The following is a 72,089-nucleotide window of genomic DNA, read 5'->3' on the forward strand; positions in this document are numbered from 1 at the left end:
TAACTGCCCAAAGTTACCTATTTGAGTCGCGGCGCCCCTCAATAACGTCATGACCCTATGCAAGTCAAAGAGCCTCCTAAGTCTATTTCTTGGATACACGCCGCAGCGCAATCTACCCGGCACCGTGGCACTAAGGCAATTAAATGAACCCCCTAGGCCTCTGAGGTCATGTTGGTTGTGGCCCTCCAAGAACAGCGTCGCGGCGCGACCCCACAAACTCTGAATTTCCACCAATTTTCCTGGGTTTTCCCCAAGCCAAACCCATCAGAATTCACCACAAACGTGACTAAACCAAAAAATTTAGTCTAGAACTCTTAAGCACACAACATAGGCATCACAATTACCCCAAAAACTAACCACAAATCATACCCCAACTCAGCAACCAGAACTAGCATTAAAACTCAATCACAACCTAAACTAATCAAAAAATTCACAATAAAATTAGGCTATAACTCTTAGCTCACTAGGGAATTCGACCCCTGAACTGAACCTCAATCTACTCCAGCCTCCAATCTTCAATTTTCTAATTCAATTCCTCAAGGACTTTAATTGCTTCTCGAGGCTCAAGAGAGGGAGATAAATGCACGAAGGAGAGAGACAGAGAGAGAGAGAGACAGAGAGAGAGAAAGAGAGAAAGAGAAGAAGAATATGAGCTGAGAGTGAACTAAGTGTGTTTTTGTGTTTCTGGTTATTTCTTGAAGGCTTCCTAAGTTATCCCTTGACACCAAAAAGACCAAAGTGGCCCTAGGTCAAATCTTTACTCTTTAATGCCCTCGAGGGTGATACCGTCATTTGCTACATTTCCCCCTAATCCAAAAATAGCACTATAGATTCCAAATTAATCTTGACATACCAAAATAATAATTTAATAACTATCCATCACCCTGTAAATCCCGAATACACACTAAGTTTTCCACAAATACCTGGCACACCATGAGTCAAGTATTGGATCCCGTTTTGACTTTTCCACTAACCTGCTCACTAGGATCGCCTTGAGCCAAATATTGCAAATATATCCACATAATAATGTGTTCTCAATCACATAACACATATCATTGCATTTATAGTGTCAAAATTACAAATATGCCCTTATTAACAAAAGCAGGCCTACGTGAATATTTAATACTCATAAACATGCATATATATATTCATATTGTCATATAATTCACATATTCCACATAATCACACATATGTTGAATTAACTCCACATATAAATCCAATTATGCCCTCCCGACATACTAATCCAATTATGAAATTATGAAATCCCCACCCCTTTTTTGTTGCGGTAGAACTTCTTGCTTAACCAGATTACTATCATATTTTTGCTTTGGTTTGATCTCTTCTAGAAAATCTGAATGCAGGGTAAGACTAGCTATCTCGCTGGTTATTAACTCATTCCCAGTTTTGACTATTTCTTTCTGCAATGGTAACTCCATTGTTCTAAGTGCTGACACTGCGTCATGGTCTTGCCTACTCAAGGCATCAGTTACTACATTTCCCTTTATGGGATGATACAAAATATCACAATCATAATCTTTACCCAGCTCTAGCCACCTTCTCTATTTCATATTTAACTCCTTTTGAGTGAAGAAATACTTTAGACTCTTATATTTAGTGTAAATCTCACATTTATTTCTATAAATATAGTGTCCCCATATCTTAAGGGCGAAAACAACAACTGCTATCTCCAAAGTGTGTCGGCCACCTTTGCTCATACTCTTTGAGTTTTCTGGACGCGTGAGCCACTACTTTCCCGACTTGCATTAGTACACATCCTAGTCTCAACTTCGATGCGTCATAGTAAACCACAAACTTCTGGTCATTTCTAGGTACGCATACATAGGATCTTTGATTAGCTTCTCTTTCAATTGCTGAAAACTTTGTTCGCATTTTTCAGTCCATGCAAACTTGTATTACTTGCGAGTGAGGCTGGTCAGTGGTGTTGCCAACTTGGAAAATCCGTCAACGAATCTCCAATAATAGTCTGATAGGCCAAGAAAGCTTTTAACATCAATCACATTCCGGGCCTCGACCAATCCTTAACGACTTGGATCTTTGATGGATTAACTACTACTCCTTTCTTGGACACTATGTGGCATAGGAATGCCACTTTCTTTAACCAAAACTCGCATTTCTTCAACTTCGCGTATGGTTGAAGTTCCTTGAGTCTTTGGAGTGCCTTTCCTAGATGTTCCTCAAGCTCCTCTTCGCTCTTATAACAAATTAGTTTATCATCAATGAGGAAAATATCAAATTTATCCAAGTATTCTTTAAACACTCTGTTCATTAAAGCCATGAAAGTTGCAGAAGTGTTGGTCAGACCAAAAGACATCACCAGAAACTCGTAATGTCCATAAGGCATTTGAAAATCTTTCTTAGAGATATCTTTATCCTTAATCTTGAATTGGTGACAGCTTAACCTTAGGTCAATCTTTGAAAACACCGTTGCTCCCTGAAGCTGGTCAAATAAGTCATCTATTTTGGTAACAAATACTTGTTTTTTATCGTCGTTTTCATCATAAAGGGATTTAGAAATCCAAAATAAAGAGATTAAGCTTACAGTACACCAAATGTAAAGAAATTTAAACACACACAATTTATGTGATTCAGTGGTTAAAATCTACATAGTCCACAAGTCATTATTATTGATCTGTTTAGGCACCCTAGACGAAATTGTTTATGACAATTTCAACAGAGTTTTTGAAGGATATCATTTATATAAATCTATATGCATTCACCCTATTGCACAAAATAACATACTATAGAAAAACATAAATATATGCATAGAAGTGATTTTCATAAAGAGATTCATAAATACAACAATATAATCATTAGAGTACTTACGAGACGCGTAGCGGAACAAAGACTACACCCTTTGGATTCCCTAACCTTTTGTTCTAGTTGACTGCTAGGTATTAAAAGGAATCCAAACTGCTTTAAAACAAGACCACATTCTTCCAAGTCTTTCTCTAAAACAACCTAGTGTTTGTGTGGGCAAGTCTCAACACATGAGAAGAGATTTCCTAGAGAGAAAACTAAGAGAGAGTGGGCGGCTAGGTATAGAATATTAGTAGTGAATTTTTACTTTGTCAGATTCAGCTTTTTTATTTCATTCTATAACACTAGTTTATATAGGCAATTAGTTAGGAGATAAAATAGGATTTACTTATCCATTTTGTTTAATTATTTAATAATTATAATTAATTAAATACTTGTCAAAATCAATAAATTATAATTTTGACCTTTATTTAATTCATTTTATTAATATTAATACTAATTTATCAATATTAACAAAATTGTCTTAATTGGCTATAATACTCTCTTTTTTGACTTTGCACTAAAAACCTCAAAGTTTCTTCTATTTCTTTTCTCACAAAAATATCAATAAATAATTTAACATTATTTATTGTCATTGATTTAGTCAATGTGATATTTTTATAATTAATTATTCATGACTACAAGGTTCATTTTGATAAGAGATGAGATGAGGACCATGGATCCATGAACTCAAGCTCCAATAAGTTACTGTGAGTTTATTTATAACATATAATCTCACTACCTCATTAACTCCTCATGACTCCACTATAGACTTGGAATTGCACTCTTGAATTCATAGAACATTTTACACCAAATGTAAATATCTTATCCATTGTCATAACCATAACTGTCATTCAATCCTCTATAGATGATCTACTAATGAGACGGCTGCAAATTACCGTTTTACCCCTCATTGGTATTTTATCCTTAACTCCCAATAAGTTCCTTGTAAATGATATTTCCTTAAATTTAATTACAGAAATGAGTACTCTATCACTTAACACCTGAACCAAGCTATAAGGAAATCATCATTTCACTTCTTAAACAGAAGCTATAGATTTCATATCTATGACAAACACTCCCACTCAATTATACTACAAAATCTCCAATATGTAAGTATGAGCTAGTCCGTAGGGTAAGCTGGTAACGAACAAATCAAAAGACTTCAATAATACAATTAAAAGAATATTAATCACTCAGAGTTAAGATTGAATTGACCTATGGTCAACATCGTGAGATGGTTAGATTAGATAATAATGATACTTGCTTAGCTTGTCAATAATCAATATCGGTCCAGTCCAATGTAACAAAATACATCTGATCTTATCTACTTGGTCAATGTCTTGGATATGACATCACATCAGATGTGTAAGTAGATCTTATCGTAGATTACCCAATCAGTAAAAATCTAGTGTACTGATTTAATCTTAGGACAAAATTCTTTTGAACATATAATTACAATTATAATCCACTGTGACCTAGTCACTATAATTGTAAATATACATATGTTCGGGATTTTATAAACATTTGTTTTAATAATAATTAATCATGTAATAAAACATGTAAAGAACGCAATTTGATTGAACAAAATGATTTCTACTACTTTATTGATAATGAATGAATTACATAAGAAATGTGGTTTATAAGGGCATAAAACCCAACAGTTTTTTGCATATAGAATGTCGATCCCTCTTACTCTAAATTCCCCTTGTATTTGTAGGGAATTATGGTGGACCATATTGGGTAACCGTACTATAAATGGTAACTTACAATATTAGGTAACTTCCCAAATCAATGGACATTTAAATATCCTAATTAAGCATAATGAAATTTACATCAATCAATAAATGTGTATAACGATTGCGCTTATCGGGCATCCGAGTCTGCAGGGATTCTTCCATGTGCATCGTTGAACCACCCTGAGCTAGATGTCATTCTCGAGCTAGACTTGACTAGAACAAGATGGATTCACTTAGATAATGCTTGGGCTTGATGCAGGCGATCTGGATGTCGGGTTCCTCGATCTTTGTAATTTTCATCTCTAACAGTCTGGAAGATCCTGGGCTATTCAAGACTAAGTGACACAACCTCGAGCTATTTGCTCCAGAGTTAATGAAACATCTACAAAATCTTGCCCCCTATATATATTTTGCGCCGGATGTACCCCGAGCTAGATAGTTGAGCTCATGTTTCTTGGGTACAAAATTTTCCCCCCAATCCCCTGCTCTTGCATGACGTCACTTCTGACATGCACAGTAGGGGATTTTTGGCTTCTGTTATGAGAAAATGTGCCCAACCACTCACTTGAGTACGGACATGTATCTGCTTGTCATAGGCATTTCTTTGGCTTTCAAGTACTGTGACAGTTGTCTTGTCAACTTTTGCTGTTATTTGGTTTTTTTATCTCTGCCCGCTTTAATGGTGTGGCTCAGATTTGTCCCCAAAGTTTAAGTATAAATAGAAGGGCAAAATATGTGCCTAGCCACCTTTGCATTCAAAATTTTCCTTTCATCTCTCCTCTTCTCAAAATATTCAAACTCTCTTAAATCCCTTGCTTCCAACAAATTCTCAGACCGTCACGCTTGGATATTTCATGCATTTTCTGTTCTTCCTTCACTCGTTGATTGAAAAAACAATCTATAAGTATGCTCATCCCTTGTTCAAATTTCATCTTCTCATTTCGCAATAAGTTTTATCAAATTTTCCAATGCTTTTTGCCTTACTTTGGTTCTATACGAGCTTAGTTTTTGTTTTTACTAGGCCAAAAATAGTAGCACTAGAAACGATTAAAAGTAATGAACAAAAAATAGGTTATTTTATGGTTTTTCAGGGTTGAAAGGAGGAAATTGTTGCGAAAAATAATGAATATGCTTGCAAGTGCACAAATCGAACAAGTAGTAAAGTAGGTTAAATAGAGATATCGTCCCACAAGGATTCAAATCAATTAAATAAATTAAACATTGCAAATACTAAATCCTAACTTTATCGAAGCATAACAAGAAGCAAAATAATTAATAACTATGAACTTTAAAGAATAAATAACTAAATGTGAATAGACTCAAGATAATAACAATTGTTAAGGTTTCAACTTTACTCTCTAACAATTTTACCCCTAATCATTAATGTTCCTAAATCAATCCAATATGGTCAAAAACCTAGAACATTGTTTTATCTCTATACCCTCTCTCGAGTGTCACATAAAGAATGTCTGAGTGATACTTAGCCTATATCTCTATATGAGCATTTATCCTTACCTTCACTAAGTTCCACTCTAGAAATAATCCTAAATATTCCACCTTTCGATTTCACAATCTAGAATCATCTCGGTTGCCTAGATTTATGCCTATCTCTCGATCTCACACAACCTAAGTTGTTTTACTCGCTGCTGGATTGTTTGAATGTTCCCCTCTCGAGTAATAATTTTCACAATATAAATACAACCCTAATTATAATTCATATACTATAAAGAACAATATGAAAATTACAATTAATGAAATAATGATTCAAAATAGAACACAAGAACAATAGTGGACTATAATAGAGTTTGTATTAAATAAGAGAAATAAAATCATGTCAAGAGATCCATCAACACCTAAAGAAAATTAGAAAATTAGCCACCTATGATGTGGTTTATAATCACAAATATATTGTAATTGTCTGAAAAGAACAAAGAAATAAAGAAGAAAACCAAAGAACAGTAAAGAACTCCGTTGATATTGCTTGATTCACTTCTTAGATCCTTCTCCAACGAGTCTCCTCTTTCCAAATGTGTTTGTTTTCCTCTATATATGTGTTGTGGCCGTGCCCTAATTTCTAGAAAGCTCCTTAGCCGTCTTACTTTTAATTAAAGTGAAACACGTGTGAAAAAACACATTTTCCTATTTTTGTGGCGCAAAAGGCGACGTGTCGCCTATACCCGAGCGACGCGTCGCCTATGTCAAGAACCACATTGCTTGGACTTTTCCAAATTTGAATTTTTCTCGAATTTCAATAACTTCTTGCATCTTGGGAGCAATGTAACGCATCATTCTCTGACTTGAGCACCCAAAATAATTTTCAAAACACCTAAAAACTCGATTCCTGCACACTTAAATGAAACTCATCAAATCTACACAAAAATTACATAAAAAAACCATTCTAAGGATAAAAATCAATATTTGAGTGCATAAAACATGCACTCATCACACCCCCAACTTGAAAATTTTCTTGTCCTCAAGCAAAAGAGACTCTTAGTAATAGTAAACTTTAACAAAAACAACTAATTCTTAAACACTAAAAATGACTAACACAACCAAATCAAGAATGTTTATTTAGACTCAAGGGTTAACTTCTCAAATTACTAACTCTTTTCAATCATCCAATATGTGAATTAAAGCATAATACTAGAATTTAAACAAATCAATACTCAAATGTTAATATTACAATCTCATTGTATACCAAATATCTCTAATAATCTCAAACAAATATGTAGCTCCTGTGCATCAAGACAAAAATAACGAAAAAATCACATAGTCAAAACAACCATAAGCTCCATTGATCAACTTGTCTCCACTAATGTAAATCAAATATCATGTAAATCAAGAGGTCTTCATTTCGCTTATAACATTATGCTCGGGTCATTGGTAGATGAGAATGGACATTTAGGCTTACTTTCACACCATATACTTACAAGAGAACTAGCTTTATACTATAAAACTTCCCCTTTTCCCAAAACATTATTTTCACTCTCTCATTCCTTGCATATATATATATATATATATTTTCATCATTGAGTTACTACTTCCCCCAAACTTGTTTCTTTCCATTTTTTCAATTCTTTGTCATTTGAACATTTTTTTTGCAATAACATTGATCTTTCTCTATTTTTTCTATTTATTTTGAAAAGAAACTTTACAATCAACACAATTGAAGAATAAATTACTTTTTACATTGAAACGGAACACACCATCTATTTTCCAATCACACAATCAAAATATATCACATTCCCCTACTTGACAACACAGTCCAAAAATCAATACAATTCAATCCTATGTTTATGGTGCAAAAGAGGGTACACTACAACAATTTTGACATTCAATGACTCCCTACAATGTCTTACACCGTTGGTGTAAGACATTAAAAATTAAGAGGGATTTTAAATGTCTTATGTTGGGAGACATTGAATTTTTTTATTAATTGCTAAAATTGTAAGACATTAAAAGTGCAGGAAGACGTTGAAAATTTTGGGTCTAAATACGTGTTCATGGGGGACATCCAGCGTCTCCGACTGGATGTCTAGACTTTCAACGTCTCCCACTGGAAGACATGGGGCACATGGCACGTCTCCCAGTGGGAGACGTTGGATGTCCCCAGTGATTTAATAAACTCTTTCCTCTTCCTTCTCCGTAGACGCACATTACAGAGGCAATTGATTTCTAGGTATGAATTCTCTTGATTTGGGGTTTTCTCTGTGATTTCTAGGGCTCAAAAAGGTATGAATTCTCTCCATTTTCATTGTTTTAGTTAATTTTTTAAAAAAAATCATAGGTTATGAATAAAGACGAATAGAAAATGCGATTTTGTGTTAGTTTTACATTATTATGATTTTTTTTCCATAGATTGTAGGATTTTCTTGGATTTTCCATAGTAGGTTTCTAAGAAATTTTTTACATGACAATGTTGAATATTTTTTTTTTAATTTTACATATCACATTATATAGATTTCATTAAGTATATATGTTTATGATTTTTTTTAATTTTTATTATTATTTATTTCAAAATTTTGTTATATTTTTATTTATATATATATTTAAATATTTTTATTAAAATTCTAGCTATTTTGATTATATATAGTTATGTTAAAATTAGTTTATTAAATCATTTTTAAAAAATAGATATATGAAAAGTTTTATGTTTTTGTTGATGATTGAGTTTTTAGGTTATGAAAAGTTTTATTGATTTTTTGTTTAGGTTAATTAGTGGCTCATTGGAATTTTTTTTTGTTTAGCAATCATGTATTTATTAGATGTTTAGTAATATTTTATATATTAATCAATTTAATTTTGTAGATTGTGATTTTGTTGGTGAGATTTTAGGGTATTTTTTGCATCAAAATTTCTATTTCAAGCACACATTTGAGGTAATTATGTTTCTAAAATTACAAGAATAAGTTATATATTGCTAGATATTTAGTGATATTTTATTTATTAATTATTAATTTAATTTTGTTGGTTGTGAATTTAATAGCAAAGTCGATTGCTACGTGAAGTAATTTTGCTAACTTTTGGATTATTAATTACAAGAGGTAGCTATATATTCTCTTACATCTAATTTTAATATTATTAAAAAAATGCTAGAGGAGATTGAATACCTTAAATATTCATCCATAGTTAACTAGGTTCTGAGATTAAAATTGTGTGCTACGTTGATAACGGAAGGTTGAGAACTTTTGTGTTTTAGTGAAATAGGTTCTGTGCTGCGGAGCTATAAGGAAGAAACTTATTGTATGTTGTTTGAATTGTTTGGTTTGCTATTCACATGCAGATGGTTAGGTTACTATTATAGGAAAAATACTGCTCGGTTTTATATAGGATTGTAAACAATTAGCTTTATATAGACATCCAACTCTATCACGTGCTTATGTAGTGTCGTTTCTTTTATTTTTCATAGACATTGGAGAAGATATGGATAGAAAGTGGATCTCAGCGAATATGTTATCGCTAACAACTCTATCATGTACTTAATTAATATATTTTACTTTATATTTTTTGTAGCTAATAAGTACGCCATATATAGAGGCACAAATTGATGAGTTGCGACAAGAATGAGCCACAAATGTGTTACCGATAATCAAAAGTTACCGACCTCGTTGTACGATTTTCTTACTTTTTACTGCTTTCTTCATATATAGTGCAATATTTGTTAATTTTGCATATGTCTAACAAATATTGTTTATCTCGTAAAACAATCTAAATTTTCATTAATGAAGATTTACAATTTAATTAATTACTAAATCAAATTCATTTTAATTTATTATTAAATCAATTTAAATTTATATTAATTATTATATCAATTTTATTTTAATTAATTATTAAATCAATTTAAATTTATATTAATTATAATTTAATTTAATTTATTTCTTTTTTTAAAATGGGAGATTTTTCAATGTCTCCCAATGGGAGAGTTTGAAAGGTGCCGAACATCGTGGACTTTCAACCTCTCCCATTAAGAGATGTGGGATGTCTCTCACCTCTCCAAGTGGGAGACGTGGGATGTGCACTTACAATGATTCCACCTACAATGTCTCCCCCAGCAGGAGACATTGTAGACTTTTAATGTCTCCCAAATAAAGTCATAAAACCCTTATATTGTTTTAGTGGTAAAAGGATAAAAATTAATGAAGTTGAAATTGGCATGTCACGGGCTCAAAATGTGTTAAAATAACAAAGAATAAGAATGTCACAATAGCTTAAAAAGGGAAAAAACAGGAAAAATATATCTAGGTTAGCTTTTTGGCTCAAATGATTCAATGAAAATTGTAAAACTCCCTTAAACTAATACTTTGTAAAACATTTACATGCTAAAAAACTTAACGAAGAAAACCACTTATTATATAAAAAAATCCCAGTGGGGCCTTGCAAAACCATCCAAGTTGGGCCCAATAGTTTTAAAACAAAATAAAAGTTCTCATGCTACGTTAAAAAAAATATAGTTCAAGTCCCATTGGTAAGTTCTGAAACATTTAAAATAAGACATAACATCGTTTTGTAGAAATTGGCGTTAAGCTAATCATTTGCTCGCCTATAGGATACCCCCACGCCATACACACCCTGACATCGGAACTCCCCACATCACCACTCATGCCAAAGATAAACCCTATTTGCTACCTGAAAGAAAAATTAAGGGGGTGAGCTAAAAGCCGAGTAAGGAAGTACAAATAACAGACAAAGAAAAACACAACAAAACATAATCTTATCGTAAGACTCCTACTACATCATATACGTACATTGTCATACATTGCACTTAACGTCATCATCATACATCATTATCATGTATCATATCATAAACATATTCAAACATTATCATCATAAGCATCGTCATCACATCTTTGTGAGCATGGACCCCTATCTTGTCCATGTCACATCTTGAGGTAAATAGGAGGCTTTGGTCCTTGAATAACCTCGGCGCGTCTGCCCTATGAGTTACGTATTTATATCTTTAGTAACTCAGGTTACGTCTTAGATCCTTAGTATCCCATTTGGTGTGTCGCGTTTAACATGCTAACAACCATTTACATATCATACAACATACAGAAATACATGAAATCCAGTAGCATCAACACAAAAAGGATATACATGGTTCATCAAATTTCACCATATCAATTAGCAATAACATTTCATACTTCGTATCACAAGGTATATCATCACACATGGCATATCTTTAACCTCATAACAAACCAATCTTATTATTTCATAGCATAAACATAGAAAATCTATCTAACTTCCTTACCTCAGGTTAGAGAAAAGCAAAAATTGACAAACTTCCAACGAGCCTATAACCATAATCAAATAGCATTCTTTAGCATCACATAAGATTTCTTGTGCCCAACTCACATATCCCATGTGTGCATGGGCCATGCACACATGGTACAATTACACATAATTTCCAAGCACGAAAAATTTTCACATAAAATCACAAAAGAATAATGCCATGGTTTTCAAGTAAAAATTATATGGTTGAATGTTAGACATATTTTGGAACGTAAAAGTGCATTTGCATGCGACATGCATATGTGGGAAAGTTGTTAAAAAGTGACGTTAAAAACGATAATTTCTACGCGCTTATTTCTATCATTTTCAACATAAAGATTTATAAGTCATAATTTCTTACCATTAATTATTTCCTTTAAATCTCTAAGTTGACTAAACCTCTTATGACATTATTTTTATTTCATAAAAAAAATTTATTTAGCCATTTTAAAAAATATAATAGTTCCATTTCTTACTTTTAAATTTGCATAGAAAATAACCAAAAACTTGAAATTATCTAAAGTACTTGTAAATATCATGGTTCCCTTAGAAAATAACACTTTATTTATATTATTAAAATTACAAGATTGATGTGAGAAAAATATAAATTTTAGGTATATTTTGCTTGTATTATTTAAGACTTAATAATATATAGTATAATTACATATGTGATAATCAAATAATCAATTTTAATTTATTAAACTAAACTTTCAGCCACCATTTAATTTGTTTAAAAAAAATCACAAGTGAATTAAATCTCAACATTTTTCTTAATTAAAACAAAGAAAATCATGCCCATTAAAATGTGAACATTCAAGTTTACATTTAAAATACCATTTTAATATATATATATATATATATAATTTAAGGTATTACATTTTTTTCAACAAACACACAATTTCCTTTTATTTAAAAGACTTTTCATAATTTTTACAAAAAAATTCAGCAACAAAAATAAACCCTCAAAAATCACCATCTTGAAATTAAAACTCATATTTTCTCTAAATATATATATATATATAAATTGTAGGTATTTATTTGAGTAAAAGTATCATTTTAATGTAAATTAAAATACGCTTTTAATTTCATAAAATCATCATAGCACTTGCAAAAATATTTATGCATACAAATCATTATTTTCATCATATTTCATACCATTTATACACAAAATCAGCATGAAATATTCATTATAAAATTAATTTCAAACTCATGCTTCCAAAGCTCAAATATGAACTTTCAACATATTACCAATACATTAATTTATAAAAGATTTAAGACATTTCCTTTCATGTTTCCAAATTAACGTAGAATGTTTCTAAGAGTACATTTGACATGAACACATAAAGATGTAACTAACATGTTTGAGCCATCACCCCTAGGCCGAAACTCTCCAAGCCAAAACAAACAAAACCATTGCATGCTTATACATATATAGAACTTTTAAGCCAAAACAAACATAGCATCAAATCATAGGAAAAACCCTAGGTATCATAACATCAATACCACCATGCTTATGATTTTAAGATCAAAACAATTATTCATAACAAGAGATTGACATAACACCATACATCAACAATAAATCCAATACACACATACCACGAGTATAGATATAAAAAGTTACAACAATAAGAACCAATTCAAGGATAGAGGTTCCATTACATCCTTTCATAGAAATCAAAGAACACAAAATAATTATGGTCACCATCTTCTTTGCTAGCCTCCAACAACTTATTATCACCTCCAAAACATTAGACCAAACAAACCAAAAATCCCAAATAGATCAACATTAGGAAATCAAAACACTCTTACCCTTGTAGGCTGAACCCTAGACCACAATCCCTAACTCTTATGAGATTAGAACCTAGCATTACCAAGGATTCCATTAAACTTAGAACCAAGAAGAAGAGGAAAAGAAAATCACAGCCTGAACCCATACCTTATAAACTTTGAATGCCCTTCTTCCTCTTCTCCTCTTTCTTTCTCTCCTTCTCTCCTTCTCTCCTTCTTCACGTTTTTCCTTCTCCTTCTCTCTATAGAATTTCGCAGCCATCCAAATGGCCAAAAGGCTTCCCTTCTCTCTCTTTTAAACTCCCTTGGCCGAACCTAGATACCCATAGTGGGAATGGGAAATTTCCCAAACCCAATTCCCTAATTCTTGCCCTAAATTGTCCCATTTTTCTATCATAAACCAATCAATATCATTTGCCAATTAATCAAAGAAGTTAGCTTAATATTAAAAAGGAAAATCTCCTTATCCCTTTCCCACTCTTGCCATCCACCTCTCTTCCTTTCCCTTTCTTTTTATTTTTTTTCTAATTAAATAAAAAAATTCTAATAAAAGGAAACAATAAAACTCTAGAAAATTCTATACAAGTGCACCATGCAACCATGCACATGCATACACTTGATCACTAAGGTGTTGGATTAGCTTATACAAGATCTTTATTTATTTTCATGTATATCTAATATTAAAAAAATTAATACGAGATAGCCTAAAACATGTTTCGAAAAATTGAATTCAAAGAATAGAATACTTACAGTATACGCAGCGGAATTAAAGAGTCATTCCTTCAATTTCTCTAACTCTTGTATCCTCTCTGTCGCTGAGTATTATCAAGAAACTGAACCGATCTTCTATTTTCTTCACAATCTTCCAATGTATCCTTAGAACCACCTAGACTAGTGTGGGAAATTCTCAACACATGAGATAGATATAGAGAGAAGAAGAGAAAATAACAAAGAGGCTTAGAAAATGACTTGTTTTTAGAGAGAATCTAAAACTATCAGAAAATCTGACTTGTGACTTATGATGTTTTGACTTCTCTCTAAGCACTCATTTTATAGACTCAATTAGAACATTTAATTTAATTAAAAAATCAATAAAATAATAGCCATTTCGAAGCCCTAGGTCGAAATTATCATGGGCTATAGGCCCGTGAAATTTCAAATTTGATTATAAGCCCATTGGACTTAAAATCAAGGCCTGTATTATTTTCTATTGATTTAATTAATCAAATATTTATTTAAATCCTTTATCAAATTAATTATTTATAATTTGAACCTTGATTTAAATTTATTTATTAATTTAGATACCAATTTATCTTAATTAATAAATTTGCCATAATTTCTCTTTTCTTCTCAAAATTACACAACTCTGTGAAACTATCCAAAATTGAGTTGGTCAACTTTGATAATTCTGATTGATGATTAAATCAATTAATTGAGACTATCTAGATGATTTTATCCAAGGGACAATGGGGACCATGGGCCTATGAAATCAAGCTCCAATAAGTTATCATAAATCTAACAAATAAATTTACTAACTTATTAATTCCTCGTGACTCCACTATAGACTCGGAATTGCACTCTTGAATTCATAGAACGCTCTATAAAAAATATAGATACGCTATTAATTATCCATTGTTACAACCAAATTGTATCTCAATCCTCTATAGACAGTCTACAATGAGATAGGACTAAAATACCATTTTACCCCTCATTGTATCTTATCTTAAAACACTTAGTTCCTTGTAAATGATATTTCAGTAAACTAATTTAATTACTGAAATGAGATCTCTATCATTTAACACCTTGAACCAAACTAAAAGGAAACCATCGTTTCACTTCTTCATCAGAAGCTATAGATGTTCATATCTATGATTAACACTCCCACTCTATTATACTACCGAGTTCCCAAGATGTAAGTATGTGCTAGTCCGTAGGGTAAGCTGGTAACGAACAAGTCAAAGAACTCAAATAAAACAATCAGTTAGAATACTAACCACTCAGAATTGAGATTGAATTGACCTATGGTCAACTATATGATATGACTAGAATAGATAATAACGATATGTTTACTTATCTTATCAACTGTCAATATCGGTCCTGTCTGATATAACAAATACATCCGATCATATCTACTTTGCTAATGTTTTGGAAAGAACATAACACTATAATGTGTAAGTAGATCATATAGTAGATTGGCAAGTCAGTGTAAATCCTGTGCACTGACTAATCTTAGGACCAACTTATTTTGAACATATAATCATATTTATGTTCCACTGTGATTACGTCACTATGAATAAGATTAGCTATATTCTCGGGATTTAATAGAAGTTTATATTAAAAAAAGAATCATGAAAATAAAACATGTGAGCAAAGTGATTAACCAAGTCAAAAAATGATTTCTATTCTTTTATTGATAATAAAATGAGATTACAAAGAATTTGGGTTTAAATAGGGCTTAAAACCCCAACATAAGGTGCATCACTACCTACCATGCACCTTGGTGCATTCAACCAAAACTCAATTATTCACAAATTAAATAAATAAACAATTAACAATTAAATTCAAACAATTTCTAACAATCAATTTAAACAAATAAATAAAATAAGTCACAACACTTAACAATTAAATAAAAAAAAGCACAAAATTAAATAAATAAATAAAATAATAATTGGTGCGCTACAAAAATGCCTCTATCATCTCTACATAACAAAGATCTAGGATTTTGCCTCAACAAATTGATCAAACAAGTTCTAGTTGTATCTATATCAAAAAAAAAAATCCAAGTCTCTACAATACCCACAAAGCCATGTATTGAATAAGAATCATAAAGAGATACTTCAACAAGAGATAATAATATTAACACCAAATAAGATAAGCCAAGTACACAGTCAATAAACTTCAAAACACACACCAAGCGATATCAAAGAATTAAACATAATAGTCTTCATCGAAACCCATGAGTCATATAGTCAACATCTCAATTTAGTCAAGTACAGTCATCCAATAAAACATAAAAGCAAAATAAAATCTAAAAAGAAAATAAAGTTCCACCCAGCTAAAAACAGAGAAATAAAATAAAAGAAACAGAAAAAAATAAAAGAAAATAAAAGAAAAATAAACTATTTCCCCCTCCCCCCCCCCCCCCCCCCCCCAAACCAAATAAAAACAGTGTCCCCACTATTTAACCCGATAATACCAAGGAAAGAAAAGAATACCCCACAGCCAGTCTAAGGATCGTCGACCATATCATCACCGTCATCAGTAACGGGTGGCTCCTCAGGCGATGGAGAATGGTAGGGATCGTGAAACATGCTCAAAAATTGTGGAAAATAACTATCGGGAATTGGTTCCTGCCATTGATTATGAACCGTCATTGTGTAGTTGTAGAAGTGAAATTGATGCTCCTCCATATCAGACACACGGTGAAGAAGACTCTGATGGGATAGCTCAAGGTTAGACAATCGCTCTCCCTGCTAAACCAATAGGTGACCAATGTCATCAAGCGAATAATGCATATCCTCATCAGGTTTAGATGAAGAATCAGCACACTCAGCTTGCCTTTCTTAACTGTATTAAATCCAAGCCCAGAAGGACAGGGTCATGGAGGAACAAGTGGCAATGCAATGTTGTCAGGATAACCTATCTCAAATCCAAGCCCAGAAGGATGAGGAGTTCCACCTTGCCAGAATGAACCATGAGTCAAATTACAAGAATCAATAGTAGTATTTTACAAACAGAGCTCAGTCTCATTCATCGGAACACCAGCCGCCCGACATAACCCTGTAATCAGACTGGCATGACCATGACCACCAATAGTAGCAGCCCTCATAATCTTTGAAATACTATCACGAATTAATATTCCAACATCGATAGACTTGCCCGCACAAATATAATACAAAAAAATCATTTGGTCATCTGTAATCTCAGACTTATTGGTAGAGGGCATCAATGTGGAACAAATAAAACTATGCCATGCTTTGGCATAAGGATTCAACACTATACTAAGCACATTACAAGGCACCGTCAAATCAGTAGTAGAATAATTCAAATCCACACCAAGGGGAGCAAGCTGACTTACAATAAATCTTTAATTCGGTCCCTCTCTCGCCATAGTATGATATTCATCATTCAAAACTCGTGTTAACCCATAATATGCATTAATCACCGACAAAGAAAAATTCACCATTCGACCCCTTACCATCACATAATTGTTCTCTCTTTGTTGGGTGCCATTAGCATGAAATTCTCTAACCACACTAATATTCCCCATAATGGAAACCTCACATAAGCGTTGCCATCCACGTTCTTGAATCATGCTCAACAAATTGCCATCATGTGGCGCTGACTGAAAATAAGATTCCATGATGATTTTCTTATTCTGATCATTATACAACTTATATTTAGCCTTTGCCTAATCATTCTCAAAAGAGTGTTGTACAGTAAAGGACGCCGAGGTAGATGCCTCAATTCTCTTCTTTTTAAGCCCCATAAGTAATAATCAAAGACCCCCACAACCACTCGTAAGATCAACAACTCTCTTGAACCCAAACTACCTCTCACAAAACACCAAATTCTCCCCCAACTTCAATGAAAAGCTCCAATCATTAAAAAAATACCAACATCCCACATATATACGATCAATGCATAATTTCCAAAATCAATCACCCCTAAACTTGCTAATCTATCTCCAAGGAAAAACAAATTAAAACCACCCACAAAATTCAAGTAACTCCTCAAAAATCAATGGAAACTATCGTTGCAGCATTTTATCAAACACTTGATATGCATTAAAGAATTACACACCTCCAACACCTCTAGAGACATTAAATCTTCTCCAAAAGTACATATCATCACACAAAACAAACCAAACTTCCAATTATCATCAAAATAAAGCAAAACGTACAACAAAAATAAAAGAAATAACCTTACTTGGGATGGAATGGAAACTCTTCTTCATCTCGACTTTGCCATTGATAAAAACTTGAGAAATATAGTGTAGAGTAATACATCATAGAAATAAAGCAAGAAAAGAGTAATGTGATGAGAATGGATCATAAAAGATGAGAGTTTTGATGAAGAGAAAAAAATGAGGTTGGTGATAGAGACCTTGAAGAAGAAAAAGAGAGGGAATGTGGGAATGGGAGAGAAGGAAAGAAAATGAAAAGAAGTAAAAATAACTAACTAAATAAGTAATCAAATGAATGAAAAATAACTACCTAACTAAAAAAAATGTGAGTCTTGTGCTGATTTCTTTTGAATTTTAATTTTTTTAATAGAATTGGTGATGTGTCACCACTCACCAGGCGATGCACCACCTGGTGCGATTTTTGAAGGGCTGTGATTTCAACCCAGACGATGCATCGCTTGAACCCTTTTTTTTTTAAATAAATATTTAAAAACTAAAATTAATATTAATCCTAAACTAAATTACTAATAAACTCTACGAAAAATAAATAAAAGTCATTAAAAAGATGGGTTGCCTCCCATTAAGCACTTAATTTAAAGCCTTTAGCTAGACCTTGTACATTAATACCAAACTACTCATCAACAAGCTTAATGCTCGCCATTTTCTCTACTTCTGCTCCAAAATAATGCTTCAACCATTGGCCATTTACTTTGAACACAGATTCATCACCTCTTTTAATCTCAACAGCTCCAAATGAAAAAACTTATATAACTGTGAATTTTCTCGACCAACGAGACTTTAATTTACCCTGAAAGAGTTTATGACGGGAATTAAATAAAATAATGTTCTCTTCCGGTACAAACTCTCTGCGAAAAATGTGCTTATCATGCCATTTTTTCGTTCGCTCCTTATAAATTCGTGCATTCTCATAAGCTTCATAACGAATTTCTTCTAACTCATTAAGTTGAATAAGTCTTTTCTCTCCCGAAGCTTTCAAATCAAAATTCAGCTTTTTAATGGCCCATTGAGCACGGTGCTCAAGCTTAAATGGTAAATGACAAGCCTTCCCAAATACAATCCAGTAAGGAGACATGCCGATAGGTGTCATGAAAGTTTTCATATATTACCATAAAGCATCACCAAGCTTATTAGACCAATCCTTTCTATTGGATTGCATCGTTTTCTCCATGATAAGCTTAATTTCTCGATTAGATATCTCTGCTTGACCATTAGATTGTGGATGATAAGCTAGGGCCATCTTATAACTTACTCCGTACTTTTCCATAAGAGCATCAAAAAACTTATTAGCAAAATGGGTACCTTCATCACTACATATTGATCTCGGTGTACCAAATCTATAAAAAAATGTTATTTTCAATAACTTTGACTACAAATAGAGCATCATTTGTAGTTGTTGCAGCAACTTCTACCTATTTACTTACACAGTCCACCACCAAGAGAATGTATAGATTACCAAACGAAGGTGGGAATGGTCCCATAAAATCAATACCCCAAACATCAAAGATCTCCACCTCCAAGAAATTAGTGAGAGGCAATTCATGTCTTCTAGAGATATTTCCCACTCGCTGACACCGATCACAACTTTTCACATATGCATGACAATCACAGTGTAATGTAGGACAAAAAAACCCACTTTCAAAGACCCTTGTAGCAGTCCTGACAACTACAAAATGTCCACCCACTGGAGAAGAATGGCAATGGAACAAAATTTCACTTAGTTCCTCTTCCGGTACATATCTTCTTATAACAAGATTAGCACAATGCTTGAAAATAATCAGATCATCCCAAATATACTGTATCACATCATGTAAAAAATTCTTCTTTTGTTGAGAGGATAGACCTGGTGGTAAAACCTTGCATGCTAAATAGTTGACAAAATCAGCATAACAACTAATGTTAGTTGCCACCGAAAATAATTTCTCATCTGGAAAAACATTCAAAATTGATGAACCTTCATATCCACTATTTACCCCCTCAAGATGAGATATATGACCAGCAACTACATTCTTACTTCCTCGCTTATCTCGGATCTCCAAATCAAATTCTTATAGCAATAGAACCCATCTAATCAATCGAGGTTTAGCATCCTTTTTCTCAAGCAAGTACCGAATAGCTGCATGATCGATATAGATTATCACCTTAGATCCAATTATATAAGGACAAAACTTGTCTTAGAATAACCCACCTCTAACATCTCTTTCTCGATAATTTTATAATTCTCTTGAGCTTCATTCCAAGTAAGCCTAGAGTAATAAATAGCTCTAAAAATCTTGTCTCTTCACTGGCCAAGAATTGCTCCAATAGCAAAATCACTTGCATCACACATTATCTCAAATGGCTCACTGCAATCGGGCACAATAATAACGGGTGCTGCAATAAGTTTCTCTTTAAGGACATTAAAAGCTTTCAAGCATGACTCATCAAAAAAGAAAAGGCTCATTCTTCTCTAATAACTTGCATAGTGGCTTAATAACTTTAGATAAGTCTTTAATAAATCTCCTATAGAAACCGACATGGCCTAGAAAAATTTGAATCCCCTTCACATTAGTTGGTGGTGGTAAGGTCTCAATAAAGGAAATTTTTGCTTTATCCACCTCCAAGCCCAAAGAAGAAACTCGATGCCCAAGTACAGTCCCCCCTCCTTAACCATGAAATGGCATTTCTCCCAATTAAGAACAAGATTGGTCTCCACACATATTTTGAGAATTATCCCAAGGTTGCACAAACAAGAGTCAAACAAGGAACCAAAAACTGGAAAATCATCCATAAATACCTCCATTATATTCTCCACCAAGTCGGCAAAAATGGCCATCATACACATTTGAAAAGTTGCTGGTGCATTACACAAACCAAATTACATCCTACGAAAAGCAAATTTACTATATGTACAAGTAAAAGTTTTCTTCTCTTGGTCCTCAACAACAATAATAATTTGCTTATATCCAAAGTAGCCTTCTAGGAATAGAAATCATGGCCCGCCAAGCGATCTAACATTTGGTCAATGAAAGGCAAGGGAAAATGATCCTTTTGAGTTGTCTTATTGAGCTTCTTATAATCAATACACACTTCACCCCGTCACAGTACAAGTTTGAATTAACTCATTCTTTTCAGTCATTACAACAGTCATTCCTCCTTTTTTTGGTACAACTTGAACCGGACTCACCCATAAACTATCAGAAATGGCATAAATAATTCCAGCATTCAAAAGCTTCAAGACTTCCGCTGTCACATCCTCTTTCATAGCTAGATTAAGTCGTTGTTGATGTGCATACAAATCGCTGGACTAATACCTATAATATCTGAAATTGAACAAGCAAAGGTGGATGAATACCTCTTTAAAGTTTCTAACAACTTCCTTTCATCTTCCTCATTCAATAATGCCTAAATTATTATGGGTTTGGTCGATCCATCTCCCAAAAATGCATACCGAAGATGAGCGGGTAATTGCTTCAAAACAAGCCCATCACTAGTAGTGTTCTTTTTCTCTGAGCTATTATCAATAGTTGGGGCCTTGTAGATATCTTTCTTCTTTTGCACCTTCTTTTCTACTACTAATGCTTTTAAAGCCAAGACACTATCAACCACCTCCACATCATTCATTCCCAAATCAACTCCTAAGTCCTCTTTGGAAACTGGCGTTGTCAGACGTAGATCCAAAGGATCATTATGAAACATGGTCTTGAAAAAGTCTCTTAAGCATAGAGTAACTACATACACTCTCTTACAATCCGCTTGCTCCTTGGGAAACTTCATAGCATTACTGATGTTGATTCTTACTTCTTCGCCAGTCACCCTTAGAGTCAAGTTACTATATCATGAACATCAATCAAATCTTTCCTGATTGCAAGAAAATGTCTTCCCAAGATTATAGGAATTCCTTCATAGCATTACTGATGTCAAGCACAACAAAATCAACCAAAAAAATGAATCTATCAATCTTCACTAGAACATCTTCAATGATACCTCTAGGATGCGTCAAAGAACGATCCGCCAATTGTAAGGAAATAGTAGTTATTGTGACCTCTTCGAGATTGAGTTTTCGAAAGATAGAGAGAGACTTTGGATTTATACTAGCACCTAAATCACACAAAGCCTTCTAAATATGTAGCTCACCAATAACACATGGTATTGTAAAGTTTTGGATCTTTCAACTTTTCTGGTAATTGTCTCTTCATAATGGCATTACACTCTTCTGTTAGCTTCACTGTTTCATAATCCTCTAACTTACGCTTCTTAGACATCACCTCCTTCATAAAATTAGCATAGTTTGACATTTGTTCAAGGGAATCTACAAAAGGAATGTTAATATGTATTTTCTTGAAAATATTCAAGAACTTTGCAAATTTCTTATCAATCGCCTTCTTGTGAAATCTTTGAGGAAATGGTAATGGAGTAACAATCTTGGGTGGGTTGTCCAGAAAAGTAATTGAACCTGGATTAGCCACCAATGGATGTTTCTTCGGAATCTCCTCCTTTTGCTTGTCTTCTTCTTCCTCACCATTCATTGGGATCTCATCAAACTTTTTCTTCTCAATTGTAGGAGCATCCAATTGTTTCCACTCCTTAAAATGATTGCATTGCACTCTTTTGGATTCTTCTCCGTATCACTAGGAGAAGATCTAGACATTTCATCCATCATAGTATTATCCAATTGACCCACATGTGTTTCCAATGTCTTCATCGTTGCTCCCATATTATTAGAATGTGTTTCAATATTGTTGAGATGAGTGTCATGTTGATCTAGCCTTGCCTTTGAGTCCACTATGAAAGTCTTTCGTAACTCTTCAAGTGATGGTGAAGGCTTCTCCACCATTTGTCTTGGTGGCTCTTAAGTTTGTTGGAGAACGTATCTATTGTTGGCATAGGAAAAATTTTCATGATTGCGAAGGCCAGGATGGTAGTATGTGGGCAAGTTATTATTAGGCCTAAAGTTGTAGTTCTGAGTGACATATTGGCATTGTTCATCTATCATCCCATTTGAACTAGAAGCTTGAGCGAAATTCATTGTTTCTTGACTTGTCGTTCCTTTATTATCAATTAGACCCTTAATGTGATTAGTCAAAGCAGACATCTGCACCTCAGTGATGTTATTTGGTGTACATCAAAAACCCCAGCTACCTTTCTAACTATTGATCTCTCACTTTGCCATTGAAAACTATTCATGGCCATATCCTTAAACAAGATTAATGCTTCCACTGTTGTCCTTGATAGAATGGTTCCTCTAGATGCAGCATCAATATATGATCGTGTTGGACCATTGAGCCCATTGTATAATATTTGAACCTAAAACCAATCCTCTATGCCATGTTGAGGACATTTTCAAAGCATCTCCTTAAATCCATCCCATGCCTGATACAAGTTCTCTAACTCCATTTGTCTAAATTGAGTAATCTCAGCCCTTAGTTGTGCGGTTTAGATGTCGGGAAAAATTTGGTGATGAATTTTTGTGCCATATCCTCCCAAGTAGTCACATTTCCTGGAGGTATAGATTGAAACCAAGCTCGAGCTCTATCCTTCAACGAAAATGAAAATAGCTTCAATCTTATAGTATCTGTCGTGACCCCATTGATCTTGATCGTGCCACAAATCTCCAAGAAAGTTGCCAAGTGAATATTGGGGTTTTCATCAGCTAGGCCAGAATATTGATTTTGCTGCACCATGTTAACCAAGGTTGGTTTAAGCTGTCAATTTTTGACATTCACTTGTTGCCTTTGAATGCCCAAATAATTTTCATTCACAACCTGCCTAAAATACTCTCTCAAGGTCCGGTTTGCCGGCGCATTCACATGATCATTATAGTTGTTGGCTGGTACATTGTTGTTGTTAAGAGGAACAGTATTATTCCCTTGGTTCGCCACTTTTAGTGATCTAGCTCGTTGCTCTCTCCTAATAGAAGATATAGCTCTTTTAATTTTAGAATCTAATGGTAGGAGATTTAAGGGACAAGCTTTTCTCATACACCTTCAAGCACAAAAAATTTAGAAACCAATGTTAGTAATCAAATAAATAAAAAAATACTTATATTAAAATCTAATATTTTCTTTGCTATAAAAATTCAATTTGAATTTATTTTTAATCCCTGGCAACGCCGCCAAAAATTTGTTGCGAAAAATAATTAATATGCTTGCAAGTGCACAAATCGAACAAGTAGTAAAGTAGTCTAAAGACAGATATCGTCCCACAAGGGCTAAAATCAATTAAATATAGCAAATACTAAATCCTAATTTTATCTAAGCAATCAATTTCGAAAGATAACAAGAAGCAAAATGATAAATAACTATGAATTTTAAAGAAGAAATAACTAAATGTGAATAGACTCAAGATAATAACAATTGTTAAGGTTTTAACTTCACTCTCTAACAATTTTACCCCTAATCATTAATGTGCCTAAATCAATCCAATATGTTCAAAAACCTAGAGCATTGTTTTATCTCTATACCCTCTCTCGAGTGTCGCATAAAGAATGTGTAAGTGATACCTATCCTATATATCTACACGACCATTAATCCATACGTTCATTAAGTTCCACTCTAAAAATAATCCTAAATATTCCACCTTTTGATTTCACAATCTAGGTAAGCTAGAATTATCTCGCTTACCTAGATTTATGCTTATCTCTTGATCTCACACAACCTAAGTTGTTCTGCCCGCTGCCGGATTGTTTGAATGTTCCCCTCTCGAGTAATAATTTTCACAATGTAAATACAATCCTAATTATAATTCATATACTATAAAGAACAATATGAAAATCACAATTAAATCAATAATGATTCAAAGTAGAATAAAAGAACAATAGTGGACTATAATAGACATTGCATTAAATCATAGAAATAAAATCATGTCAAGAGATCCATCTACACCCTAACAAAATAAGAAAATTAACCACACATGATGTGGTTTATAATTCCAAATATATTGTAATTATCTGAAAAGAAGAAAGAAGTAAAGAAGAAAAACATAGAACACTAAAGAACTCCGTTGATATTGCTTGATTCACTTCTTGGATCCTTCTCCAACGAGTCTCTCATTTCCAAATGTGTTTCTTTTCCTTTACAAATGTGTTGTGGTTATGCCCTAGTCTCTAGAAACCTCCTTAGTCGTCATACTTTTGAATTAAGTGAAAAATGTGTGAAAAAAATACGTTTTCCTATTTTTGTGGTGCAACAGTTGACATGTTGCCTATACCCGAGAGACGCGTCGCCTATACCAGGCCATGCGTCGCCAAATGTCAGGCGACTCGTCGCTTGGACTTTTGCAGGTTTGAAATTTTCTCAAATTTCAGCAACTTTTTGCCTCTCGGAGCGATGTAACACATCCTTTTTTGAATTAAACACCCAAAATAATGTTCAAAACACCAAAAAACTCAATTCCTGTACATTTAAAGGAAACTCTTCAAATCTACACAAAAAGTAAGGAAAAACAAACCATTATAAGGATAAAAATCAATATCTGAGTGCATAAAACATGCCCTCATCAATTGTTTGACTTTGTAGGTTTAAAGACTCAAGGGTTTTAGGTTCAGTTCTGGGTACCTTAAGTGTTACGGTATTGGAGTGGTTTTTCATTTAACTGCTTTTCAAAACCACTATGTCTGACACACGAATTTTGAAATTTCAACAGCTTCCTAAGATTCAGCTGCGATACTAGAGAGATGTGTGGGACCACACATCGGGGTATTATACCTATTGTTAACTCATGGATGCCTTAGGTCAAGTAATAAATTATTAGAATTTTAGGTTGTCATTTCTTCTGTTAGTATAATTAGGCTACATTCCCAAGTCGCCTCTAATGGGTCATTTTGTAATCAGGCGATCTAAAATCTTCACCATGGCCCCTCAAAAGAAAAAGATTGTGACAGACTCCTCTTATCAAGGAAAGGATAAGTAAGTCACCTTTGAGACCCCCATTCCCCACTTTGGTCTAGTGGTGGAGAAAGGGATTGAGGTAGAACCTGATAGTTTCTTTGAGGCTGAGAAGACCATGTCTTGAATTACTTCTCAACCCAAATTGAAAAAAATTATGCTAAGAAATAGGAACAAGATGAATCTCAACTTTTATGCACAACCTCCATTGGAAGGTGAGTGAAGCTACACTCGGGTTGAGGTTGACTTTGGGGCTTGGAGTGACGAACACCTGAAGGCAGGGCAGTTGTGAATGACACTACAACGGTGGCCTACAAGCTGATAAGATAGGATCAGACACTGCCCATCAAGCCTCGAGGTCCTCCCAAGGAGATTCCTCCAATCGTTGAGGAGGTCGAGGAAGAAAAGAAAGATCACTGAAGGTGGGCAGAATTTCAACCAAGGTCGTGCCAAATCAGAGGCAGTAGCCGACACCTCCAACCAAGGTAATCAAGATAGGGAAATAAATTAGAATGCTGCTAGTATTTTACTAGTTTGATTCGATCCGAGCTAGCTTGTGAGTCCACATCCTATAGACCCGGACTTGAATGTTACTTTACATTAGTAAGTCGACCAATTGGTTGTTCGCCATGATTTCGCCTACCCTAAATATACCGTAGTATTAGTAGATAACACTTTATATTTTAGGTCCACCATTTTTTAACAATATGGTACAAACCTCCTGTCATGGCATTCCTTTCGTCATGGTTCCTTTACCACGGGTATTAGGCAGGCCGAGTATGAGCCTAGTCCAAACGAGGGGCCCGAACCCAGTAGGCCCCATAAATTAGTAACGCTAGAATCTCCCCCTCCCCCAATAATCCAAGAGTTAGAGGCTATATCCAGCCTGGTCCATAATCTAAAATTGATCGTAGTAGTTTCCTCCTCTAGTTCAGATGGTATGGTTCTTGTTCTATTACTACTTGTTGCTTGCATAGTTAGATATGATCCTCAAGGAAATCTTCAATATTGGCTCTAAAGTCAAGAAGATGAGAATCTTAAAAAATTACATATGGACCTGGAGCTGTTGCTGGTTCTCCGGCCAAAACGAAGGGGACCATTTCCACCCAGAAACAACTGCAGCCCTACGCACTTACGACTAAATATATTCCTCCCCCAACTCTTCGTGATTCTTCGCATGTTCTGGAGGTCGTCCAAGTAGCAACTCCAACTACCACAGTCCTAGGTCCTCCCATCGAGGTGGGGAAACATGAAGAACCTCTGTGTGGTTCGTTTTAAGAGATTGTGAATAATTCAATGAATCATGCGAACTTGGTTAGAATCAATGAGATGCAGGCCATAGAGGCAAGACCCTCAGTTACCATCCTCGACTCTGTATTGGGGATGACTCTGACCATAAGTCTTATCCTTATCATCCTTCTTCAGTTCCATGTTTTCACAAAATGAACCCTCTTTAATCATTGGTTGAAGTCTTCCATGGCTCAGAACTGTGGTTTTTCTTAGATCAGAGCTGAGGTGTACGAGGCCAGGACTGCCTTGGGGGAGGCAAAGGTAGCCTTGGAGGAGGCCAAACCCACGAGGGCCACCCTGGATGAGGCCAACAATGTCCTGAAGACCTTATAGAAGAATGAGTGAATTGACAAAGCACAAGTTTCGAAGGTAATCTAGCAGTGGGACCTGCTTTAACTCAAGGTCAACGATCTTAAGCAGAAGCTTGCAGAGGTTGAGGCCAAGGCCAAGGAGGACACAACCAAAGCAAAAATATCTATGGAAGAAATGTTCTACCTGTGCAGGGCGTATAAGTAGAAGGAGATTTCTCATTCTTGGACTCGAAACTTTAGGGGCGCTACCTAACCAAGTTCCAGGACTGATTATAAAAAGATCCTGCGGAGACAGTAGAGATTTCAGGAGATGTAGCAGAAGGCGAGGAGGAAGAGGTGCAATCTCGAGAGCAAGTTACTGGAGCTCATGGATGATGGCTGCCCTCTTTTATGTTTGTTTTTTTTTCTTTGTTTGGGCGCTTTGTCCCCTTTGTATTTGGGCCTTTTAGGCGGAGCCAATTTCCTTTTGGCTTTACCTCGACGTTATTTTTATCCTCACTATAATTTACATATTTTCACATATGTCTCAACTTGTTATATTTAATCTTTTTGGTTCACTCCCTTTTTCTTTCAAGTATTTATGTTTATGAACCTTGAAAGTCCTTATACATCCAAATAGTTATAGGGGTTAATTTTAGATTGAGATATTTTGTAATGCCTTGGATAGCCAAGACCATTACACTATGTATTTAAAATAGTGTTGGACTTTCTAATCAAGTCATTTGGACAAAACGTCTTACTAAGGTTAATTAACAGATTTGGGTTAAAACATTTTGATCGTAGAAACAACTATTTTCATTATAAGGTTTGAGTCTGTACATGGCATCCCAAAAAATAGTATTTACAAGGCAGTTACAACTCTCAAAATAAATACAACTTAAGCCATCCTAAGCGGCAAAATCAGGTTTGGCTCTAGTCCCTGTTTATCCCTCGGCCGTGGTGATCGAGCAGCTACAAATGTACACGCTGCCCCTAAAGCTCTCCAACTCACGACTAGTCCAGCTTTCCCTTTCCCTTACCTACACCACATAGCACCCGTGAGCCAAGGTTCAACAAGAAAACTTAATTCATAAATACAAACAAACAACAATATATAAGTCGTGCACTTAAATCATTTAATTGAATAACAACAAATCTTACATGATAAGGTAGGCAATAATAATAATAATAATAATCTACTCAGTTCAACATATAATTCAATCACAACATTCAACACAGTTAGTTAAGTGAAAAAAACACTTCTGTTTACTTAGTAACGTTCAAGCCCGACTCCCTTAGGCCGAGTCCTCTAGATAAATAGCTAACCCTGGCTCGCTTAGGCTAGGTTGTGTTCCACACACTTAACGTTAGCCCTGACTCCCTTAGGTTAGACGTTCAAAAAAACATAAACAAACAGTTAGATTGCAGAACACGCAATCGCTTGCAACATAAACCAGCGTGCCTGATCACAATCACACATATATTCATCCATACTCGTTAACAGGGGGTCCAAGCCCCAATTACAACTCGGGTGCAGTTTTCTTACCTCGAGTCCCGAGCTGAAGGAGTAGAGCAATCCCAAACACGATCCTAAATCCTAAGCCTTAACGGTAACCCTAGGCACAAAGCGATAATGGATAACCAATAAAACCTAAACCAATTAAATACTTTAGAATAACATACTAGCCTCCAGACCTCAAATTCTACTAAACTGGGTGGTAGAATTCCTCCCGAGCACTTAGGTTTGAGTTCTCAATCCTAAAAACGTGGTTTGGGTATTCCTCTCAAATAGAGTCGTGGCCCAGGCCTTAAGGGTCGCGACGTGACAAGAGTTAGAGAGCAAGGGGGCTCTCTCTTGAAAGACACAGGCCGCGGTGCGCCCTGACCTGTGCCGCGATGAACTTCAGGGAACCCTAGGGTCTTCTTAAGCACACGGTTCACGGCGCCTGAAGAACAAGGCCTTGGCCGGAGCCCAAATCCCAGAAATCCTCAACATTTTCAATCCAATTTTTTTTAGAATTTCCCTACCAAAAACCTCATTTTTCCAAAAATCAAACCCCCCAACAAGTTCACCGCAGCAAATACAACATTTATGACCTATTAACTAGCTCAAAACTACCTTAATTCTTAAGATTCATACTTAGGCTAAAAACTTAAGAAAAGCATAACTTGACCAAAGAAATTCACCAAATAAGCTGGTTTTAAACCTTACCTTGACAATGATTCTGGCCCTGAACTGATCCTCATGGAACCCTAGCTTCAATTCTTCAGAAAATTCCTACCCCAAAGTTAAGAGAATTGGTGTTCTTCTTTAGCTTTCCAAAGTTCCCCAAGGAGCGTGATAGAGAAGGTAAAGTGAGAAAGAGAAAGAACCCTTAGTGGTTTCTAGTGGTTCTGGTCACTTCTTGAAGTCTTTCCCAAGCCTACCTCTTAACACAAATGACCAAATTTCCCCCAACTTATCCTTAGCCTCTTATTGCCTTTAAGGGCAAACCCGTCATTTACCACATTTCCCGCGAATCCCCAAGTGGTTCTATAAATTACCAATTAATCCCAACGTGCCCAATTAATCACCAAATAATTATCTGTTACCTAGTAAATCCCAAATATACGCTAAGTTCCCATAATACCCCTAGGCTAACCCCAAGCTGAGTATTTGACCTCGTTGTGACTATTCTGCTAATCCGCTCCATAGGATCGCCTCGAGCCAAATAATGCAAATATATCCACCAAATATATCATTTAATGCATATAATCACATTTATACCCTCAACGGGTCAAACATTACAAATATGCCCTTATTAACAAAAACAAGCCCACATGCATATTTAATTAAGATAAACATGCACCTATATTCATATTTCCATATAAATCATGTATGCCACATAATCACACATTTACTCAATTAATTTCACAAATATATATACAATTATGCCCTCCCAGCAAACTTAGCAAGACACTAAGCCTTATTAGCAATTTGGGATGTTATATATTTTTCCTGATAGCTTGCCCGGTTAATTTCTAGTTGATAACCTGGTTATTTCCAGGAGTTTGATCGTCTAGTTGTGTATACCTATTAGGGATCACACCTTGAACCTGGTTTAATTCCAGGTTTTTGTACCTTTTAAAATTCTAGGATTATGATTGTTATGCTTTGAATTTTCTTAACCTAGTTTGTATTCAGAATTTCTATGAAAACTCGAGCTTTAAGAAGCTGTAGAGTAATCAATTTTTCAAAATCAAAGTTTCAAAATTTTTAACCTAAATTTGTCGAATGTTTCAAAGACTGTTTGAGGGTTATATGCCCCCCAAGAGATAAGAATTTATAAATATTCTTGAACGATTTTACATAATCTACTCATGATAAATTACAAGAATAAAATAAATATTGGTACCACGTTTAAAATACGTAGCAACCCTTTATTATTAAAATTTGAACAAAATGAAGTGACTTTTATAAATAAGTTGTACAAAGAACAAAACTCAAAAAATCTAACAAAGACGTCCAATTACTGATAATTGTTCTTGAGATGTAGAGCATTTCAAGTTTGTGGAACCAATTCTCCACTTAGCCGAGCTAGTTTGAAGGTTACTTCCTGTAAGATCTTCATGATCGGATAGGGTCCTTCCCAGTTCGATCATGCTGACAGATAAGATAAAATCAAAGAGAATTAAATCTCACGATTTGATTCAAGCTGTAAATTAGCAGTTTTTTCCTTATTTAGATTATTCGTAGCTATCTTGGTGATTTGGTGATTATTCTGTAATTAAGAGATTTATGTATGAAAATTGTATAAATAGGAATGTACTCATTGTTTGTAAATACACAGAAAAGAAAAAAAAATCTCCTTCAAATTTCTTTATGGTATAAGAGTCGTATGGCTTTCTCCCTCCTCTCCAATCGGTTTCGGTCATCTCTATCTAGTTCGGCAGCCTTTGCAACTTCTGGCGGCTCCGAGGCAGCCCCTCGTGCTCGACATCCTCGGCCTTCTCTACACCCATGCCCATCGGTGGTGTTCTAGTCCAGTTCAGCGTTTTCCCAACAAGTTTGATTGCCGTAACCCTCCCACCAGTAACCGTACAGGCAATCCGACCAATGTTAACCTTGGCTGCCTCTGTAAGCTTCAATTTTTTTTTCTCTCACTCGTGCCCTGCCAAAACTATATTCTTTTTTTCTCCAAATAGTGTCCATCCTTGAGCCACGTGTCCCTCAATCTCAATACCTGCCCACTCTCTAATTAAAAAAAAAGGAAAACAGAAAAAGGAAGAATGAATTTGTTGCCCTAGCCACGTGTCACCATGTCCCAAAGTGAAGAGCTTTCCTCTCAAACCAGTGGGCCCACTCCTTTTCCAGCCCAAACTCAGGCCCAACATCAGTCCATTAGTTCAATGGGCTCCATCTACAGTCATGATACCAGTTCTCTCCACATCACAACCCACAAACATGATGGTAGAAATTATTTACAATGGGCGCAGTCAGTAAAGTTGGTCATCTATGGGTGTGGAAAACTTGGGTACCTCACTAGTAACCTTCCTGCCCCTCCTTTGACTGACTCCACTTACAAGGTATGGTAGGCTGAGAATTCTATTGTCCTTGCATGGCTTATCAATTCGGTGGATTCAAAAATTAGTCACATGTATTTATATTTTAAAATTGCTAAGGAAGTCTGGGATGCTGCTAAGAAGATGTATTTTGACCTTAGGAGTGCCTCTTAGATTTTTGACATTCGTACCAAATTCAAATAAATCAAGAAAGGTACTCACACTATAACTCAATATTTCTCCGACTTACAAGACCTATGGCAGGAACTCGACTTATATCTGGATACCACTCCTCAATGTGCTGCCTGCACCACTCTCTAGCGCCAACAATTAGAAAAGGAGCGTGTATTTGAATTCCTTACTAGGTTGAATAGTAATCTTGATGATGTTCGAGGTCGTTTGGTCAGTCGTTCTCCATTTCCTGACACTGAAGAAGCTTTCTCTGACATCCGACATGAAGAAGCACGTCATCGTGTCATGCTCACAACTCCAGAATTTCCTTTCGTTGAAAGCTCTGACCTTGTCTCAAGCTCTGGTCCATCACCATTTGGTAGATCCAATCCTGACCCTCAACCTAATCGTAAGGGGGAACAACCTTGGTGTGATCACTGTCAACATCATGGGCATACTCTCACCACTTGTAGGGAAATTCATGGAAAACCACCAAATTGGACTCCTTGTTGCCAAAATGACAAAAAGGCCTATCAAACTTAGACTTTGGATGGTACCAAAGCAAGCACTCCTGCTGCCCCTACGTTTAGTCCATAAAAACTTGAACAATTATACACACTCTTTAGTCAGTCCTCCATAAAACCCAAGTCTATTCCCGAATCTCATAGTGCATCTGTTGCACATACTTGTAGTTTTTCTTCCGCTTTCAAAACGCCATGGATCATCGATTCTGGCGCAATTGAACACATGACAGGTTTACCTCTTTTTTTTTTTATTCCAATTGTCCCTGCTTTACTACCTTTATTGTTAAGATTGTAGATGGAACTCTCACGTATTGCAGGAATTGGCACCATAAAATTGTCTTCTAGTTTACTTCTTAAACCAGTACTTCATGTTCCTTCATTAAAATGAAATTTAATCTCTGTTCAAAAATTGACATCTGATAATTACGGCCTTGCTAAGTTTGTCGCTAATTTTTTCCAATTTCAGGATCTATCATCTGGGAGGATGATTGGCAGTGTTAAGATTCGTGACAGACTTTATTTCTTTCAACATCCGCCTAAAGAGCAGCCTCCTTTACATTGTTTGGCTTCACGTTCTATGTCTAATTCTGTTTTTTTATTCAAATTCTCGAACAATTATGTTATGGCATTGTCGACTTGGACACCCAAGTTTCTTATATTTAAAACACTTGTTTCCGTCTATTTTTATCAATATAAAGGTTGTTGATTTTTAATGATATATTTGTCAAATTGCTAAGCATAATTGTGTTTTGTTTCCTCACAAACTACATACACCTTCCAGCTCTTTTTCTCTTATTCACAGTGACTTGTGGGGTCCGTCAAAGGTCACTACCTCCTCTGATAAGCATTGGTTTATCACCTTCATTGACAATCAAATGCGCATCACTTGGGTTTATCTACTTAGGCACAAATCTGAAACATGCCAAGTTTTCCAAAATTTCCACAAAATGATCCACACACTGTACCAATTGTCTATCCGAGCACTTCGTACCGATAATGGTACTAAATATTTCAATTCCACCCTTGATCGCTATCTTCTCCATAATGGGATTATTCATCATAGTTCATGTGTAGATACTACACAACAAAATGGAGTCGCTGAAAGAAAAAATCGCCATCTCTTAGAAGTGGCTCGTGCCATTACGTTCAATATGCATGTTTCAAAATATCTTTGGGGTGACGCAATCCTTACTGCCACATATCTCATTAATCACCTTCCAAGTAGGCCCTTTCATTTCAAAACACCATACTCAATTTTTTGGTCTCTCTACCCTCACACTTCCACCAATACCCTCCCAGTCAATGTTTTTGGCTGCATTGCCTTTGTCCATGTATACTCCCAACATCGGAGTAAACTAGATCCTTGAGCAATCAAAATAGTTTCCCTAGAATATTCCCCTGCAAAGAAGGGCTACTGTTGTTACTGTTCTCTCACCAAGAAATCCTACACCTCCAAGGATGTCACTTTTTTTTAAATTCTCCTTATTTCACTCCCACCTCGCTTCAGGGGGAGCACATCCATCACGAGTAAGAAGCTCAATGGTCCTAGGGTTTAGAATTACCCCTAGACACTTCATTCCCTTCACATCTAGACATAACTCCTGCTTCTCAGGATCATCCATCTTGCCCTGCTTCAAAAGATCAGCCATCTACTTCTTAGGATCAACCATCTTGCCCTGCTTCACAAGATCATCCATCTTCTCCTGCTTCTCAAGATTAAAACATACAGAAAGAAAAAGAAATACGAGTATATACCATAAGAGAAAGAAATTAACAAGTAGCGAATCCTTATCACAATCAAAAGTATGATCCGATGGTAGAACCACTTTCCTCATACGATCCAGGTAAACTTCCCTCAAACACTCAATCAGATCTAGATATAACTATTTCTTTAAGGAAATGAACTAGAACTTGTACCCAACACCCGATTTCAAAATTTATCTCCTATGCCAAATTATCATTTCCATTTAGAGCATTTACCTTTAATCTATTAGAAGTTGTGATTCCCAGGAATATCAATGAAGCACTTGGTACTCCTCAATGGAAGGCGACAATTCTTGAAGAGATAAAAGCACTTGAGCATAATGGAACTTCGAAATTAGTAGAGTTACCACCTGACAAGAAAGTAATAGGGTGAAAATGGGTATTCACAGTCAAATACAATGAAAATGGATCTATTGAAAGGTAGAAAGCACGGTTAGTTGCCAAGGGTTTTACTCAAACCTACGGAATTGACTACACTGAAACCTTCGCTCCAGTCGCCAAACTCAATACTATCAAAGTATTACTTCCGCTAGCTATCAACTTGGATTGGGAGTTGCATCAACTTGATGTAAGAATTGCATTCTTGAATGGAGAACTGGAAGAAGAAGTGTAGATGAGTCAACCTCTAGGTTTTGAAGAATCTCCCACTACAACTAGAGTTTGAAAGCTAAACAAATCACTCTACGCTCTAAAACAATCTCCTCGAGCATGGTTCAATTAGTTCCTAAAAGTAGTCAAGGGACTCGGATACATGGAAGGCCAAACAGACCATACCGTCTTCATCAAACACTCAGAAATAGGAAAAATGTCAATACTAATCGTGTATGTTGATGATATCATTGTCACAGGCAATCATACTGAAGAGATGATTCTGATAGAAGAAATGTTGGAAACAGAGTTCGAAGTCAAGGATATTGGTGCACTCAGGCATTTTCTGGGAATGGAATTTACTAGGAGAAAAAGAGAGATTTTTGTATCTCAAAGAAAATACACTCTTGATCTCTTTAATGAAACAGGAATGCTTGGCAATAAACCCAGCAAAACTCCAATCAAGCTCAGGGACAAGAAAAAAATGTTTGAAGGAAGCTCAGATGACAAAGGAAGATACCAACAACTAGTAGGGAATCTTATCTACCTCTCACATACGAGACCTAATATTACCTTTGCAGTAAGTCTAGTTAGTCAATATATGTATGATCCATGTCAAGGACATCTCAATGCAGTATACAAAATTCTTATGTATCTTCAAGCAAACACCAGGAAAAGGTCTTTTCTTCAAAAAGGCAACCAAAAGGAAGATTGAAGTATTTACAAATGTAGATTAGGCTGAGTCAATTCATGATAGAGAGTCTACATTTGGGTATTGCATAATTGTATGGGGAAATGTAGTGACATGGCTAAGTAAAAAACAAACAGTTGTTGCAAGAAGTAGCGCAGAAGCCGAGTATAGAGCCATGGCCCATGGAATATGCGAAGCAATATGGATCAAATGCCTGTTAGAAGAATTGAAGATTGAATATGAAGCAACCATTCAACTCTATTGTGATAATCAATCTACCATCAATATTTCACATAACCCTATACATCATGACAAAACTAAACACGTCGAAGTGGATTGTCACTTTATCAAAGAAAAGATTGATGGAGGCACTATCAGCATCAAGTGTGTACAGACGGATCAACAATTGGATGATATCCTCACAAAAGGATTATCTGAACGAGTCTTTGATTTTCTAGTAAACAAGCTCAGACTTATCAATACTTACAATTCAGCTTGAGGGGGAGTGTTGACAAATAAGAGAAAATCAAAGAGAATCAAATCTAACGTTTTGGTTCAAGCTGTTAATTAGAAGTTTTTTCCTTATTTAGATTATTTGTAGCTATCTTGGTGATTTGGTGATTATTCTGTAATTAAGAGATTTATGTGTAAAAATTGTATAAATAGGGATGTACTCACAGTTTGTAAATACACAGAAAAGAAATAAAACTTCTCTTTCAAATTTCTATAGATCCCAGTACATTGTCTTTCGAGTCTTTGTTAGCTAGAAATAACCCTTTGAAGTACCAAATCCCTCAGCTTGATTCTTCATCCATTGATCATTGAATTAAAATAATGAGTTAAACTTTGTTGATAATTGGCAAGCTGCAACTGAGATTCTTCCTGTCACTCTTCAATTATATCCAGGGATGCAGTAAGCAAGTCATGATTTTGATCCTGGTTGAAGGTAATATGCCTATGTGAGGTCACTTGACCCTTAACTGGGAGCATAACCTCACATCCAAAAGTCAAAGAGAGGGGAGTATGTGTTGGGCTTTTATGCCCTAATTAAAACCTAATTTCTTTATAATCTCATTTTATTATCAATACAAGAATAGAAATCAATTATTGACTTGGTCAATCACTTTTCTCACATGTTTTATTTTCATAATTATTTTTTATATAAACTTCTATAAAATCTCGAGCATATAGATAATCTTATATATAGTGACGTAATCAATGTGGAATATAAATATGATTATATGTTCAAACATAAGTTAGTCCTAAGATTAGTCAGTGCATAGGATTTACACTGACTTGCCAATCTACGATATGATCTACTTACACATTGTAGTGTTACGTTCTTTCCAGAACATTAACAAAGTAGATAAGATCGGATGTACTTGTTACATCAGACTAGACCAATATTGACAGCAGATAGGATAAGTAAACATACTGTTATTATCTATTCTAGTCATATCATATAGTTGATCATAGGTCAATTCAATCTCAATTTGAGTGGGTAGTATTCTAACTAATTGTATTATTTGAGTTGTTTGACTTGTTCGTTACCAGCTTACCCTACGGACTAGCCCATACTTACATCTTGGGATCTAGTAAAAATAATTGAGTGGTAGTGTTTATCAAAGATATGAACATCTATAGCTTCCGATGAAGAAGTAAAATGATGGTTTCCATTTAGTATGGTTCAAGGTGCTAAATGATAGAGATCTCATTTCAGTAATTAATATTAGTTTACTGAAATATTATTTACAAGGAACTAAGTGTTTTAAGGATAAAATACAATGAGGGGTAAAACGACATTTTTAGTCTCATCTCATCGTAGACCGTCTATAGAGAATTGAGTGACAATTATGGTTGTAACAATGGATAATTAATAATGTATATATATTGCTTATAGAGTCTTCTATGAATTCAAGAGTGCAATTCTGAGTCTTTAGTGGAGTCACGAGAAATTAATAAGTTATTAAATTTATTTGTTAAATTTATGATAAATTATTGGAGCTTGATTTATAGGCTCATGGTCCCCACTGTACCTTGGATAAAATAGTATAGATAGTCTCAATTAAATTGACTAATTATCAGTTAGAACTATCAAAGTTGAGCAGGTCAATTTTGGATACTTTCACAAAGTTATACAATTTAGAGAAGAAAAGAGATTTTTGCGCATATTTATTAATTAAGACAAATTGATGTGTAAATTAATAAATAAGTTTAAATCAAGGTTAAAATTATAAATAATTAATTTTATAAAGGATTTAAATAATTATGTTGACTGCGTTTTTAGCCAACGACGTGAGAACGTCAATAACGACAAGCCTTCAAGAGAATGTAAACAACACAGACGGTATAATAAAGATAATAAAGGACACACAAGAGATTTTTATAGTGGTTCAGTCCCGATTGTCGGTAATAGCCTAATCCACTTAGAGTTGTGATTTATAAATCGATACTCAAGATCATATGGACTGAGCCAACTGAGTTTCTTCAGTACAGATTGTGAAAATACAAGAATTCTCTCTAATTTCAGCACTCTCTCTCTCTAGAAGAGATAGACCCAATTTTCTCTCTCTAGAAAGAAGAAGCAGAAGAAGCCCTTCTCTCACCCCATAAGCTCTCTATTTATAGGCCTGGGATCCTCAACTGATATCCCCTTATAATTGGGATATTTTATTATATTTATTACATTTAAACATTCAAAATTCGAAATGTAACAAACCCCCCATTTGTGGGAAGAATGAGAGATTCCCGCGTACGTTGTTGGAGTTGTGTCTGACTTAGTCTCCTCTAGCTAGTTGGTCCACCTCCTACTCACTACCCATGCAAGTGCTGGTTGAACATGCATGGTGGTAGGACATGTTTTTGGTGGGTTGAACGTGCATGGTGGTAGGACATGCACTTCTCTCCTCTAACATGGCACTCTCCTATAGCATGCCATGTTCCTCCTTGAACCAATCTCCTTGCTTCTCCTCGGACCAAGGTGGTCCAAGGCAACCTCCTTGGCACCTCACCTTGGACAACATTGAGGCAACCTCACCTTGGACAACATTGAGGCAACCTCCTTTAGCATCTCCCAAACATGTCCGATCGAACATTGTATAGGCTCTCCTTATCAAAATCTAAGTCTCCATTCTCTTGCATGAGACTCCTCCTCCTTAGCTACTTACCTTGGACACGTTCGAGCCAACACATAGAAAACTTTGGGAGGCTTACCTCCTACACACCCTTGGGGTCTCCTAGGACCACATCCTCCTTGGGGTCTCCTAGGACCACTTTCTCCTTGGGGTCTCCTAAGACCACTCCCTTGGGGTCTCCTAGGACCACATCCTCCTTGGGGTCTCCTAGGACCACTCCCCTTAGCTCTCCTAGAATGCATTCTCCTTAGCCTCCTAGGATGCATTCTCCAATTTTTGGGTATAACAAATTATTTAATTAATAAATCAATAGAAAATAATACAGTCCTTGATTTTAAGTGCAATGGCCTTAGAATTAAATGGGAAATTTCACGGACCTAAATTCCATGATAATTTCGACCTAATGGTTGATATTACCTATTATTTTAATGATTTTTTAATTTAAATAAATGACCTAATTGAGCCTATAAAAGGAATTCTAAGTGAGAGTTGAAATCAGATGATTGAGACGATCTGATAGATAATCAGAAGATCTATTCTTGATGCTCTAGGTTTTTAGACTCTCTCTATAGAAAACATCCTTTTCTGAACCTCTAAATTCTCTTCTCTTCGTCTTCTCTTTGTATCTATCTCATGTGTTGATAATTTCCCACTCTAGTCTAGGTGATTCTAAAGATACTTTGGAAGAATGTGAAGAAATACAAGATCTTGTATGAGTTTTTCCCAACAACTGGCCTTAGAGCCTTTGGTAATCTTTATTTTCATGCATGAACATGGTATAAATTTAATTATTTGATGTGTTCAGTAATTGAATGGATTTCATATTTTTTATGCTGCATATTAAATTTTATGTGATTATTAGCATATTTGGGTTATTTTGTTGTGTTTCATATACAATTAATTTTTATAAAAGCTCTAGTTGTTGTAAAACATGGTAAAATTTATTTAGAAAAAACTTTGGGTTGAAAAACTACACAAAAATTTTTTATTCTTTTTTCGGGTTGGGGGTCTGAGACAAGTGGCCGCGGCCAGATAGCGATTTTAGCCCAGATTGGTCTCGTGGCCGCGTCCACCTACTTTCAATGGGCTCGCCCTGTGTTAAATTTTGTCTTAAATTTTGAATTTTGAATGTATTTTTTAATGGGTTAATACAAAAATATCAGACATTTTCTTTCATTTAAAAATATATTTTTTTGAAATACGATATTTTTGTTATTTGATGTTTTAAAAAATAGATATTTTGCCACAAAGATTCAAATTCAGATTTAAAAATAGGTTAACTAATTAATTTAAAATATTTTAATATATTAAAATATTTGCATTAAGTTATCAAATCTTAAAGATATTTTTTTAATATTTGATATTTTTTTGAAATCATTTATTTGAAAATAATAATATCTAATTATTCTATGGATTTTAATATTTAAATAATTTGAAATTTGAAAATTTGTTGACTATTTATTTTTACGGATATTTGAATTTGTTTAACTTTTTAAGATATTTTTTTTTCAAAAACAACAGATGATATTTGTTTAAAAATTTACAACTGGTTAAATTTTCAAAAAATATCACGTTTTTAAAAACCAAGTAATAAAATATTTTTATATAAATGGGATTTAAATTAACTTTAGTTAATTGTTGATAAATCATATTTAAATTAAATTAATATTATTCAAAATGACCTAAACTAAGTTGATTTTTTATAAATGAAATTTAAATTAACTTTGCTTAATTGTTGATAAATTTCAGTTAAATTGACTTATTTATTTGTTTATTTTTTTGCAAAATTTAATTAATTTGAATTTCGAATAAATTCTAGAAAACATTAATAATTTCCATCAGCTGGATGGGGAGTCTTTATATGATGCATGGGAGCGTTTTAAAAGACTGCAAAGGAATTGGCCACATCATGGAATAGAGAAGTGGCACCTAGTTCATACATTTTACAATTGTTTGGGAGGAAATACAAGGATAATTATAGTTGCTTAACATACCTAAATAATATGCCTTTGGAATAGGCATAGGTTATTGGTAACTTTTCAAGACCTGCACCCAACACCTACTCTGATCATATACTCCTGCATGGAAAAATCACCCTAATTTGTCTTGGAAAAATAATCAAGGGTTACAACTGCAGTATCCACCTCAACAACCCCCTCATCAATCGAATTATGGATTACATTGTAGACCATATTATGATCCAAACCCATGCCCATCTCATCCACCACCACATCCTCAAATGAACCCACCAACAATGTAGTCAGACCAATTAATTCAATTCATGACAGAGACAAGCAAATTTGCCTAGTACCACAGAGGTAATTCCTAAAGAACAATGTCAAGCTGTCACTCTAAGGAATGGGACTAAGTACGATGAACCTACAGTGGATGACAAGGGGAAGAAGACAGAGGATCAACATGTTACTAGTCCAATACAAGAGGAGGTTACTGAAGACCTTGCAAACACAGAAAAGCCAAAACACATCGAGCCTACACCAAAGACTACATATCCTCAATGGTTTCGAAAGGCCAATCTTGAAAAACAATTCTCCAAATTTCTTGTGGTACTTAAGAAACTTCACATTAACATCCCTTTGGCAGAGGCTCTAGAACAAATGCCTAGTTATGTGAAGTTTATGAAAGAGATATTGTCTAATAAGAGAAAAATGGAGGATTATGAAATGATTGCATTAACTGAAGAGTGTAGTGCAAGTATTCAAAAGAAGCTTCCTCAAAAGTTAAGAGATCTGGGAAGTTTCACTATACCTTGCACCATTGGCAACTTTTATTGTGAGAGAGTTTTATGCAATTTTGGTGCAAGCATCAATTTAATGTTGTTGTCTATATTTAAAAGGCTTGGTTTGGGGGAAGCTAGACCCACTATTGTTATTCTTCAACTGGCTGACCGTTCATTAAGACACCCCAGAGGTATTATAGAGGACGTTCTAGTAAAGGTAGATAAGTTCATTTTCCCAGCAGATTTCATTGTATTAGATATGGAGGAAGATGAGGACATGCCTATTATATTGGGACAACCATTTTTATCAATAGGGTGATGAGGTTGTTTTTTAATGTTTTTAAAGCCTTGAAATATCCTTCAGCTAGTGACATTTATTTTAGTGTTAATGTATTGGAGGAACCAAGTAAAAGGGTCCAGTCTATTGAGGATCCACTTGAGTTGAGTTTGATTGCATGTCCTGAAGAGTGGGCTGGTACTGAAGACAGTGAGTATGTTAAGTGGTTGAATTCATCAGGGCAAATTTATAAATTGAAATATGAGGAATTGGGGCAAGTGCTTAAGAGACCTCTCCCATCTATTAAGAAGCCACCAGTTCTTGAGTTAAAAACTTTACCTGATCATCTTAAGTACACTTATTTGGGTAAGAATGACACTCTCCAAGTTATTATTTCAGCTTCATTGTCTATAATTGAAGAAGAGAAGCTTCTAAGGGTATCGATGGCTCACAAACTAGAAATTGGTTCGACGTTAGTAGATATAAAGGGAATTAGTCCTTTAATAGTGATACAATCTAGCAGGGCTAATTTAGCCAATATCTGGCAGTGCTTGGGTTAGTCCTATCCAGGAGTCCAGAAGAAGGGTGGTATGACGATGGTTAAAAATGCTAACAATGAACTTATTCCAACTCGTATGGTGACGAGGTGGAGAATTTGTATTGACTACCATAAGCTGAATAAGGCCAATAGGAAAGACCATTTCCCTTTGCCTTTTGTATATCAGATGTTAGACAAATTGGCAGGCCATCCTTATTACTGTTTCTTGGATGGGTATTCGAGAAACCATCAAATTGCCATAGCACCAGAGGATCAAGAAAATACTACCTTCATATGCCCTTATGGAACATTTTCATTTTGGAGGATGACATTTGGGTTATGTCATGCTCCCGCTAACTTTCAAAGATGTATGATGTCTATCTTTTTAGACATGGTGGAATAAGGTATCGAAATTTTTATGGACGACTTTTTCAATCTTTGGAGACTCTTTTGATGGATGTTTGGCTAATTTGGAAAGGCTTCTGAAAAGATGTGAGGAGTCAAATTTGATACTAAACTGGGAGAAATGTCACTTTATGGTGACAGAAGGTATAGTCTTGGGCCACAAAATTTCATGCCATGGAATTGAGGTAGATAGGGCCATATGAACAGTAGAAAATTTACCTCCTCCAGTGTCTGTTAAAGGGGTTCTTAGTTTTTTGGGCCATCCCGGATTTTATAGGAGGTTCATAAAGGACTTTTCAAAAATTTCGAAGCCCTTATCTACTTTACTTATGAATGGTGTGGTATTCAACTTTGATTCTGATTGTTGAAGGGAATTTCACACACTGAAGGAGAAATTGGTATCTGCTCTAATTGTTGTATCACCAAATTGGGAACTTCCTTTTAAATTAATGTGTGATGCTAGTGATTATGCAGTGGGAGCGGTTCTTGGACAACGAGTTGACAAGGTATTCCGAACGATTTATTATGCTAGTCGAACCTTGAATGATGCTCAATTAAATTATGAAACTACTGAGAAATAGTTACTTGCAATTGTCTTTGCATTCGACAAGTTCAGGCCATATTTAATTGGTAATAAGGTGATTTTTTATATAGATCATTCAGCTATTAAGTACCTTATGAACAAAAAGGATGCCAAACCTCGCCTGATTCGATGGGTCCTATTATTGCAAGAGTTTGATATGGAAATTCGTGATGAGAAGGGGACAAAATATCTAGTTTCAGATCATTTATCTAGATTGGAAAAAGGAGAAGATCATAGTGAGAAAGAGGAGCAAATTGATGAAAATTTTCCGGATGAACAATTACTTTAAATTGAAAGTGAAGAGAAGCTACCTTGGTTTGCAGATTACGTCAATTATTTGGTAGCTAAAGTTGTGCCTCCGAACATGTCAAGGCAGCAACTCAAAAAGTTCTATTTGGAAGTCAAGCATTATTATTGGGATGAGCCCATTCTTTTTCGTCATTGTGCTGATCAAGTAATTAGAAGATGCATCCCAGAAGAGGAAATTCTTTCCATACTTACTCACTGTCATACTTTGCATTGTAGTGGTCACTTTGGAGGAACAAGGACATCAACAAAAGTTTTGTAATGTGGGTTTTATTGGCCTACGTTATTTAAATATGCTAGTGCCTTTGTTAAGAATTGTGATCATTGCCAAAGGAGTGGTAATATATCGAGACGAGATCAAATTCCAATGTCTGGAATTCTTGAAGTTGAGTTGTTTAATGTCTGGGGAATAGATTTTATGGGCCTTTCCCATCATTCTATTATAGTAAGTACATTTTGCTGGCAGTAGATTATGTTTCTAAATGAGTGGAAGCTGAAGAAACTCCTACTTGTGATGGTAAGGAGGTACTTAAATTTCTTCATAAAAATATTTTTACTCAGTTTGCTACTCCAAGAGAAATTATTAGTGACATAGGCTGTCATTTTTGTAACAAATCATTTACAACACTATGCACTCGTTATGGAGTTCATCATCGAAAGGCTCTGTTCTATCATCTACTTGCTAATGGTCAAGCTGAAGTGTTAAACCGGAAGATTAAAAGTATTTTAGAGAAATCTGTAAAAACATCAAGGAAAGACTATGATTCTAAGGATACTTTGGAAGACTGTGAATAAATTTGAAGATCGGTTCAATTTCTTGGTGATACCCTGCGACAAAAAGGATTCAGGGGTTAGAGAAACTAAAGGAAGGAGTCATACATTGTGCAGCGTACAATGTAAGTGTTATTATCATTATCTCTGTATTAAATTCAATTATAGAAACATGTTCTAGGTTTTATTATATTAATCTATTTAATAATAGATTTACATAAAAATAAACAAGATCATGTATAAGTTTTTACCAACAACTCCCTGAGAGTCTTTGGTAATCTTTATTTTCATGCATGAACATGGTATAAATTGAATTATTTGATGTGTTGAGTAATTGGATGGATTATTTGTTGTATTTTATATACAACTAATATTTATAAATTATTTATTTTTTATAAAACATGGTAAAAATTATTTAGAAAATTTTTTTGGGTTGAAAAATTACACAAAAATTTTTGAATTTTTTTTCGGGCTGGGGGTCCGAGATTAGTGGCTGTGGCCACCATCAATCCTTGGCCGTGGCCAGAACACAATTTTGCCCAGATTGGTCCCGTGACCGCGACCACCTACTTTCACTAGCTGCGGCCTACGTTGACTTTTTTTTTCAAATTTGAATTTTGAATGTATTTCTTATGGGTTAATACAAAAATATCAGACCTTTTCTATCATTTAAAAATATCTTTTTTGAAATACGATATTTTTGTTGTTTGATCTTGGAAAAAATAGATATTTTCTACATAAATTCAAATTCAAATTTAAAAATAAGTTAACTAATTAATTTTAAATATTTTAATAAATTAAAATGTTTGAATTAAGTTATCAAATATTAAAGATATTTTTTTAATATTTGAAAATAATAATATCTTATTATTCTATGGATTTTAATATTTAAATAACTTGAAATTTGAAAACTTGTTGACTATATATTTTTATGGATATTTGAATTTGTTTAATGGTTTAAGATATGTTTTTTTTTCCAAAAACAGCAGATGATATTTGTTTAAAAATTTATAACTGGTTAAATTTTTTAAAAATATCACGTTTTTACAAACCAACTAATAAAATATTTTTTTTATAAATGAGATTTGAATTAACTTTGGTTAATTGTTGATAAATCCTATTTAAATGAAATTAATATTTTTCAAAATATCCTAAACTAAGTTGATTTTTTATAAATAAAATTTAAATTAACTTTGGTTAATTGTTGATTTAATTTAATTTAAATTGACTTATTTATTTGTTTTTTTGCAAAATTTAATTAATTCGAATTTTGGATAAATTCTAGAAACTTAATTGTGGTATTTTTGCATAAATTCATAGACCGTCTCATATAGTAACATGATTAGGCCCATCCAGTTATAATATGTTTGTTTGCATTGTATGTGATATTTTTTGCAATTGGGCTTAGATGCATATAGTGGACCATATGTTTGCTTAAAATATGGATCTTACTAAATAAAATATTCATAAAATGATAGGTTTTATTTGGGCCCATTAGAAAATGTAAAGTTTAAATTCCTCTCTTATGGGTGGTTCCACTTGTGAATGCTCATTTGCTTTACGTGAATATAGTGGGCCTAATCAATTAATAACAATTAATAAAACAATGGTTTAAATTCCTGTCTTTTGGATCTTGTATGGAAGTATGGGGGCCTTAGTAGTGGAACGACATACTAGACCCAACCCTCCACCGTACAAGCCCAATTGTTACGTCCCATTGCCTGAGTTGGACTTAATTGTATAGCTTCATCATTATAGTTAAACCTAATATTGATTAACAACAAATTTATTCTAATTTGATTGAATTTGTTTCAATGTGAAACTTTAGAATCAATGGAAGATTATAGGACTTTGGTTTGAAGGAGCTACCAAGTCTGTAAGAGACAAATATGAGCGTTGGGAAGCGGCTAATAACAAGGCACGATACTTCATGTTGACTTGTATGGTCAACACTCTCAAGACAAAGATGGAGACTGTCGAGACGACCTACATAATCATGGATCAGCTCGAAGACATGTTCAGTGCAAAGTCTGTGAAGACTCGTTTTGAGGCCACCAAGAAATATGCCAATGCTTGGCACTGTCTCCGCACATTCGTGATCAACTCAACCATGGTCTGACGCAGCTCATAAACGAGCTTCACACTTTCGAGTCTATCATCGATGGACCTAGTAGGGGAAGAAAAAAGAAGACTATTGTTGTTGCTGATCCAGCTAAGCCTGAAGCTAACCTAGCTTCATCTTCGAAAGCTAGAAACAAGAGGAAAGATGGACAAAACAATAACCCCAGGCCTGCAAACGCTACAAAGACGGGTGTACAACCAAGTGCACAGGTGACTAAGGAGAAGAAAAAGAAAAACAAGATATGGTTTCTAGGAATCCAGTTCTCTATTGTTTGGATGGTGAAACCAATATGGTTGTTGGTGACACTAGTGACGATGATTTGTTGTCTTTCAAACAGGAAATGGCTAGCCCTAAAAAGGAACTATGGATCGAAGCCATGAAACAAGAAATGGAGTCCATGTACTCAAATTTCGTCTAGGATCTTATGGAACCACCTAGTGACTTTAGGGCCATTGGATGCAAGTGGATCTACAAGAGGAAATGAGGTGTTGATGGAAATATTGAAACTTACAAAGCTCGATTAGTGGAAAAGAGTTATACCCGCAGAGAAAGCATGGACTATGAGGAAACTATTAGTCCTGTAGCCATGCTCAAGCCCATTCGCATCCTCCTATCAATAGCAGCCGCTCTCAACGATGAGATTAGGAAATTGAACGTCAAGATAGCTTTTCTTAATGGGAAGCTTGACGAAGTCATTTATATGGATCAGCCAGAAGACTATAAAGTAGCTAGATAAGAAGGAATAATTTGCAAGATGAATAGGTCCATTTATGGACTTAAGCAAGCTTCTCGTTCCTGGAACCTTATGTTTGATGAAATAATCAAAACCTATGGCTTTGAACAAAATATTGATGAGCCTTGTGTTTACCAACTGAAGGCAAATCAAATAATGGTATTCCTGGTACTTTATGGAGATGATATCTTACTCATTGGAAACAATGTTAAGAAATTGTCAGATGTGAAGAATTGGCTTAACACTCAATTCCAGATGAAGGGTTTGGGTGAAGAAAGTTATGTTCTAGGTATCCAAATCATAGGGATAGAAACAACTGTTGGGAATAGTACCCTTAAAGAAATTATAGTTGACAAATGTTTTAAATGAAATAAATAATTGAATTAAATTATTATATATATAGACTATGTCCGATATTATGTTAATAATATTAAGTAAATACCAGAAAATTCCAAAGTTTATCTATGTGGTCTTAATCTCATATTGGTATGAGAGGATCGAGATTAAGATAATAAACTTAAAATAGTTCACAATAAAATAAAGATATGGAATCTTTACATTAATTACTGCTAGTACCATTCGCTAGTATTATGAATAAAAGTGACTTAGATTCGGGTCACTAGTGTAGTTGGACACTCTAGTGAAGGTACTTTATATATAGTGATATATTGAACTGGACAATATATGATTTGTTAATACTTGTTTAAAGACTGTTTCATAGTATTAATCAAACACATCAAACGATTATCATGTACACGATGATCTTAATCCTGAGGATACTATGAACTCCTATCAATGTAAGAGTTGATGCAATGGTAAAATTGTAATTTGGGAATTTGAGAAGAATTGTATGCTTCAGTTCAAGTATACAACTATATGATAATTGAGGTTGAATAATTAATTATTAATTTTCAAAAATATATTTATTAATTTAAATATATAATTTTTGAAATTCATAGATATAAATTAATTAATTAATTTTTTAAACTAATTATTTTATTTGAGTGGGAGAAAATAAAATTGGTATGTTAAAAAAATAGTTTTTTGATTTATTGAATTTTCAAAAATGATGATCATCTATTTTAATTTTTAATTTTTAATTTAAAATTTAAATTTTAAAATATGGTTGTCATCTTTTCCTTTAAAAGATAAATACCTTATTTTGTGGAAGGTTGATTTTAATTAAATAAATAAATAAAAGAAAAATGCAATATTTTAAAGGGAATAACAGTTCAGGCATGACACAGTCCAAGGACTGTGCCATGCATGTACTACTACACTAATATTGTATCATTGTTGTTTTTATTTTATTTTATTTTATAAATTAATAATTTGAAAATAGTTTTTCAAATTCGGTACGTTAGATATTTACCTAAATCAATTCCTATCATTATTATGATTTTATTATTATATTACTATTATTATTAGGAATAATAATGTAATAGAATAATCTCTCTATATATATCATATAGAATAATACAAAGATAGACAATATACAATACACAATTCAGAATACCTCAGAATTGTTTGGTAGACAACAAGTTTATCATCTTCTTTATTGTAACCTTTCTCAGACCGTGATCCAAGTTCTCATTTGTTGAGAAATACTTGTGATTCCTAAAATACAAGCTCGTGGTCTCTATGTGCCCACACACATCTTGAGGTTTAGAGTACACTTCGGAAGATCGTGGTTTGAGTACTCAAAGCATTGGGTAGGAAGATCGATAAATATACGAAAAGACTCAAGGACACTTGATAGGCTTCAAGAGGTAAAAGTTCATGTTCTTGAATATTTATGTGTTTATATGTTATATATAGATGTTGCATGATTAATAATATCGTATGTTAATGTTTTTGTCTTGATGTTTTCTTGTTAATATAAACTTTTTATATGAGTGATGAATTTGTTTTGTTGTTTTTAACAATGAGCCTACCACGCCTATTCCCTTGCGTACTTTGTATGTTTTTCCAACAATTGGTATCAGAGAGAGATTATTAATCTATGCATATTATTAATTGTTGTGTGAGATTATATGCATTTTTTATATTATATGTGATATATGTATGAATGGATGGATGTTTATTTTCATGATGATAGATTCTTAAGGATTATTTATAAAGGTGATTTTAATTTTAGGAATTGTTATTAAATTTCTAGTTGAAATATGTAAGCCAATTTCGCGGCATAAGAATTTTGTAATTTATTTTTAAATTATGGGTAAAAATTTTGTTTTGGCCCAAGCCTAGCCCCGAGTTGCTGCGTGCGCCAGCCCTTGCGTGCCTCCCCTCCGTGCCTCTGCACGCCAGCCGCATGCCTGCCTGTAGCTAGCCCGCACCCAAGCCCTTACCGCACCCAGCCGCGCCCAGCCTGCTGAGCCATGTCCACTGCTGGACCACCTTCACTACCGCCACACCTAGATGGTACAAACCTAGGGTTTGTATTTTACAAACCCTAATGTGTAGTTACCATAATTATTTTAATTATTCATTTAATTAAAAATCAGAAATTAAATTAAAATGTGTTTAATTTGTAAATTTCTTTAATTGAAATAATATTGATTATTTTCCTTAATTAAAAAGGTTTCAATTGTTATCTTTCATAATTATAATAACCAAAATTGAAATTATCTTGAATTTTAATTTATTAAATTTATATTGTTTAGTTTTATTTTTGAATTAAATTACTGAAATTCAAATTGAGCCTTAGAAACTTTTGGTGTTAAAACCCAAAGTTTAATTATTTTAAAAGTTTAAAATAATTAAAAAGTTATATAATTCAAAATGGATATGGAAATGAGTGGCATTAACTCGGGAAAAATACATCTCAAGGTCCAAGATCAAAGTGCTCTTTATTAGGCCTTAGTTAGTCTAGGTTAAATTTTCATGTATTTTTTGCAAGTGTAGTAATTTTTCTATAAATACCCAAAAGTTACCATACCTGCTTTTATTTACTTATTATAAATATTTGAATGTGATTATAATGTTTAATTTTTTGTCATGCATTATAACATGCCATTCATATACCCACACAGTATGCAATCAGTATGTATTACATTCGTGTAGAAAAATGCTATTAGAAACATCCTATATTTTGTTATATGCTTATATATGATAATTCATATAATAATAAATTTAGTCTTAATTAGTTAAGATGGTAAATAAAAAATAAGTTGTTTAATTTGTTGTTTTAAAAATGATATTCTCTTTATTAAAGAAAAATTAGAATTAGAATTAAGGACACAATTTTTATGTTTTCCTTAATTAGATTAGTAATTATTGGAATATCATTTGGTAAAAATAATTAAATTTATTTTTACAACTAAATTGAAAAATATTGATTTTGTGAAAAACATACTTTTCAAAAAATAGTGAGTGGGAGAGGAAGCTATGACGAAAACATACTCCCCTTCGTTGTTGGAAGCGCCTAAAACGAATCTGAGAGCCGTATGAAAGCGCTTCTGGTGATACGATCTCGAGTGTGTTCCCCTTCCCGAGCCATGCGAAAACCCTAGTCACAACATCAATTATACATTTATCAGGAACTAATTCCGATAATGGGCCTCAAGACAAAGCCCTAGCTCTAAGGACCTCAAATTACACTAAATGGGATAGCGAAATCATTCCCCGAGCCTCCCAAGATAACTCCCCAAAACCCTAAATAAAATGCACCCTAAACTGATAAGCCACTTTCTCAAACTTGTGCATTTTGAGTTGCGACGCCCCCTCTAAAGGGCGCACCGCTCCAACATACAGAGAGCTTTTCCCTATCCAAAGTCCCACATTAGCGCCGCGACACCCTCTTTAAGGGTCGCAACACCACAACGGTCAGAGGCAAACCCTGTCCTCAAGGAACTCAAGCAGGTTGTGGCGCTTGCCCTAGGCGTCCTGGCGCTACCGCGAGAAAACCTAGGACTATGATTTTCCCCTACATTCAATTACAATATTTTTGCCCAAAAACAGGTATTCCCATAAATATTACACCCATCAATCTCAGTTCCAAATAGATACATAACTCATATAAACCATCTAAGCACCCATAAACATCAAATTCAAACATAAGATTAGAAATTAAGAGTTTAGGGCCAAGAATTTCAAACTTTTCCTCAAACCCGAAAATCCCCAAAAATCATAACAATTACCTGGTTCCAATCAGAATTGAGGCTAAGTCAATAGTTCCCAATTCGTCTCCACCATCAACAAGCAAATAAGACACCCTTAGAACCCTTGAATTCAAAAATTCACTCAAGAGCCAAACACTTTCCTCAAGAGCATGAATAACACAAGACAAGCTTAAATGATCCTTATACCTTAGCTGCCAAAGTCAAAAATCCCAGCCTATGGTTGATCACATAGCTGCTTCTACCCTTAATCAAATCCCAAATTCCACCAGAAATCTCTTGGAAGCTTAAATCATTGAGCACGTAGAGGATTTTGGTGCTTAGCCAATTTGAGAGAAAACCAAAAGGAGGAAGAGAGAGAGAGAGAGAGAGAGAGAGAGCTGAACTTGATTAACCAAGTGCTCAACACTCGATCTAGTCTCACTTAGCCTAATTGTCAAAAGAAAATTTTACCCCTTCCTCCAATGATCCTCTTATTTAACCCCCAAGGGAGATTTGGTCATTTTAGCCTAATTCCACTAAACCACAAATTACACCTTAAATTCCCAATTAATCCACTAATCTTTCAAATACAAATATTTTCCTCAGTGAATTCCATTTACCAATAAATCCCAAATATATGTCAAATTGCCAAAATACCCCTTGGCTCCCCCCGAGCTGGGTGTTAATCCCCGTTATGACTTTTCCACTAAATTGCTCAAAAGGTTCAGCTCATGCCGAATATCATGAATATATCCACATAATAATTTGGTCTCAAGCACATAGCATATAAAATTACAATTATTCCCTCAACGGGTCAAAGTTAGAGAAATGCCTCTTTTCGACAAAACCGGGCCTTAAGCACATTTAATACACATAAACATGCATAAGCAGTCAAATCATAATATAACTCACATAATCCACATAATCACATATATATATTCGATTTAAATTATATAATTTCCAATTATGCCCTCCAGGCACACTAATCCACATACTAATCCTTATTAGGAGTTTTGGGACACTACAATTCCTTACCAAGCCCTCTAAGAACATACCAAACCCAAAATCAAAGAAGAAAGAGAAGATCAAAACTTACATCATGATGTTTTCTTAGCAAACCAGAAACTTGTGATTTTCTTCTCCTCTAACTCTTCAAACTTTCTATATGAGATTAAAGTGTTCTTCGATTGTAAACTTAAACTGAAACTAAGAAAGAGAGAGTGATCAAAACACTTACAATTGTGGTGAGACTTGGATCTAAAACTATGGAGAGCAAACCATTCAACTTTCTCTCAACACTCTCTCTCGGTTTCCCTCTCTCTCTTTCTATCTCTAGTTTGAATAGAGAATGAAGCAAATGGTGAATGTGACCCTTTTTCTGTTCCTTCTAACCTCTAGTAACTGCGCAACTAAAAAATTATAAGGATTCCCTCCCTTTTTCAGGTGTGATCGAACCTACAAAGCCACTAAGAACTAAAATCATGTGTTGAAATGTGTAGTCACACATGATATAGGAACCTCTAGCTATCTCACATTGGACTTCCAAAACCGCTCACTACTGCTCATCATTTCCATTTGATGAGTTTAGCACCTTATAACAAAATAAATACATCAAAACTATAGTCTATAATCTCATAATATGTGGTACCACACGATACACACACAAACTATAGTCTAAAATGTCTTTATAATTTTATGTGAGTCCAAACACATAAAATCATGTTCAAGGCTTCTCAAATAAATTCCCATGTGACCCAATTAAATAGAAAATTACTCTAGGGTCCTTATAGAGTTTATTTAAGCCTTAACTATCTAGTAAAATAAATATTTCACAACTCTATATTTATTTTGCACTTAAGTCCCAAACTTTATTCTAAAGCGATCCACTTACGATTCTTATAAATTAAAAACAATATTTACCAATTATTATTTTAATTTCAATCTATTATATATTTCAAACAATTGACAAATAGTTATTTAAATAATAAAAAAATAAACTAGGTTATTACATTATTTTTGTCCATGATATGTATAAGTTTATGACATGCTTTTACAATAAAATGAATACTGCTTATATATGCAATTTATGTTTACGACTTGTTATGAATGCAACTATTTGTTATGCATGCTAAGGTTTATGGGTGACCATGTGTTCGTACTATGGTATGTTGATATTACAGGACAATCAGTGAGGAAGTATGAGGAGTTTTCATTTGGTATGGTCCTTGGGTCTTGAGGCTGATCACCTCCTTGTGTTTAAAATGCTACATTTCATTTTTGATGGCTTTACTTATATGAATCGAATTACATCATGACAGAAGGGGTGGAGTATTGGATTAGGGTATCCAATGTGCCAACTATAATTATGTTCAAAAGTTTTGTGATAGGTTAGGCTATTAAGATGCTTGTTATGCCAAGTATGTATTATTATTATCATGATGTGACCTAGTATATATTTTTGTATGATTCGCTTCCTTACTAGAAATTTTAGCTCATCAAATAGTCTATGTATACAGGTAAGACTAAGGTTTAAGAACTTGACGGTGATGAGCTTAAGGAAATATCATCTACATATAAATACTATGACCAACTGACCTGTTCGCTTAGTGGGGTTTTTTAAAGTCATCAGCACCATGTTTTCAAGTCTTTTAAGAATGTGTTATGTTTTCGAGGCAAATCAAGAAGGTCATTTGTCAAAGTACTCTATTTTTCATCTTTTGAAGACTATGTTTTGTTTTTTAAATACTGAGATCTCAGACTCAGGCATGTTTAACTTTGATTTTATAATGTAAACACTTTTATTACATTTATGCATGTATTCTTACAAGTTTAAAGATCGTTTTATGATAAGTTGACATTTTTTAGAGTGAGTTGACCACTATAAATACGCGGTCATTTTCTAGTAACTTAACTGTTAAGAATTTTGGGTTGTTACAATTGTGATATTTGACTAAGGGAGTTCTCCAGGCATCCATGTTTATATATATATATAAATTATTTATAACATTCCCCATTGGATTTCCATAAAAAATATCTCATTAAAACCCTTGCCAAAAAAACCCAGTGGGACAAGAACTCGTTCAAGTGAAAAAAAGTGCAGTGTGTATTTACTTCCCCTCATTCTAACATTCATGGTAATCATCTAATCAGACTATTTGAATCTTATGTATCATCTTCTTGAATATTGACATTGGTAATGAATTTGTGAAGAAGTATGCAAGATTATCAATATATATAATTGTTGAACATTAATATCATAACACTTTTGAAGACCACCTGTGAAGAAATTTGTTGGAGAAATGTGTCTAGTCTTATATTCTTTGGCGTATCTCCTTTTAGCTAAGAATTTTATGCACCGTATTTTTATAGAAAATTGTTGGTACTTCTTTATCGGGTGATAATCCACATGCTCATTGAATATGTTGTGTCGTTGATGACAGTCATACATTCTCCACTTACCTAAAATTGCAAGTATCTCAGGATGATTTAAACTTGTCTGGTTAAAAACCTTGTCAATAAAATCTAGTGGGACAAAGCCTAAACTAAAGATAAAAGAATGCAATACGTACTTGTATCCCCCTTATGCGAATCTCCATGGTTACTTATTTGGTGATAAGAGATCTCTTATGATTTTCATTGTAATATTATAAATCACCATTTTTAATATCCCTATATAGAGAATAAATTATCCATGGCCACATATTTACTATAACTCTTCTAGAGCATGTTTGTGGAATGGAATATCAAAATTTATCCATCATATTAGATTTTTCATATATACATAACACTGTTCATTATCATATCATATGAACAATGTTATAAATATGCATCATATTTGTAGATATTATTTATTTATGACTATTAGTCAACCCAAAATTTGAAATTTTAAGTATGCATTCATAGATGAATATCTTCGATGATATCAATTTTTTATTTGCAATAAGTACATCGGGGCCATATATTTGTTGCATTCTCGTTACATGTTCTTTAATTTCAATATCAAATGATCATATACATTATGATTCTTTATGCATATGAAGTACTTCGGGACTTCTCTACTTACAATCTAATTTATAAACAAACAATATGTAACAACCCAATTTTCCTACTTGTTGACTCACTAGGGATACTACTGCATATCCTTATGGTCAATGACCTTTAAAAGCCAACTCTTTTGAAAATAGGTCTTTAGGTTACTAAAAGTGCACTAACTGAGATAAATTAGCTTTTAGAAAATATAAATAATCTTTAATGAGAAATGTTGGGATCACAAATAGTAAAAAACATAAAATACAGTAGTTGATAAGTGCATAATACTAAATACTTGAGAAACAAGTAATTTGAGACTGAAAGAAAAATACATAAAGAAACATTCTTAAATCATGAAATTGATGCGGAAGTCTTGAACCCTTTCCATCCATACACGTCAGGTTTATCACAGTATGCTTATTTCAGATGGAATTCTCACCAACTACTAGCACCAATCTCATACTTTTCCCTTACTTACACACACAGATTAACTAATGAGCTATAAAACTTAGTAAGGAAGCTAAGCATAAACTAAAAGAATTTAACATATTATAAATTGGCATTTCGCTAATCACATATCAATATAAACTATAACTATGGCTTAGCAATATGTCTCAGACAAATCATATAATCACAATTATTGCAAACATATGACATCAAACCATCTACGATGTCATCGGGCTCAACTCTGAGGTGATCAGCCTCGAGACCTCTGCTGTCAGGAGAACACCACTTACCGTACCTAAGTAGCAAGCTCCGCTAATTCCACGATGATGAACCTTGAATAGTTGTTGTTCAAAAGGACGACTATCGTGGGGCCCACATCCACAGAATTTCTTAGCAAGCACGATACAAACACAATTTGTATTCACATACTTATCTTGGATATTGCATTCAACCCCAATAGATGGGTACTATTATACATTCTTTTGACAATATAATCACATATAAAGCCCTAATAACTTTCCAACAGCATACTAAAACATATAATTCCACATAACTATGTTACCCTTGGTGTATTCTTCCTTACCTCGAGTCCTTAGCTTTCTTGAAACAACTTTTGTGAGTGTTTATGATTGATTCTAGGTTCTATTAAAAAATAAGGACATATAAATTAGTTAACAATGCTATTAAGTTTCTAAGATTAGAATTCAAGAAAGTCCCTTCTCAATTCCTGGTCATGACTCTCGGCCCAAACTCGAGCCATCAGGATAAAATTACAAAAATACCCCTCTCAAAACTTGAACTAGAATTAAAATTTAATATCATTCTATGTCTGAAATCTCTTGGCCAAACTTCAATTATATCTCAAGTTATGAATTTTCTAGCCCCGAGCCCAAATCTCGAACTTCGCTTCTAATCCTGAGCCCTAAGCTCTATTAGAATGTCAATGATAGCTTTAATATCTTCTATCTCATGAAAATATTATCTCAAGCCCTCAAATACTTAAAATTGAGCCTTACATTAATTTCCCCAGCCCCTTCAACATTTGGACACAAGCGTAGCACACATATTACGTGCATGGCCCATGCATATTAGCAAAAAGGCCTTCGAACTGACTCCTCCATGGCTTACTCGAGCCCATGGCTTATCATTATCATCAATAACCATCATCTTCAACATCATCATTAACAACGAGGACCACCCCATCATGACCATGGTTCTCGGCCACAACTACCATAACAACTCCATCTTAATAACCATAACCACCACTGAGGGTGGTGGTGTCTCTATTGGTTGAGCCTACATCAAGCCCAAAAAGTGTTGGTGTCCCTAAACCCTTACAATGGCGCACACCCAAACCCAAACCATAACCACATCACTGTCGATCACTCTCCATTAATACCAGTAGTGTGGTTTCCAAGATTTGGTAACCGCACCCTAAGTGGTAACTTATACCATCAATTTCTATATCTGCTCCCCATGATCCCTAGATTACCATTATCTTAAACATAAACAAGATCAAGACTCCATTCTCAACATTATAAGCATCAAACATTCATAAAATCACATTGGAAGTCTAAGAGCACAATCTTACCTCTAATGGCCGAGACCACCACTTCTCCTATTGGATTTCAACTCTACAATTCACAACATTGGTCTCTAAGATACATACGAAATCCAAATTTAAAAGAAATACTAAGATTAAAACTTACTCTTGTGTAAGTCTGGCCCAAGTCAAAACATAGAGATCTCCCTTGCTTGTTTCTAGTTTCCACACAACAAACACAATATAGGGTATCTAAGCCTTCAAACAAAAGCATCATAATAATGAGAATAACCAAAGGAAACTAACCCTTGATGATAAATCCACCCAGTCGAAGCCTTAAAGAGCCCCAAGTTTTCTTTTCTCAAGTTCTCATTTTCTCTATAGTATTCCTTCTCTCCTTTCTCTCTAAATTTCGAATTTTTTTTGTCATATTATGGATATGGTAACAACCCATATCACCCTATATGACTTGGTAGATGTGGCTATAATTGACAAATTATGAGAAAATCACTTAATTGTCAAGAAATTAATTTTCTGGGGCTAAGTTGTAATTGTGTGATAATTATGAGTAATTAATTAAATAAACCAATATATTTTATTTGAAAACTATATATTAGTTATAGTAAATATTAATTAAGTTTGAGTTAATTAATAATGAGAGAGAAAAAGATTAATTTATTATATTATAATAAATCATTTAAATTATAAGAAATATTAATGCATTTATGAAATATTATATTATTTCAATGCATAAATATTTTGCCTTATTAATTGAAAAAATAAATGAATAAAATCAAGAAAGCACATATGTGCCACACGACACATGTCACAACCCAATTTGCTCAATTTAAAATTTAATTGTTAATAATTTTAATTGTTTATTCATTTATTAAATAATTATTAAAAACAAGATATTTTAATTTGATTACACATATCCTAGGGAAGGTTAAGAGACTACCCTAATGATTAGTGCTCTTCCACATTTTTGTCCTTAATCAATTTTCACTAAAAACTACACACTTCCCTCAAAAATCATTTTGTCCACTCAAACAAACTTTCTCTTTTCCACTCTACACTCCCAAAAATGAAAGTCCTAAGCCCCTTGGCTACCATTTCTCTTCTCTTCACAAGCTTGGTTCACTCATTCTCCATTGAATGAAGGAGGAGCTCAAGGAAAGACTAGTGAAGAAGTAAGTGCGAAACCTTGTTCTTTTCTTCTTCAAATCTGAAACCCTAAGGGGTGGAATATGCATGCATGTGATCTAATAGCCATGCATGGCATGGATCTTGTGTTCTAGGGTTCAAGGGTGGATGTTCTTGGAGGATCTCAAAGTTGAAGCTTTTTGGTGATCTAGTGAAAACAAAGGTAAGGGTTCTAGAGTTTTTGTGTCATTCCACCCATCTAAAATCTCCTACTCTAACACTCTCTTAAAAATCTGCATGTGAAACCTATGGGGCTCGGTTTGAGGGTATAGAATCCATGCAAGAAGTATGAGTTGCTTTTGGTTATATATGTTAGATCTGGTTGTATAGGTTATTTTGTTCATTTTTTAAATTTATTTTATGCTTGAGGGTTAGATTGGTTGTTTTGCATGCATGCATGTGGCTATGGTTTTGCTAGTTGTGTTTAGTTTTGCTAGAATGTGTAAAAAATGCATGTTGCCAAGTTTTCGTAGTCTGACTTCCAACGGGTCATATCGTATCCTACTACCTCTTTTTGTGGACGTAATTTATATGTTTGCATATTTCTAGATGAGTACTTGAGATTAGGCTTTTGAAAATTGAGAAAAGGTGTTCTCAAACCGAAGTTATGAACTTTTTGGCATCTTGATGTAAATCTGGAAAATTTCTTGCTGCATGGACTGCCCAGAGTGTTTTGACTTTTGAATGGGTTTTACTAATCAAAGATCTATGAAATTTTGTAAGATGATATTTTAAATATTTTTAAGGTTCACTGTTAAATTTTAAAGAAAAACATGTTAAGGTATAAGAGATATGATTTTTCAAAGTTTACCATAAAATCTAGAAACAAAACTTCTTGGCAGCAAGCACTGCTCAGATAGATTTAAACATTTGGTTGAGTTTTATTATTCCAAAAATTATGAAATGTTTTAGGAAGCGAATTTAGACATGTATAAAGCTTCCTGTAAAATTTTAGGAAGAACTGGGATACGGTGTAAGAGAAATAAATTTTTAAATTTTCCATAAAAACTAGGAAAAACTTCTGGGCAGCAGGCACTGCCCAAATTGCTTTAAACTTTAGAATAAGTTTTTCCATCCCAAAAATTATAAAATTATGAAGGGAATTAGTTAAGATATGTACAAGGACTCCTTAAAAATTTGAGAGAAAAGTATATTACGATTTAAGAGAAATAATTTTTCTAATGTTGCCCTAAAAAACTGAAAGGTAGAAATTTCAAACCTCAACAAAAAGTTGATTTTTACCATTTTATATGTTAAGGGTCCAATTGCCCTTCTTTTCAAAAAAAAAAAAAAACAAAGAGTGATCCTAGGTTATGGGTAAGAATTGGTAAGAATGGGAGTTTGGGTTTTGTAGAACCTTTAAGAGAGCGATATGACATTGTTAAATATTATTTGAAACAGATCAATAAGCGGTATTTTGGTAAATGATAAAAACGGTAAATTTTCATAAGAAGACGACAAGTTGGTATTTTCTAAAGATATGAGTTGAGTATAACTTATTTTTCCTAAAACCAAAATACGAGTTATTCGATAAGTGACTTCTTCATTTAAAGAATATTAAAATGCATGGCGGTGAGCGTGTTGTGAGAAGACCAATTTTCCTATGTTACTGTTAAGACTGAAATGAAATTCGGCCTTATACACTCTGAAGTGTATAAGAGACTATAGTATAGAGTCCCTAACAATTTATATCATGTAGCTATTTTTGAATATTAACTATAAGAATATGCCATAGTTTAACCCAAGTCAATGTGTGGTTTTACTACAGTGTTATCTAAGCGTGAAGGCTCGCTTCTGGATAGAAGGTTTCCACAAGCAAATGCTAAGGAATACGGATAAGACAACTTATGATATGTTTGGCTACAACACGTTAATGACTAGTTTAGATAACTAAGTTATTAGTTAGTGATTTGAACTAGTCCTAGAAGGTTTACTCAAGACCGTGGTCCTAGAGAATTCGCATACTCATGACTAAGGTAAGCAGTCCGGCTAGCTACCGTGACAACTATGAACTTCGGCTAGCCACTAGAAAACTATGTGAGAAATCAGTTTGTCACTGATGTCTGTGTGGTTAAAGTCGGTTGGCCATCACGATATGTAAGAAGTCTGGTTCACCACCGATGCTTGTGTGGCTAACTCGGTTGGCCATCGCGATATGTAAAAAGTATGGTTTGCCATCGATGCCTGTGTGGCTAAGTCGATTGACCATCGCGATATGTAAGAATTCTGGTTCACCACTAATGACTGTGTGGCTAAAGTCGGTTGGCCATCACGATATGTAAGAATTCTGGTTCGCCATCGATGCCTATGTGGCTAAAGTCGATTGGCCATCTCAATATGTAAGAAGTCTGGTGTAACGTCCTACGTTTTCGGGTACCTTTAAACGACTCGGGTCGGGATTTTTCCCCCGGGTTAAGAATATTATTTTAAATAATATTATATATTTTTTGTAAGTATTCCATGAGTTATTGCTAGCCAAAATATGAATTTTGTGATTTTAAAAGTCAAGATAAGACTTTCGGTCCTGGACCGACACAAAAACCCTGATCGAGTAAAAATCTCGGAAAATAAAATGAAAAATCATGGCAATTATATTTTGGGCATAAAATACATTCATAAAAGTTAAAGTTTGGTAAAAAATAATAAACCTAAAAGAAAATGGAAATTTTAAGGCATTTTGTGTTAAATGCCTAATTTTGCCGAAATGGGGAATTTTATTCCATGAATGGACCTTAGGTTAAATTTTATTATGTGATTAATTAAATTAAATGTGAGAGACATTTAATTTAATTAATTAATATTAAGTTTGGTGGTTAAAACTTAATAAGAGTGAAAAATGTGTCAAAAGCCAATTTGAACTTTTCTTCTTATGAAACATTTATTAACCTTTATATAAAAAAAAATGAAATGATCACATATATATAGCAATGGGTGGCCGGCCATGTGATGTTTTGAAATCCCATTTATTAACTAATTGAGTTTAAATCCCATTTATTTAAAGGTTTGAGATATTGTCAAGTGGGCAAGTGGGAGTAAAACACTTGAGTGTTTTTAGGATCAATTAGATAGTATAAACTCTTCTAACCTCCCCCTAAGAACCGACCACTCACTTTCACTCTCTCACTATCATCTTTTTTTTTTAACTCTCTCAAGTTATCTCTCAATATTCAACCTCAAGAATACCAAGGAAACTTGGAGGCTAAGTCTTGGTCTAGGAAGTATTTTCCCTAAGGTAAAGTTTCACTAATCTAGGCTTTTGTAAAGTTTTGAGCATAGAGTTTCAAATAGCTAATTAACTATGTTGTTGGGGGAAATTGGTTAGGGTTTTTGAAAGGTTTTGAAGGAGTCAAAGCTAATAGGAAGGTTCAAACCTTAAGCAAAAACACCAAAAAGGTAAAAAGTTTACTTTTGATGATTTTGTTGTAGGGTTTTTAGTTTTAAGCATTATTTTGTATATTTAATGCTTAAAGTTTCTTGTTGGTGATGTAATAAGGTTATGGTAGTTGTTTAATAATTTTTATGATGCATGTATATTGATTTTTGAAAATGGGAACCAAAACCCCCAAGGGTTTTGTAGGATACCCTAAAACAAAACATGTTTTGAGCTGTGACTTCCAAGGGGTCAAGCAGCCACTGTATATTTTTTTTATAAAATTAAATTGTAATGTGATGTTGTTGAGATTGAGTACATAAAATTGAGCTTTTGAAACACTAAAATGTTTTTAGAAATGAGTAAGTTATGCTATTTCAAAGTTTAGGTAAAAACTGTTTTTTCGTATTCTTATTTTCGGAACCAAGTTTGGACAGCCACTGTATAGGGCAAATGAACCCAGTTTTTTCTAAACTTTTGTGGACATATTTCTGGAATAACCTATTATTCCACTGTAAAATTTGGTAATAAAATATTAAAAGGTTTGAAAGTTATTAACGGTCAAACTTTGGAAAAAAATAAGGACTTGAAAATAAGGTCATTTTTACCTCATAGTTGGAAAATGATTTCACCAATAAAAAATGCTCATTTTGACCTAAGATTTTACAAAGACCTAAATGGCATAACAAAAATGGAATTGGGAAATTTTGGTAACAATTGGGTAAGTTAATTTAAAGTTATGAACTAACGAAGTATGTAGTTAAAAATGTGAAAAATAGGCTTTTCACACTTAGTGTAAAAATGAGATTTTGGAACATAAGGTAAAAAGTAAAATTTTGCTTATTTCAAGATATAAATTGGTAAGTCTTGAAATCATATTTTCACTAAAATTACTCCTTTGAGTTTAAATGAATTATTTTTATTAAAGAGTTTTTATTCTTTCTAAAAATAAGAGATTTAATTTATTAATAGTTAATAAATTAAAAGAGGGTTTAAAACCCTATATTTTGAGAAAATAATTAAATGAATTATTTTTCTAGTAAGTAAAATTGATTAATTGATTTTGGAAAATTAATTAGTCAACATGGGAAATTTTTTAACGGTTTTCCTAATTAAGACAAATTAGGCAATTTTCTTAAAACGATTTTTAGATATTAAAACCTTAAGAAAAATAAAAGGAAAATTTAAGAGTTTATTTTCTTTAAAAATAATTAAGGAACTTATTAGTATTTTCTGGATATAATACCGGCTAAAATCTTACATATTTTAACCGACTAGTCGAAAGTGCGGGTTAATAGCGATATCTTGAAAGAATAAGATTTTTAGCGGATTGTGGGAAAATACCATTGTGATACCCGAGCCTAGGTATCGAGACCTTAGGATAGGCCTCCCCGAGACTTAGGGTTTAGTCTCGAATATTTTGTATGACTTTCCTTAATAGGTTTAAAACCAAAAAAGGATTATAAATCCTTACAAATGACTTTTATTAAAATGACCAAACTGCCCAAAATAATAATAATGAATTATGAGTGCCATAATTAATCCGAGTATACTGTATGGATAACTACAGTATTGGCTAAGCGTAACTGGACTGAACGTTGGAGGGTGAAAACCTGCTGAGCGCTAAGGACTCCAAGTAAGTCAACTTATATTGCATGGCTGCAACATGAAATGATTATTGTCTTGTATGTTAATATAGGGATACATGCACATATATAGACTGTCATAGAAAGTTGCTTAGAGACGTTAGTCTAGTGAGTGCTGATTTAAAAAATATGAACGGTAGATGTCCGTCATATCATAGACGGTTGATCCCCGTCACACTGCTTGATTTTATTTATGTCCGGCTCATTACCGCGACGAGTGGCCATGAGATGAGGATAAGCTGGTTAAACCTAGGGGCGCCAAAATAAATGGGACCTAGGGGCCCTCATGCTTACTTAATCATTGGACGGTTAGAATCCGAGCAAGTGCTCTGATAAGTTATTCTCGGATAGCAGCCGTGAATATTGGTCATTCAGTGAGAGTGCCTAGAGATCCTAGGGGTTGCCAAGATTGAGTAAGGCTGAACACCTTAGGGGAAACTGCTCACCAGCACCACTGATTAACATAGAAGTCTCCGTAAAATCGTGTAAATTGGATTACACTCTTGGATAAGTAGCGATGCCCTAGGTAACACGATAGTTACCCTTGATGAGAATATTTATTGGCTAGATCTTAGTGTGGAGACTCGGTTCTCTTTTACAGATTAGCAATTATGTTGGAGGGCGCGTTACGCCTGAATTGTTGGAAATTGTCGAGCGTTGGTCTCGAATTATATGGTGATATAATATATCTGCTTGCTCTGGGATTTTCTGAGTGCAGGGATATAATTGTTGATAAGATATAGTTGTGATATAATTTATCTGCTTGCTCTGGGATTTTCTGAGTGCAGGGATATAATTGTTGATAAGATATAGTTGTGATATAATATATCTGCTTGGGATTTTTCTGAGTGCAGGATTTTTATCTAGTTATGAATTAATTTATCCTTGGTTATCAGGCATGACCATAAGTTTGCCAGGGTGCTTTAGCGTTCTTGAAATTGATTATGTAGGGTCCGGAACCCTAATTATCTACATGCTTTGTTTGAAAGTTGATCTTACTAAGCGTTTTGGCTTACCTAGTTGTTTCATGTTGTAGGTAAGGGCAAGGGTAAGGCAGAGCAGTGAGCGCTGGAGTCTTCCTTGCAAATGTACATGTGGACCGACCTTTTGGGAAGCTGTTTTATTTTTGGAAATGTTGTGTAATTTTCATAAACTAGGCTCACTCTACTCTTTATAAAACATGTTTGTAACTAAATGTTAAGTATGGCCATACGACTTTTTAAAAAGTTTTTTTTTCTATGGGTTTTTGAGACATTTTGTTAAATGAAAACATTTATATTTCCGCATTATCGAGTCTTGAAAATCCGGGTCATTACATCTGGTTCGCCACTGATGCCTGTGTGGCTAAGTTGGTTGGCCATCGCGATATGTAAGAAGTCCAGTTTGCCACCGATGCCACTATGGCTAAAGTCGGTTGGCCATCGTGATATGTAAGAAGTCTGGCTTAACACCTGTGACATAAGAGTCGGGTAAAACTCCATGACACATAAGTAAGTTAATTGCATAATCAAATCTCTATGGATAAGAATGTATGTCAAATTCCTCTAGGAGTCTAGGTAACCGGTGTAACTAGTTTACATCCGTCAACACAATGGTGAGATATGCTATGATAACTTGAGATATGTTAAGCTATGTTGAAGGTTCCTCCGGAACCCTAAGTAAGTATGTATGATATGATACGAATGACTAAGTAAGTATGTATGTTATGATACGACTGAGTAAGTAAGTATATATGTTAATAGTTAAGACTGTATGTATGCTCTTGGATTTTCTGCGTGCAGGTGTACATTAAGGTTATAAGTTTTTGTTAAGAGGCATGACCATAAGTTTGTCACGACTTTCACACGTTCTTAAATTATATGTTAGGGTACTGTTTCATCAAAATCTTATTCTTGGTTGATTATCTACCTAGTTACAATTCTTGCTCTATTTATTTGGTTATGTTTGTTAAGTTGTTCTTACGAAGTGTTTCGCTTACCTAGTTGTTTCGTGTTGTAGGTAAGCTGAAAGGTAGAGTGGATCAGTGAGCGTTGGAGTTTATCTGAGAAGGTGTACAAGTGGACTGACCTTTTGGGAATTTATGTTTTGGGGATTAGAACCCATATGATAATTAATAGTTTATTTTGGGCTCGTTGAATGTTTTAAAATTTGACACTGTAATTCAGTTTTAAATATGTGCATACTTCCGAACTATTGTATGTTTTGAAAAGTTTTTTTTATATGTATTTTCGGTTTCCTTATTTTAGTAAATGGTTATGTTTTTCGCAAATTATGTTAAGAGATTTTACGGGATGTTACAGTTTGTATCAGAGCACCGGGCTAAACTGTTTCTGTAGAAAAACCCACATGTACATTCTGTAAGACAGACCGACACTAACTGTAAGTACTGTCTTTTCATATATGTTTCCTTTTCTTTCTTTTATTTACCTCAATCCTATAAATTGTAGATTATGGCTGATATACCTGAGATAGATGACCTTGTTATAGAGAACCTACCCACGATCCCTACACTTAGGGTTGACTATTATAGGTTATTTCACAACGAGAATCCTCGACGCTTCGAGTATGATGAACGACATCGGCGTGTCATTTGGAAATGGACGCATTACATGACAAAAGTCTTTGATAGGGCCAACACACCCGAGCGACGGAGAGTGCGATATGCCGGCGCTAGTCTAAGAAGCTAGGTACCAATCTGGTTTAGTCGCAGACGTTGGCAGCTAGTTCGTGACACTGTGGATGACTGTCGTATGGAGATCGAGATAGCGTTTGGTCCATGGATTGGCCTGTCTCTGTGGATGATAGCATACCTCGAGGCAGGGCGGTAAAACCAGAAGAAGATCTTGAGGAGGATTCAGATGGGGAGATGTGTATCGATTAGTATAGTGATCATTTGTTCTATTATCTTTTGTGAAAAATACTATGGTTTCAAATTCCATTATTTTGCATCACTTCTAATTAAGGATCCTATGATAAAAACCCTAAACCCCGACTAGGGTTAGATTCCCTTCCTATTTACTTTTGTAAACCCTTTTAGACTTTGCGTTGACTGTTGTGATATGGTTTGACATGTTTAAATGCAATATTTTGTCTAATGGGCGAGTTCTATGATTGGATGTTGATCAATTGTGTAAAGACTAGCATGCGTATGTTGCTGCTACTAGTTTGTTACTTTTAGTAATCGCTCATCGTTGTCTATATATATGAAGGAACTCTTCATGGCTCCTAATACCAGAGCCAGGGCAGGTTGTCAAGCCGATAATGCACAAGATCCAGTAGAGCAACCAACTACAACCCCACAAGTTTCCGCAAGCCGAGGCCAAAGTTGAGGTAGAGGCCGACGCAGAGATCGAGGTCGAGTGAGGGGCCAAGGTCAAGGTTAGGGGGTGAATTAAGGACTTGACCTTGCTGCTCATATGGAGGAGGTTCGTAGAAATTTGGAAGCTCAAAATGTTCGCATCGAACAAGGCCATAAAAGGTAGGTGGACTCTGATGCCCACCAAACAAAGATGTTTCAGACATTACTCCAACACCTCCCACCAGCACCGACTAACAATCAGAATGAACCAGAAGTAGCTGTGGCTGAAGTAGTGCACCAGGATCCACCGGCTGGTGGGGCAGGGGATGAACCACAGGTTGAGGCACGAGGTTGGCCCAACAAAAACCCATCTCTGAATGGTTTGGTAACTAGAACCCACCAACCTTTGAAGGTACTGCTGAAACAGTGGTGGCAGAAAAATGGATCAGCACACTATAAATGATCTTCGATTTCATCAGAACTACTGAGCATTAAAAGGTGGCTAGTGCAATTTATATGTTGAGAAAATATGCCCGCATATGATGGGATGTTGCAAAGAAGGGTCATAATGTGGCCGAAATTAAATGGCAAGAATTCCTAGTCTTGTTCAACTCTAAATATTATAGTCGTACCATGATTGACCACAAGGTGGATAAGTTTATGACTCTGAAGCAAGGAAATTTGAGCGTCCAGGAATATACCAAGAAGTTTGATCACTTATGCAGATTCACACCGGATCTAGTTAATATGGAATCAACCAAAGTATGGAGGTATATGAGAGGACTTCGAGGAGAGATCGGAAAACTCATGGACACCAGGAAGACAAGCCCAGAAACATATGCAGAAGTAGTGGCGCTTCGCCAAGAGTCATGGTCTGAACTTGAAAGGGAAGAATCCCATAAGTTTGAAGAAAGAAAGTTTACCTTTGGCAATCCGGGTAAGATCCATGCTAACCGGAATGGCTCCAAGGGAAGGTTTTTCAGCAGGACGACTGCAATAAAGGGAATTTTGGAACCCTAGGAGGCTCAAGGCTGAGCAGCAATGGGAATAACATGAAAAAAGGGGGACCGTCTGATAGTCGGACCGGGGGTTCCAACAAATAACCCAGACACGAATTTGAGTACTAGCCTTTTTGTGATAAGTGTGGCCATTAACATCTGGGTGAGTGCAAGGAGAGGGCATGCTATGCCTACGGAAAAGCAAGGAACCTCGCTAACAATTTCCCAAGTCCAAACTGGAAGGGCGGCAACAACCAACAAAAGAAAATAGGAGCCCCGCCACAGTTCTACGCTCTTACCCAAGGCAACAAAGAAGCCGGACCATCTGAGATGGTGTCAGGTCAGATCTCTATTGCCCAAACCTCAGCATATCGATTGATGAATAATGGTACATCACATTTTTTTGTAGTTGCCTCTTTTGTTGAAAAATTGAATAGAATGCCTAAACCTATGCCTAGTATGTGTGGGGCGTCGTTGCCTTTAGGGGAAGATATGTTGGTGCGGTCATGGGTAAGAGTCGTACTAGCTTGGGTAGAGGGACGAGAGTTGACAGTAGACCTGTTGATTTTGGACCTACACGAATATGATGTAATATTAGGGATGGAGTGGTTATCTAAGTAGGGTGCCATAGTGAACTGTAAGAAGAGGATAGTGGTTTTCAAACCGGTAGGAGAAGAGCCATTTAGGTTCCAAGGCACAACTGGGGAAAAGAAATTTCTGATGATCTCCGCCATGAAGGCGAGGAAGATGTTAGGGGACAGTTGCATGGGATACTTGGCACACATCGTGGATAAGATAAAGAGGGCACATTTCAACTAGCCGAAGTACCCATCATATGCAAATATCATGAAGTATTTCCCGATGACTTTCCCGCCCGACCGTCGGAGCGAGAAGGGGTGTTCAATATAGAGATTATTCCAGGGATGACGCCCATTTCAAAAGCTCCGTACTAGATGGCACCAGCAAAATTGAAGGAGTTGCAGGCTTAACTGCAAGAGCTGTTGGATAAAAAGTTCATAATACCTAGTCATTCTCCGTGGGGAGCCCCGGTATTGTTTGTAAAAAAGAAAGACGGCTCCATGAGAATGTGTATAGACTATCGAGAGTTGAACAAGGTGGTGTTTAAGAACCGATACCCACTTCCCAGGATCGATGATCTATTTGATCAACTCCAGGGAGCATCAGTATTCTCCAAGATAGATCTCCGATTAGGTTACCATCAACTCAGAGTTAAGGAGTCGAACATACATAAGACAGCGTTTTGGATGCGGTATGGTCACTATGAGTTCGTAGTGATGTCCTTCGAACTCACCAATGCACCCACCCCATTCATGGACCTCATGAACTGAGTGTTTAGCGAGTTTCTAAATAAATTTTCCATTGTGTTTATTAACGATATGTTGATATACTCGAGGAACCCAGAGGTACATGCAGTGCATTTAAAGATTGTTCTTCAGCATTTGAAGGAACAAAAAATTTATGCCAAATTCTCCATGTGTGAATTTTGGCTGGAAAAGATGTGTTTCTTGGGCCATGTTGTGTCAAGAGAAGGGATATTCGTGGATCCTACCAAGATAGAGGGAGTAAGTTAGTGGAAACCTCCGAAGTTGACCACTACCAAGATAGAAGTTTTCTCAGATTAGCATGGTATTATAGGCGGTTCGTAGAAGGGTTCTCAAAAATAGCAATGCCAATGACCGCTCTTACCCGTAAAAATGCTAAGTTTGTATTGACCAAACAGTGTGAGAGGAGTTTCCAAGAACTAAAGACGAGGTTGACCACTGCCCCAGTGCTGACTATCCCCAGTGGGACAGAGGGATACATGATCTACTGTGATGCCTCAAGACAAGGGCAGCGGGTAGTACTGATGCAACATGGCAAGGTGATAGCTTATGCTTCTCGATAGCTAAAAAGTTACGAAAAGAACTACCTGAGGCATGACTTAGAGTTGACTGCAGTAGTTCAAATTAAAAATCTGGAGACATTATCTTTATGGGATACATTACAACATTTAAACCAACCACAAGAGCCTCATGTATTTCTTCACCCAGAGGAATTGAACATGAGGCAGCGCTGGTGGTTAGAATCGTTTAACGATTATAATTGTGACATTCTATACCCCAGAAAGGCCAATAAGGTGGTAGATGCTTTGAGTCGGCAGCCGATGGTGTACATGATGACAGTGTGAGAAATGCACTTGGAACTATAAGGTGACATCTCTACGTTGGATCTTGAGGTAGTTGTTGGAAAATTAGCAAATCTTTTGGTGCAACCCACCATTATGGAAGCCATACAAGGAGGACAGCTTTTGGAACCTTGGTATGAGCGGATCAAACACGAGGTGAGGAAGGATATGCGACCAGGATTCCACATGTCAGAAGATGGGGTATTATGATTTAAAGGTAGTATTTTTGTTGCCGACGATGTAGAGATTAAGAAGCAAATCTTCTATGAGGCACACAATGCCCCTTACACAATGTAGCCCGGCACCACAAAAATTTACCAAGATTTAAGGAAATATTTTTCGTGGCTGAAAATAAAAAAGGAAGTAGAAGAATACGTGGCTCATTTCCTCACCTGCCAACATACCAAGGCAGAGCACCAGCGACCAGCGCGGTTGCTACAACCGCTAGAGATTCCAGAAATGAAGTGGGAGATGATCACAATTGACTTTGTCAATCGAGTTCCAAATACTCCTATGGGTCAAGATACGATATGGGTTATTGTTGATTGATTGACCAAGTCAACGTATTTCCTACCCATTAAGATAACTTATTCTACTGATAAGCTAGCAGACTTATACATAGCAGAGATTGTACGACTACATGGAGTACCTAAGTCCATCATTTCAGACCGAGACGAACGTTTCATCTCAACATTTTGGAAAAAGATGCAAGAAGGTTTGGGGACACAACTTAAGATTGGCACTGCTTTCCATCCCAAAATAAACGAGCATAGTTAGTGAACTATCCAAACCCTAGAAGACATGCAGAGAGCCTGTGTACTCGACTTTCATGGGTCGTGGAGCGAAAAACTTTCGCTGATGGAATTTTCTGACAACAATAGCTACCACGACTCTATTAAGATGGCACCATATGAAGCTCTATATGGGCAAAATGGTCAATCCCTGATTCATTGGCACAAATCCGGTGAAAGAAAATTCTTGGGTACAGAGGAAGTGGACAAAGTTACCAAGGATATCAAGAAGATTCGAGAAAGGCTGCTGATCTTCATAGATCGACAACACAAATATGCAGACCGACGTCGAAGACCCTTGGCATTTGAAGTCGGAGATGAGGTGCTCCTGAAGGTAGATCCATTGAAGAGAGCTTTGCATTTTGGTAAGAAAGGAAAATTGAGTCAAAGATATGTCAACCCTTTTGAGATAGTGGAGAAAATGGGTATGGAAGCCTAACAATTAGCTCTCCCACATGCGTTGGCTCGAGTACGTGATGTATTCCATGTATCTATGCTGAAGAAATATGTTGAAGACCCGAGTCATGTACTTTGTTATGAACAGTTGGAAGTGGATCTAAAGCTGTGTTACGAGGAGAAACTGGTGAGGATTATGGATTGTAAGGATAAGGTGCTACGTAATAAGACTATACCCTTGGTTAAGGTGCAGTGGTGTAACCATGGGAAGAAAAAGCAACATGGGAACTCGAACACCAGATTAGAGAGATACACCCGTAGTTGTTCTAAGTTTCAAGGATGAAACTTGTATAAATTGTAGGTATTGTAACACCCCGCGTATAGGGCACCGGGTAAAACCCTACTTCGGGTATTTTTAATTCCCTCACTACTACAAAAAAAGTTTTTCTCTACGGTTTTTTTACTTAATACACTGTGGTTTTCTAGAGTATTGAAAGTGTAGTGTATTCGACCGCAGAGAAATGTGGTATGCCAACCGCAGAGAAAGAACATCTTTCTCTGCGGCTGTAATAAGCCAACCGCGGAGAAAGGTGTACTTTTCTTTGTGGTTTTTTTAAAACAATCGGAGAGAAAAAAAAGACTTTTCTACGCGATTTTATTGAAAAAACTACAGAGGAAAGTATTTTAATTTTTTGAAAACTTTGACCAAGCATAAC

General features: G+C 34.9%; 1 protein-coding gene and 2 non-coding genes across 3 annotated transcripts; 1 reads left to right on the forward strand and 2 right to left on the reverse strand.

Moving 5' to 3' along the window:
• Positions 1–18,649: 18,649 nt before the first annotated feature.
• On the reverse strand, positions 18,650–19,111 carry LOC133832341 (uncharacterized). Its single transcript, XM_062262700.1, has 2 exons — positions 18,882–19,111; positions 18,650–18,749 (listed from the first exon to the last, which is right to left on the reverse strand). The coding sequence occupies exons 1-2, from the start codon at positions 19,109–19,111 to the stop codon at positions 18,650–18,652; spliced, it is 330 nt and encodes a 109-aa protein (XP_062118684.1).
• A 4,227-nt stretch (positions 19,112–23,338) lies between these two features.
• Positions 23,339–23,445, forward strand: LOC133833743 (small nucleolar RNA R71). The gene has a single exon (XR_009893106.1). It is a non-coding gene; the product is annotated as a small nucleolar RNA R71 (small nucleolar RNA).
• Positions 23,446–40,707: 17,262 nt separating this feature from the next.
• LOC133833653 (small nucleolar RNA R71) lies at positions 40,708–40,811 on the reverse strand. Its single transcript, XR_009893022.1, has one exon. It is a non-coding gene; the product is annotated as a small nucleolar RNA R71 (small nucleolar RNA).
• Between the last annotated feature and the right edge of the window lie 31,278 nt (positions 40,812–72,089).

This window comes from Humulus lupulus, chromosome 4, assembly GCF_963169125.1.
Source record: "Humulus lupulus chromosome 4, drHumLupu1.1, whole genome shotgun sequence".
Classification (NCBI taxonomy): Eukaryota; Viridiplantae; Streptophyta; class Magnoliopsida; order Rosales; family Cannabaceae; genus Humulus; species Humulus lupulus.

Bases quoted from the DNA above. Each gene is read 5' to 3' on its own strand.
- LOC133832341 (XM_062262700.1), bottom strand. From the start codon at position 19,111: ATGTCTCCTTACTGGATTGTATTTGGGAAGGCTTGTCATTTACCATTT. The intron at 18,750-18,881 runs GTTTGTACCGGA...TGAGATTAAAAG, and splicing joins AAGCACATTTTTCGCAGAGA to AGGTGATGAATCTGTGTTCA.